General features: G+C 45.4%; 1 protein-coding gene and 1 long non-coding RNA gene across 4 annotated transcripts in view; one reads left to right on the plus strand and one right to left on the minus strand.

The window, feature by feature from the left end:
• Positions 1-19,629: 19,629 nt before the first annotated feature.
• Positions 19,630-34,157, minus strand: LOC143974696 (uncharacterized). 3 transcript variants are annotated; one of them, XR_013272266.1, is made up of 4 exons: positions 33,931-34,157; positions 31,697-32,036; positions 21,542-22,607; positions 19,630-19,921 (listed from the first exon to the last, which is right to left on the minus strand). It is a non-coding gene; the product is annotated as an uncharacterized LOC143974696 (long non-coding RNA). The 3 variants fall into 3 exon arrangements; XR_013272265.1 differs by having other exon boundaries at positions 19,630-21,627; positions 22,349-22,607; positions 33,931-34,153; XR_013272264.1 differs by having other exon boundaries at positions 19,630-22,607; positions 33,931-34,153.
• Positions 34,158-69,304: 35,147 nt separating this feature from the next.
• The window catches only part of JUND (JunD proto-oncogene, AP-1 transcription factor subunit), a 6,777-nt gene continuing 3,992 nt past the window's right edge, over positions 69,305-72,089 (plus strand). Inside the window, exon 1 of the mRNA XM_077476328.1 lies at positions 69,305-72,089. This exon is cut by the window's right edge and continues 3,992 nt beyond it. Coding sequence (XP_077332454.1) covers positions 69,788-70,681 — 894 coding nt within the window. The 5' untranslated portion in view covers positions 69,305-69,787 and the 3' untranslated portion in view covers positions 70,682-72,089.

Below are 72,089 nucleotides of genomic sequence, written 5' to 3' on the forward strand. Positions count from 1 at the left end.
CGCTGGATCCCATCTTTGAGTCCCAGAGCCCAGAAAACTATCCCCACTACCTAGAGGTGTATTCTAACACCCTCAATTACAGGTCCACATTAGTTTCCACCTCTACTTTCCTGATCACCAGGCCCCCCATTCTGAGCCACAACCTCCCGACCACCTGAGTGTTAGACAACTGTATGAAGTCGTAAAATATCTGACTTAACGTCCGAGATCAGCTCCCTGATCATTCGAACCCAAAAGCATTACCCCTTGCATGCATAACCCAAATGGCCGGCGGTTTATCCCGCCGCGCCTAACGTTCCACTTCCCATATCACCTTGCTGCACCTCAACCCCCATACACCTAGCCAGTGAACACATGCCTCCCTCCTCTAACTACCCAACTGTCTGCCAACCGATCTTGCATCTGCTCTCCTGGCCCCCCCAACAAACATACAGATAACAAAGAAAATCCAGACAAGGCGTATAAGTCCTCCATCTGGACAAAAACAAAACAACAACGGCAAAGGTAGCACCAACTTTAAAGTAAACCAATGTAACCCCATACCACAAACACAGCTCGTATGTACAGACTACTCCCCCACTCATGTGTTTTATTTTTTTTTTATTTTTTTTTTATTATTATTTATTCCACCACCACATGAAGGCATAGGTAAGTGCGTAATCGCTTTGCTTCCCACCTACCATTCCTCCTAACCGCCGCCTCATCCAACCCATATCTGGCAGCTTCTAAAGCTGCCCCGATGTGGAAGGAGTGTGAAGCGTATTCTGCACCATCCAACCTTGCATCCCAGTGGCATTTTCAGAACACCCACCCAAACTGGAACCTCGACCAATACTTCCCAGCCTTGTGCCACATGAACTGCCCCCCATGCCATCTGTTCCAAACCCTAGAAACCCTCTAAACGTTTTATCCCTTTTTTTTTTTTCTTTTTTTTATTATTTGATGATTTATTTATATTATTTTTATTTATTTTTTATTACTCCGAATCCTGGTAACACAAACAGCAGCACCTCCACCCCTCTAACCCTTTGATCATTTTTTTTTTTTTTTTTTGTCCAACCCAAACTCCTTTTTTCAATCCACCCTGCACAGCAGGTTAAACAAAAGCCAAAAACCCACCAGTTTCTGCTCGATGGCAGATACCAACCCCGTTTACCAAGTTCCTGGAACCACAGTACCACCAACAACTTTACCCCCCACACAGCCATGTTCGACCTCAGACTCCTGCACCGAACAACCCACCCTTCTTTTCATACCTTTACATAAGCTGCCCATGTGAACTCACTGGCTGACTGCCCTGTTACCTCCCGTGGTGACTCCAATGCCATCTCCCCTATCCAGCCCGAGTAGGGAACCCCTCCCCCTCTGTGTCCGGCTAACTCTCTGAACCTATCCCACCGAAAATAGATGCACGAGTAAGCCCCACGTGTTTCCGAAGCCTGCAAGATGAATAGCATATAGAAAATGTTCAACTGCACCTAACGCAACACAAAATGGCATAGCCACCGTATGACCAGTTGTGACAATGCGGACATGTGGTTGACCACGTAACCACACCCACCTAATCACAATTCAACTCTGTGTCAGGTTCCTGCATGACCTTTACCCCAGCTCCATAGCCGCAACCACTGGAAAAATTCCAATAGCACAAATTTACGAATGAACACCCCACTTCCACCCAACAAACTTGGGGCCAAATTCCTCACTCTATTGCCCCTGAAAGAGAAATTTCCCCCAAACCTGTTTACCCCGCCGTGTTCGTGACCTCTTTTCCCATCCACCCGGCATCCACCCATCATCCGTTATATGTGGCCAAAAACTCGTACCAAACCCTCGAACCCTCCCCGTGTTCCGCATTTAACTGTTTAAATTATCCAGGGCCTGAAACCCCCACTGTAGCAGACGGCAGCCGTCGGCCAAAACCCGCTCATTGGAATAAAACCGGCAGGTGAAATTGAACTTACCCAGCAATGAATGCAAAGTCCTCAACTGTACCTCACGCCGTCCCTGGGCCTCACACACCCCCTTCTATAGTACCTCTAACTTGGTCACTGACAGATGACCCTCCATAACCCCTGAAACAATCACAATGCCAGAACAAAATAGTACAATATCCCTCGTCGGCCCCCTGTGTTTTGCAGCCAATGGCACTAATGAACCTACCTGCAATGTGCTGCAATGTATAAAGTATAATCGCACACACATCGGAGGAAGCCGGCCCAACACACAAACGTCCAAGCCATGTATGATTGAATCAGGGACCGACACGTCTCTACCCCCCCACTCCCAGTAAAGAACTAAACATCTAATCATAGCCCACTAAATTGAGAAACCCATGGGCAGGCATCGTTCCAAGTAAAAAAACTCCTCTTGCCAGCATCTATCCAGCAGCCAAAGCTCTCCGAATAAACTGGAAGCAAGTGGAACACGGATTCCTAGTTTGCCATAGGCGCCCCTTTTCCGTCCCACCTAACCCACCTTATAGCTGTGTACGTGAAGTATCGGACACAGTGCACCGCATCGGATTATGACAGAACTCTATATTTTTTTTTTGACAGATAAGTGGGGAAACGAGGCAAAACATGTCTGGTTCCTTCTCAGGCACCACCCCCACTGTAGACCCCATTAAAAACCCCGGAGGCAAGCAGCCTCGCTATTTCCATATCTACTTACGAAAGGCTGCAACCTTTGAACCCCTTTCCAAAAGTCATCCCTTGTGTGACTAGGCTCGCCTGTACATTGTCCTCACATGAAGCCACAATACAATGGATGGGTCCCCCCACCCTTTTAACACTCGTGTTTAACTCAACTGACAGGAGCTCACATTGCACTGCCAACCCACCCCTTTCTTTTCAGCCGAGGGGGGTATAGTTGCCTCTACTACTACAGAAACCGCATCCAGAAGCTGCTATCCTTTGATCCCCATTAAGAAACGGCCATACCGACCTACGCGGTCTAAACCGCTCATCATCCCGTAGCCAATCAGATCCCCCTTTTTAACATGTGCACCTACCAATGGCCTACATATAACAGAACAACGCCGAACCATGTTCGGGTTCTTCCCCCCATGACAATCGCATAATGGCGACTGCCTTCGGCAAAAACGATCGGTACCTCCTCTTACCTTCATCCTTTTTCCCTTGATCTTCCTGCTTGACCCTATACACTTAAAATGTAAATTCCCCCCTTTTTTTTTTTAAAGGTGGCCATAACGAGAAGATCTCCACACACTTGCCTTTTCAAATCGTATCCCGGACCCCCTATTTAATTGTGTTCCCAGGGGACCCTCAAAGCACCCGTACATCTCACATTTTTATCTATTTATTTATTTTATATTTATTTATTTATTTTGCATCTGCAATCCTTACCATCTCCATCCTACCATTACCTGACAACCCCACCACTGCACCACTGTCCCCAAACTGGCAGGTGCACCGCCCGCCACTTGTGGGCCAGCATCCACCAACTCTGTTCAAGGAGGAGCAACTACTGCCGACATTGCACCCCCCTTTCCAACCCCCCAACAAATCCTGCAATGCAACTTAAACTAAAAACATTTAGACATTATTTGACTTACCAGGCTGACTGGAACCCCAACAGCCGCCTCGCTTGCCTCCATCGCTGGCTTGCATTCCTGCGGCTCCTCCTCCTCGCACACTGACAGCTCGCCTTCCGACCTGCGGTCCCAGACCAGGACCGGTGGTGTCATAAGCCCCCCAGGCAAAGAGGTCCTGGGGGCCGTGGAGTCCCTCCGTTGTACTGCCTGTCTCACCCCTGAAGCTCCGCCTCCTGCCACAGTTCCACACATGCCCTCACATACTATGACCTGGAAGGTCAACCTCGTCCTTCCACCGCCATCTTGTGCCATCTCGAGCTTCCGGTATAGGCCACGCCCCCGCGGAGCCCCGCCCCCTTTAAAAAAAAATACTAATAAGTCTCCCTCCTAAGCCTTCCTCCCCACGCAGCGATGTAGGCAGAGGAAGTAGTAGTCCTGCGATTCATAGGCGGGGAAGCGGCACCATAACGGCCCGTGGCCCCGCCCACCGAGCTGGGCTGGTGGCGTGGAGTCCACCCAGACCCTGTTCAGGCAGACGGCTGGCTATTCTTTGCTGGGGGACCGGATTGTTCCCCCCAGAGGGCTCCTTGCCTGGCGCATGGTCCCAGATGAGGGCCCTGGTGAAAACAGAACGCCAGAGGCTGCAAACTCTGCATGCACAGCAACCATCACCTCCCAGCCACGATCAGCTCACCTGGTCATCCATAAAGGCCCTCATCCGAGTGACATCTCAGCCATGTTGGAGGAGCAGAGCAAAAACTGCCTCCTCATTTCTTTCTCCACAACTTTCTGTTTCCCAGCCCAGCCCCGCCTCCTCCTTATATATTACCACTCCCCCTTGGACTTTTCTCACTGTCCCCTCCCCTCTAATCTCTTCATATTAACCCATGCATTGTCTCCCCTAAACACATGGTCATGCCCGGCCCTGCACTACTTTTTCTTTTCTGTCTTTTCCGTTCCGGGCCTCACTGGAGAGAGGAACGAGAAGCTACCTTCAGAACTGTGAGTACACATGGGAGGGGGAGGAGAGGCGGGACACTCTGATGTAAGGGGCTGCTGATGGGGACAGTCTGATGTAAGGGGCTGCTGATGGGGATAGTCTGATGTAAGGGGCTGCTGATGGGGACATTCTGATGTAAGGGGCTGCTGATGGGGACATTCTGATGTAAGGGGCTGCTGATGGGGACACTCTGATGTAAAAGGCTGCTAATGGGGACACTCTGATGTAAGGGGCTGCTGATGGGGACACTCTGATGTAAGCGGGTGCTGATGGGGACACTCTGATGGAAGGGGGTGCTGATGGGGACACACTGATATAAAGGGGTGCTGATGGGACTCTGATGGAAGGGGGTGCTGATGGGGACACTCTGATGTGAAGGGGGTGCTGATGGGGACACTCAAAATTGTAAAGTCTTACCTCCTCTGTGCAGTTGATTTTGCACACATCAGCCTGGATCCTCCTCTTCTTGGGTCCCTCTTTGCTGCTTCTGACCCCTCCCTCCTATCAAGTGCCCCCTCAGCCAGCAGCTTTCTATGGGGGCACCCATGCCGAGTCAGAGCTCCGTGTATCCATTCTGATTTCAGATATTCTATTTCTCCCCTGATTGGCTGACTGACTTTGATTGACAGCCGCGGGAGCCAACAGCCCTGCTGCTGTGTCTCAGCCAATTAGGAGGAGTGTCCAGGATGGTTTAGACATTCATAGACATTGCTGGAGAGAGAATGGGCTCAGGTAAGTAGTTAGGGGGGAGCTGGGGAGTCTGCTACACAGGATTTTTTTTATCTTAACCACTTCAGCCCCGGAAGAATTTACCCCCTTCCTGACCAGAGCACTTTTTGCAATGCGGCACTGCCTCACTTTAACTGACAATTGCGCAGTCGTGCAATGTGGCTCAAAAACAAGATTGACGTCCTTTTTTCCCACAAATAGAGATTTCTTTTGGTGGTATTTGATCATCCCTGCGGTTTTTATTTATTGAGCTATAAACAAAAAAATTGTGTCAATTTTGAAAAAAAACGCATTATGTTTTATTTTTTGCTATAATAAATATCCCCAAAAAATATTTTAAAAAAAAGTTTTTTTCCTCAGTTTAGGCCGATACGTATTCTTCTACATATTTTTGTTAAAAAAATTGCAAAAGGCGTTTATTGATTGGTTTGCACAAAAGTTGTAGCGTCTACAAATAGGGCATAGTTTTATGGCATTTCTATATAATTTTTTTTTTTACTAGTAGTGGCAGTGATCAGTGATTTTTAGCATGACTGCGACATTATGGCGGACACATCGGACAATTTTGACACATTTTTGGGACCACTGGCATTAATACAACGATCCATGCTAAAAAATTGCATTGATTACTGTAAAAATGTCACTGGCAGTGAAGGGGTTAACCACTAAGTGGCACTGTAGGGGTTAAGTGCGTCCTAGGAAGTGATTCTAACTGTGGGGGGGAGGAGCTGTGTGTGACACATCACTGATCACCGCTCCCGATTACAGGGAGAGCTGATCAGTGTCACTAGGCAGAACAGGGAGATACTTGTTTACATTAACATCTCCCCATTATTCCTCACCGTGAGGCGATCGCGGGTATCCCCATGGACATCAGTTCCATGATTGCAGTCACGGAGCCTCCGGCAGGTGGCGCACGCACGCTAGCCACCTCTTAGCCCTTGTACACACGGTCGGAGAATCCGTCGGAATGTGTCCTATCAGACCGTGTTGTCGGATAATCCGACTGTGTGTGGTATGCATCGGAATATCCGTCGGACCCAATTTTCCAACATGTTGGAAATATTTCCCGACCAACTGGTTCGATCGGACATACTCCAATCATGTGTAGAGAATTTTGATCGGACCAAGTGCCACACATGCTCAGATCAAATTCCTACATCAAAGCTATTGGCTACTAGCCTGAACATAGTCCCATCGTAACGAAATTACGTCATCACGTTCTGAAAGATCGGATTTTTCGACAACTTAGTCCGACCGTGTGTATGCAACAGTTTCGGACAAGATCCGACAGACAAAATCTGACAGGCAAAATCCGACGGATTTGGTTGTGGAAATCTCCGACAGGGGCTTAAATGGCAACGTACAGGTACATTAATCTGCCTGTACGTGCCCTTCTGCCGCAGTAGATCTGCGTGAAGCGGTCGGGAAGTGGTTAATGCATAAGGATAAAAAAAACTAAAAAAAACTAAAAAAACAACTCCTTTAAGTGACTTTAAATGCAGTGTGTTGTTGGTGCCAGATGGGCTAGTCTGAGCATTTCAAAAACTGCTGATCTACTGGGATTTTCACACACAACCATCTCTTGGGTTTACAAAAAATGGTCAGAAAAAGAGAAAATATCCAGTGAGCAGCAGTTGTGTGTGTGAAAATGCCTTGCTGATGTTAGAGGTCACAGGAGAAATGGCAGACTGGTTTGAGATGATAGAAAGACAATGGTAACTTAAATAACCACTTGTTACAACCAAGGTATGCAGACTACCATCTCTGAATACACAACACATTGAGCTTTGAAGGAGATGTGCTACAGCAGCAGAGGATCACACCAGATGCCACTCCTGTCAGCTAAGAACAGGAATGTGGCGGAACGGGATGTGGTGGAACGGGAGATTCACATCATGGATGTGCAAAGCTGACAAATCCGCAGCAACTGCGTGATGTGGTCATGTCAATATGGACCAAAATCTCTGAGGAAGGTTTCCAACACATTATTAAATCTATGCCACTAAGAATTAAGCCATTTCGGAATGCAAAAGGGGGTCCTAACAGGTATTATCAAGGTGTACCTAATAAAGTAGCCGGTGAGTGTATATATACTGTACATATATATATATATATATATATATATAGATAGATAGATAGATAGATAGATAGATATGTATATATATATATATATGTGTGTATATATATATATATATATATATATATATTGTAAGGGATCTTCCCGGGGTAGGGTGAGTTTGGACACAGTTCACAGCAGACTTGGAATTTATAAAGCAGACCTTGGCGTTTATTCGTGGTACAAACAGTCCAACAAACAAAAATATATGGCAACACCGTGCTTTTTAAGTACAACAGAAATAAATAAAAAAAAACAACCTAGCCCGGCTGGGCGCTTACTAACAGGTTCTTCTCACCTATCTGACACTTATAAACACAGCGTCTTTCGCCTGGATATCGCAGGGTGGATTTTAGCTCCAGCAGTGGCTGTGCTCGCAGCTTCCTCAAACACACAGACTGTTCATTCCCAGGCTGAGAGCGAACACCTGCAGGCCCCGCAGAGCCTTTACCTCCCCAGGCTAATTAGGATCAAAGCTCACCTGATCCAAAACCCAGAACTGGATCGAGGGATGGGGGGTGTGGAATGACAGGTCCCTCTACCAAACCTACCTGCCATTCCATATAAACCCAGGCCCGGCAAGATTAAATAACAACTCAGCAGCATATTGCTGCTGAGAAACTGATCCATCCTGGACTTACCATCTCACACTGTGTAGCAACCTAGGTGAGATGTACACCCCCTCGACCACTTCTCCAGTGACATGTCTACATATCCCCCCCCTCTTTTTCAGACCGGAGGGCTGAGCCTTTTGTCCCCACAGACAACTCACCCTCGACAATGCGTCAGCATTTGCCTGTAATTTCCCTGGCCTGTGTTCCACAGTGAAATTAAAGTTTTGTAAGGACAGAAACCATCTAGTCACTCTTGCATTTCTCTCCTTGTTTAACTTCATCCATGTTAGGGGGGCATGGTCTGTCACCAACTTGAATTTCCTGCCTAGCAAGTAATACTTTAAAGATTCTAGGGCCCACTTCACTGCCAAACATTCTCGCTCCACAATGGCATAATTTTTCTCGGCCGGGGTTAGTTTTCTACTCAAGTACGTCACCGGATGCTCCTCACCATTCACTACTTGTGAGAGTACTGCACCTAAGCCTGTGTTAGAGGCATCTGTCTGGACCAGAAATTCTCGCCTGAAATCGGGGGTAACTAACACAGGTGGTTGGCACAAGGCAGACTTAAGGCTTTGGAAAGCCTTCTCGGCCTCTGGGGTCCACGTGACCATTGCTGTCTTTCCGCCCTTTGTCAGGTCAGTTAGTGGAGCAGCAACTGAGGCAAAGTTCGGCACAAATCTACGGTAATAACCCGTAATACCCAGGAAAGCTCTAACCTGTTTCCTTGTCAGGGGTCTAGGCCAATTCTGTATTGCCTCAATTTTATTTAGCTGTGGCTTAATCAATCCTCTCCCAACAATGTAGCCCAGATATTTGGCCTCTTCTAGGGCTAGAGCACACTTCTCGGCATTTATGGTCAACCCTGCATCACTTATGGTATCCAACACGGCCTGTACCTTACAGAGGTGACTTTCCCAATCAGGGCTAAAAATGACCACATCATCGAGGTAGGCGGCTGAGTAATCCCGATGTGGTCGCAGAATCAAGTCCATCAACCTCTGGAAAGTTGCAGGCGCTCCATGTAACCCGAATGGCATCACTACATACTGGAATAGCCCATCAGGGGTGGAGAATGCAGTTTTCTCTTTAGCCTCGCCAGAAAGTGGAATCTGCCAGTAGCCCTTTGTGAGATCGAGGGTGGTTATGTACCTGGCGTTACCTAACTTCTCAATCAACTCATCTACCCTGGGCATAGGATAAGCATCGAACTTGGAGATCTCATTCAACTTTCTGAAATCGTTACAGAACCTCCAAGTTCCATTGGGCTTTGGGATTAGCACAATCGGGCTGGACCATTCACTCTGTGACACCTCAATTACCCCCAGATCAAGCATACGTTTTACCTCGGCAGATACGGCTTTTCTACGTGCCTCCGGTATCCTATAGGGCTTTAGGTTTACTCTGCTTCTAGGCTCAGTTTCAATGTGATGATGGATGAGGTGGGTACGCCCTGGGAGGTCAGAGAACTTGTTTTTGTTTTTCTGTAAAAATTCCAGAGCCTCCTGTTTCTGTGACACTGATAGAGCATCACCTACCTTGACTGGAGGGATTGGTGGTGACAAATTATTAACAGTATTTGTCGCCACCAAGGATTCCCTGTCTTTCCAGGGCTTGATCAAGTTTATGTGATAAACTTGGAAAGGCTTCCTTCTACCTGGTTGGTGCACCTTGTAGTTCACCTCACTGATCTTTTCAACAATTTCATAAGGACCTTGCCACTTCGCTAAGAATTTACTCTCAACAGTGGGGACTAGTATAAGGACCCTATCGCCTGGGTTGAATGTCCTGATTCTTGCGGACCGGTTGTAAATTCTACTTTGGGCCTCTTGAGCTCTCTGGAGGTGTTCCCTTACCAGGGGCATTACAGTGGCTATACGGTCCTGCATTTGTGCTACATGCTCAATAACACTCTTGTATGGGGTGGACTCACTCTCCCATGTCTCTTTTGCAATGTCCAGTAGACCCCTAGGGTGACGACCATAGACCAACTCGAATGGTGAGAACCCTGTGGACGCTTGGGGCACTTCCCTAATAGCAAACATGAGGTAGGGTAATAAATGATCCCAGTCACGACCATCTTTTCCCACCACTTTCTTCAACATATGTTTCAAAGTTTTATTAAATCTCTCCACCAATCCGTCCGTCTGGGGGTGGTATACAGAGGTACGGATGTGTGAGACTTTAAATAGTTTGCATAATTCCTTCATCAGTTTTGACATAAATGGCGTACCTTGGTCAGTTAGGATTTCTTTGGGGATCCCAGTCCTAGAGAACATATAAAACAACTCACGTGCAATTGTTTTAGATGCAGTGTTTCTTAAGGGTACAGCCTCAGGATAGCGGGTCGCATAATCTATGACTACCAAAATATACTGGTGTCCTCTAGCTGACTTTACAACGGGACCCACTAAATCCATGGCAATACGCTCAAAAGGCACCTCTATAATAGGGAGCGAAACCAAAGGACTGCGAAAATGTGACACTGGGGCACTAACCTGACATGTGGGGCACGACTCGCAGTATTTTTTAATGTCATCATATATCGCCGGCCAAAAAAACCTCTGGAGAACCCTCTCTCGCGTTTTGTCAGTCCCCAAGTGTCCCCCAAGAACATGGTTATGTGCCATGTCAAGCACCTGACGCCGGTACGGCTTAGGTACCAGAAGCTGTTCCACAATCTCATCCTTAATCTTATTGACTCTATAGAAAAGATCATTAGTCACCGAAAAATGTGGAAATCTTTTTTCAGCCTCTGGTTCCTGAGGTACCCCATTCATAACAGCAACCTGCTCTCTCGCATTTTTGAGAGTGGGGTCCTGTAATTGTGCAGCGCCAAAATTATCCCTAGACACCTCTAAGTCTAGTATATTTTGCTCAGTGGGAGGAGCCTCCTCCTCCCCAGCCAGGACCTGCAAAGGAGAACAATCATTTTCATCCTGCACACTTCTATCATTCACAGGGGACAAAGCAACCCCCTTAGAGGTATCCCCACTCCTTTTGGGGATTTTCCTTTTTTCCCAGAGAGCCCAGAATAATGGAAAATCGCGCCCCAATATTACATTATGCATGAGGTTTTTCACCACACCCACTTCATATTGTACGGTGCCTTGTTCAGTCCCGACTTTAGCCAGCACTATAGGGTACACTTTTGTATCACCATGTATGCACACAACACTCATATGCTTTTTAGACTCTAAGTCCCCAGCCACCAGGCTAGCATGCACCAAGGTTACGAGGCTTCCCGAGTCCATTAACGCCTCAACGGGAAGGTCATTGATGGTAATATTGCAGATTTGCGGTTCAGTCTCTAGTCCAGGAACTGCAGCACAAGATGGTTCCGCAAACAGCGACTGACGCCGACTAGCGTCACACTCCATGGGTTCAGTGGTAAGAGGGCAATGGGCAGACACGTGTCCCGCCTCATGGCATCTCCAACACTGGATAGGGCCTGGTCTCTTTGGCAAGGAGTCCTTTTCAGAGCCCCTTAGCCACCCGGGACCATCACCAGTCTTTTGTCCCTGAGACACCACTTGAGCCCTTTTCCCTCCATCAGCACCCCTCCACACTCCCCCAATAGATGGAAGTCTCTTACCAGCTGACGGCACAGATCTGGCGCTCCGGGGAGGTGAAGATGCTGCAGGAACATCACGGAGGTAGTCCTCAGTCGCCTGGAACCTCTCCACAAGGTTGACAAGTTCGTTTGCATTCTTAGGATCACCTTGTCCCACCCAGCGTTGCAGGTCAGTAGGAAGCGCTCGGAGGTAGCGATCCATCACGACCTTCTCTAGGATTTGTGCAGGAGTAGAAGTGTCTGGCTCCAACCACTTTCTTGCCAAATGGATTAGGTCATACATCTGGGACCTCGCTGATTTGTCCAGACTGTAGCTCCAGTTGCGTACCCTCCGGGCACGGACTGCAGTAGTAACTCCTAGTCGGGCAAGTATCTCCTCTTTTAGCCGAGTATAGTCCTTAACCTCTTGCTCACTGAGGTCATAGTAGGCCTTTTGAGGTTCACCTGTTAAATAGGGCGCAATTACCTCTGCCCACTCAGCGGCTGGTAACTTCTCTCGCTCAGCCACGCGCTCAAATACTGTTAGATAGGCCTCAACATCGTCCTCAGCAGTCATCTTTTGCAGCGCTTTCTGCACAGTCCTTCTCCCAAAAAAAATCTCTGGAGCGGCTCCCATCACTGTGGGTGGATTAGCAACCACAGGCGCCTCTCGATTTACTATCAGGTGCTCGATAAGTTGTTGTTAGCTTTGGCGCAAAGCTTGCAACTCTTTCTTATGCATCTGCTGTTGTGCCGCCATGGACTGTTCATGTCGTCTATTGGCCTCTGTCTGAGCCTGCTGTTGTTGCAAACTCACTTGCATAAACTGCTTCAGCATCTCCTCCATGTTGCTGGACTGTTCTTGGAGTGTAGTTGCAGCTTTCACCCAGGACATAAGCAGCTGTAGCCAAGTCTGTCCACACCGTTGCCCCTAGCAACCGTGTTGCCCGAATTCTCCACCAATTGTAAGGGATCTTCCCGGGGTAGGGTGAGTTTGGACACAGTTCACAGCAGACTTGGAATTTATAAAGCAGACCTTGGCGTTTATTCGTGGTACAAACAGTCCAACAAACAAAATATACAGCAACATCGTGCTTCTTGTGTATAACAGGAACAAAATAATAACAAAAAAAGAAAACAACCTAGCCCGGCTGGGCGCTTACTAACAGGTTCTTCTCACCTATCTGACACTTATAAACACAGCGTCTTTCGCCTGGATATCGCAGGGTGGGTTTTAGCTCCAGCAGTGGCTGTGCTTGCAGCTTCCTCCAACACACAGACTGTTCATTTCCCTGGCTGAGAGCGAACACCTGCAGGCCCGCAGAGCCTTTACCTTCCCAGGCTAATTAGGATCAAAGCTCACCTGATCCAAAACCCAGAACTGGATCGAGGGATGGGGGGTGTGGAATGACAGGTCCCTCTACCAAACCTACCTGCCATTCCATATAAACCCAGGCCCGGCAAGATTAAATAACAACTCAGCAGCATATTGCTGCTGAGAAACTGATCCATCCTGGACTTACCATCTCACACTGTGTAGCAACCTAGGTGAGATGTACACCCCCTCAACCACTTCTCCAGTGACATGTCTACAATATATATATATATATATATATATATATATATATTGTAGACATGTCACTGGAGAAGTGATCGAGGGGGTGTACATCTCACCTAGGTTGCGACATAGTGTGAGATGGTAAATCCAGGATGGATCAGTTTCTCAGCAGCGATATGCTGTTGAGTGGTTAAGTAATTTTGCCGGGCCTGGGTTTATATGGAATGGCAGGTAGGTTTGGTAGAGGGACCTGTCATTCCACATCCCCCGATCCAGTTCTGGGTTTGGGATCAGGTGAGCTTTGATCCTAATTAGCCTGGGAAGGTAAAGGCTCTGCAAGGCCTGCAGGTGATTGCTCCCAGCCAGGGAATGAACAGCCTGTATGTTGAAGGAAGCTGCAAGCACAGACACTGCTGGAGCTAAAACCCACCCTGCGATATCCAGACGAAAAGACGCTGTCTTTATAAATGTCAGATAGGTGAGAAGAACCTGTTAGTAAGCGCCCAGCCGGGCTAGGTCTTTTGTTTATTTTGTTGTACTTAGAAAGCACGGTGTTGCTGTATGTTTTGTTTGCTGGACTGTTTGTACCACGAATAAACGCCAAGATCTGCTTCATATATTCCAAGTCTGCTGTGAACTGTGTCCAAACACACCCTACCCCGGGAAGATCCCTTACAATTGGTGGAGAATGCGGGCAACAGACGGTTGCTAGGGGCAACGGTGTGGACAGACTTGGCTACAGCTGCTTATGTCCTGGGTGAAAGCTGCATCTAAACTCCAAGAACAGTCCAGCAACATGGAGGAGATGCTGAAGCAGTTTATGCAAGTGAGTTTGCAACAACAGCAGGCTCAGACAGAGGCCAATAAACGACATGAACAGTCCATGGCTGAACAACAGCAGATGATGGCTGCACAACAGCAGGCGCAGACAGAGGCCAATAGACGACATGAACAGTCCATGGCTGCACAACAGCAGATGATGGCTGCACAACAACAACTTCTCGAGCACCTGATAGCAAATCGAGAGGCGCCTGTGGTTGCTAATCCACCCACAGTGGAGGGAGCCGCTCCAGAAAATTTTTTTGGGAGAAGGACTGTGCAGAAAGCGCTGCAAAAGATGACTGCTGAGGACGATGTTGAGGCCTTTCTAACAATATTTGAGCGCGTGGCTGAGCGAGAGAAATTACCAGCCGCTGAATGGGCAGAGGTAATTGCGCCCTATTTAACAGGTGAACCTCAAAAGGCCTACTATGACCTCAGTGAGCAAGAGGTCAAGGACTATACTCGGCTAAAAGCAGAGATACTTGCCCGACTAGGAGTTACTACTGCGGTCCGTGCCCGGAGGGTACGCAACTGGAGCTACAGTCTGGACCAATCAGCGAGGTCCCAGATGTATGACCTAATCCATTTGGCAAGAAAGTGGTTGGAGCCAGATACTTCTACTCCTGCACAAATCCTAGAGAAGATCGTGATGGATCGCTACCTCCGAGCACTTCCTACTGACCTGCAACGCTGGGTGGGACAAGGTGATCCTAAGGATGCAAACGAACTTGTCAACCTTGTGGAGAGGTTCCAGGCGACTGAGGACTACCTCCGTGATGTTCCTGCAGCATCTTCACCTCCCCGGAGCGCCAGACCTGTGCCGTCAGCTGGTAAGAGACTTCCATCTATTGGGGGAGTGTGGAGGGCTGCTGATGGAGGGATAAGGGCTCAAGTGGTGTCTCAGGGACAAAAGACTGGTGATGGTCCCGGGTGGCTAAGGGGCTCTAAAAAGGACTCCTTGCCAAGGAGACCAGCCCCTATCCAGTGTTGGAGATGCCATGAGGCGGGACACGTGTCTGCCCATTGCCCTCTTACCTCTGAACCCATGGAATGTGACGCTAGCCGGCGCCAGTCGCTATTTGCGGAACCATCTTGTGCTGCAGTTCCTGGACTAGAGACTGAACCGCAAATCTGCAACATCACAATCAATGACTTTCCTGTTAAAGCGTTAATGGACTCAGGAAGCCTCGTAACCTTGGTGCATGCTAGCCTGGTGGCTGGGGACTTAGAGCCTAACAAGCATATGAGTGTTGTGTGCATACATGGTGATACAAAAGTGTACCCTATAGTGCGGGCTAAAGTCGGGACTAAACAAGGCACCGTACAATATGAAGTGGGTGTGGTTAAAAACCTCATGCATGATGTAATATTGGGCCGCGATTTTCCGTTATTCTGGGCTCTCTGGGAAAAAAGAGAAATCCCCAAAAGGAGTGAGGATACCTCTAAGGAGGTTGCCTTGTCCGCTGTGAATGATAAAAGTATGCAGGATGAAAATGATTGTTTTCCTTTGCAGGTCCTGGTTGGGGAGGAGGATCCTCCCACTGAGCAAAATATACTAGACTTAGAGGTGTCTAGGGATAATTTTGGGGCTGCACAATTACAGGACCCCACTCTCAAAAATGCGAGAGAGCAGGTTACTGTTATGAATGGGGTACCTCAGGAACCAGATGCTGAAAAAAGATTTCCACATTTTTCGGTGACTAATGATCTTTTCTATAGAGTCAATAAGATTAAGGATGAGATTGTGGAACAGCTTCTGGTACCTAAGCCGTACCGGCGTCAGGTGCTTGACATGGCTCATAACCATGTTCTTGGGGGACACTTGGGGACTGACAAAACGAGAGAGAGGGTTCTCCAGAGATTTTTTTGGCCGGCCATATATGATGACATTAAAAAATACTGTGAGTCGTGCCCCACATGTCAGGTTAATGCCCCAGTGTCTCATTTTCGCAGTCCTTTGGTTTCGCTCCCTATTATAGAGGTGCCTTTTGAGCGTATTGCCATGGATTTAGTGGGTCCCATTGTAAAGTCAGCTAGAGGACACCAGTATATTTTGGTAGTCCTGGATTATGCGACCCGCTATCCTGAGGCTGTACCCTTAAGAAACACTGCATCTAAAACAATTGCACGTGAGTTGTTTTATATGTTCTCTAGGACTGGGATCCCCAAAGAAATCCTAACTGACCAAGGTACGCCATTTATGTCGAAAGTAATGAAGGAGTTATGCAAACTATTTAAAATCTCACACATCCGTACCTCTGTATACCACCCCCAGACGGACGGATTGGTGGAGAGATTTAATAAAACTTTGAAACATATGTTGAAGAAAGTGGTGGAAAAAGATGGTCGTGACTGGGATCATTTATTACCCTACCTCATGTTTGCTATTAGGGAAGTGCCCCAAGCGTCCACCGGGTTCTCACCATTCGAGTTGGTCTATGGTCGTCACCCTAGGGGTCTACTGGACATCGCAAAAGAGACATGGGAGAATGAGTCCACCCCATACAAGAGTGTTATTGAACATGTAGCACAAATGCAGGACCGTATAGCCACTGTAATGCCCCTCGTAAGGGAACACCTCCAGAGGGCTCAAGAGGCCCAAAGTAGGATTTACAACCGGTCCGCAAGAATCAGGACATTCAACCCAGGCGATAGGGTCCTTATACTAGTCCCCACTGTTGAGAGTAAATTCTTGGCGAAGTGGCAAGGTCCCTATGAAATTGTTGAAAAGATCAGTGAGGTGAACTACAAGGTGCACCAACCAGGTAGAAGGAAGCCTTTCCAAGTTTATCACATAAACTTGATCAAGCCCTGGAAAGACAGGGAATCCTTGGTGGCGACAAATACTGTTAATAATTTGTCACAACCAATCCCTCCAGTCAAGGTAGGTGATACTCTATCAGTGTCACAGAAACAGGAGGCTCAGGAATTTCTACAGAAAAACAAAAACAAGTTCTCTGACCTCCCAGGGCGTACACACCTCATCCATCATCACATTGAAACTGAGCCTAGAAGCAGAGTAAACCTTAAGCCCTATAGGATACCGGAGGCACGTAGGGAAGCCGTATCTGCCGAGGTAAAACGTATGCTTGCTCTGGGGGTAATTGAGGTGTCCCAGAGTGAATGGTCCAGCCCAATTGTGCTAATCCCAAAGCCCAATGGAACTTGGAGGTTCTGTAACGATTTCAGAAAGTTGAATGAGATCTCCAAGTTCGATGCGTATCCTATGCCCAGGGTAGATGAGTTAATTGAGAAGTTGGGTAACGCCAGGTACATAACCACCCTCGATCTCACAAAGGGCTACTGGCAGATTCCACTGTCTGCTGAGGCTAAAGAGAAAACGGCATTCTCTACCCCTGATGGACTATTCCAGTATGTAGTGATGCCATTCGGGTTACATGGAGCGCCTGCAACCTTCCAGAGGTTGATGGACTTAATTCTGCGACCACATCGTGATTACTCAGCTGCCTACCTCGATGATGTGGTCATTTTTAGCCCTGATTGGGAAAGTCACCTCTGTAAGGTACAGGCCGTGTTGGATGCCATAAGTGATGCGGGGTTGACCATAAATGCCGAGAAGTGTGCTCTAGCCCTAGAAGAGGCCAAATATCTGGGCTACATTATTGGGAGAGGGTTGATTAAGCCACAGCTAAATAAGATTGAGGCAATACAGAATTGGCCTAGACCCCTGACAAGGAAACAGGTTAGAGCTTTCCTGGGTATTACGGGGTATTACCGTAGATTTGTGCCGAACTTTGCCTCAGTTGCTGCTCCACTAACTGACTTGACAAAGGGCGGAAAGACAGCAATGGTCACGTGGACCCCAGAGGCCGAGAAGGCTTTCCAAAGCCTTAAGTCTGCCTTGTGCCAACCACCTGTGTTAATCACCCCCGATTTCAGGCGAGAATTTCTGGTCCAGACAGATGCCTCTAACACAGGCTTAGGTGCAGTACTCTCACAAGTAGTGAATGGTGAGGAGCATCCAGTGACGTACTTGAGTAGGAAACTAACCCCGGCCGAGAAAAATTATGCCATTGTGGAGCGAGAATGTTTGGCAGTAAAGTGGGCTCTAGAAGCTTTAAAGTATTACTTGCTAGGCAGGAAATTCAAGTTGGTGACAGACCATGCCCCCCTAACATGGATGAAGTTAAACAAGGAGAGAAATGCAAGAGTGACTAGATGGTTTCTGTCCCTACAAAACTTTAATTTCACTGTGGAACACAGGCCAGGGAAATTACAGGCAAATGCTGATGCATTGTCGAGGGTAAGTTGTCTGTGGGGACAAAAGGCTCAGCCCTCCGGTCTGAAAAAGAGGGGGGGGATATGTAGACATGTCACTGGAGAAGTGATCGAGGGGGTGTACATCTCACCTAGGTTGCGACATAGTGTGAGATGGTAAATCCAGGATGGATCAGTTTCTCAGCAGCGATATGCTGTTGAGTGGTTAAGTAATTTTGCCGGGCCTGGGTTTATATGGAATGGCAGGTAGGTTTGGTAGAGGGACCTGTCATTCCACATCCCCCGATCCAGTTCTGGGTTTGGGATCAGGTGAGCTTTGATCCTAATTAGCCTGGGAAGGTAAAGGCTCTGCAAGGCCTGCAGGTGATTGCTCCCAGCCAGGGAATGAACAGCCTGTATGTTGAAGGAAGCTGCAAGCACAGACACTGCTGGAGCTAAAACCCACCCTGCGATATCCAGACGAAAAGACGCTGTCTTTATAAATGTCAGATAGGTGAGAAGAACCTGTTAGTAAGCGCCCAGCCGGGCTAGGTCTTTTGTTTATTTTGTTGTACTTAGAAAGCACGGTGTTGCTGTATGTTTTGTTTGCTGGACTGTTTGTACCACGAATAAACGCCAAGATCTGCTTCATATATTCCAAGTCTGCTGTGAACTGTGTCCAAACACACCCTACCCCGGGAAGATCCCTTACAATATATATATATATATATATATATATATATATATATATATATATATATATATATGTATATCTCTCTCTCTCTCTCTCTCTCTCTCTCTATATATATATATATATATATATATATATATATATATATATATATATATATATATATATTTATATTTATTTATTTATTCCTAATCAACAGAGATCAAGTACAGATTGATAAATTTGCACTGTTTTTCTATGAGAGAAAATATCTAGTAGCCTCGTCAGACTCATGGGTAAGGAAGGAGGAGGAGAATTCTGTTCTCCGTAAGCTGCACAGAACAACAAGTGTGACATTTCAGACTTCGTACTGCAGCTGTGTCGTGTGTAGACAGAATGAGTCACTTTTCAGCCTCACGCCTTCTCTATTTTTTGGGGGCTTAACTGGAAGTTCTGGCCTTGTGTTATTCACAGTAAATGAAACATTAAGTGTAGCATTTCAAGGAAATCAACTTCAGAAAATACAGAAAGCAGAACTTATCTTTTCCTGTATATAGAGTGGTAACTGTGTGTATACATCTACTAATTTGTGAGTGTGGTAAAGAACTTATGTAACAACATACTGTATATAGGAAACAGTCTACCTCTATTACACTCGTAAATAAGAATGGTTAATTTACAATAATAAAAGAATATAAATGTATATGGTTTTGTGCTTGTGCTAAGTATAAGTTTTGAGCATACCCAAGTCATAGTTATTGTCAGAAACCATGAAATCAGACCAAGACAGTACAGTTAAATCACACTTGTTTAATAATAAAAGTAAAAAGAACAAACGTAGTGAAAACATAGCCAAAGTTCAGTAACTGGAACAGATAGTCAGCCAAGCCAGAAGTCAGGGATCAATGTAATGGAACAGCAAGCAGGATCTGGAGCCTGAAAGGATGTCAGCAAAGTAAGTCTTGAACAGGATAGCAGGAGATAGTTTCTGTGATGTGACCAAGGCGAAGGCAGAGATCTTCTGGACTGGACGGCTTAAGTAGGCAGGACTGATGAGCAGGATATCATCAACAGCTCAGTAACTGTGGAGAGATAGGAGTTGGCAATTAGCCAACAGCTGAGCGGCCAGCTCAGAGAAGGTAGGGCTGAGCCCAGCCCTGACAGTAAGACTCGATTCACACAGGGGCAACACGACTTCCAGTGCGACTTTGGGAGGCAACTTGGACACGACTTGAGTATGAATCACAGCGCAACTTGAGGCAACTTACAAGGCACCTTGAAGTTGCCTCCAGTGGCCAACCACATAATAATCAGCTCTGTGGGAGGGAGGGGTTTGCCTAGAAAACTATTTTTACTTCCTGGAAAGTCGCTTCAGTTAAGATAGGGAATCCGACTTGGAGGCAACTTCCATTGAAATCAATGGGTACAAGTCACCTAGAAGTCGGATTGAAGTAGTACAGGAACCTTTTCTCAAGTCGGAGTGACTTCAGTAGTGTGCATTAAGATGGCTCTCATTCACTTACATTGATTTTATCATGTTGTGCGACTTGAGGCAACTTGGGACGACTTCAAGTCAGATCCAAAGTTGCCCCTGTGTGAATGGACTCTAAGGCTACTTTCACACTGGGGCGTTGCGAGCGCTGGTGGTAAAGCGGCGCTATATTTAGTGGCGCTTTACTGTCGTTTTAGCAGGTGGGTTTGCAGCGCTGCCCCATTGTTTTCTATGGGAAGGGGCTTTAGGAGCGGTAAATACACCACTCCTACAGAGCTTCAAAGATGCGGTTAGCAGGACTTTTTGGACCGTTCTGCAAGCGTACCACAGTGGCTGTTTCAGGGCGCTTTGCAGACTTATTTTTAGCGATGTAGCGCCTGCAAAGCACCCTAGTGTGAAAGGGGCCTTATACATGTTCTCTTTCATTTCTCGTCGTTATCAAATGAAGTTGACTTTCCAATAATTCTTAAAAAATTAGTTGTGCTATTGGTGGTCCATTAGCAAGCTGGCAGTTCTTTGTGAGGCAGAGGTACAGGTTGCCTCACATCAGTTCCTGCCCTCAAGGAGCTTAGAATCTAAGGCTATCACCTGTCCATGATTTAGAATCGAAGGGAAAAACCTGTCCATGATTCACCCGGACAGTTTGGGTTTTGAATCATGTGTCCGGGTTTCAGTCCATCTGAAACCCAGACACATTATTCAGATCGGGCTGTGGCTCCCCAAGTAACCAATATAGTCATACACAAATCTGTTGCCGTTCGGGAGCCGTTCGGGGCAGGTTTAACTGAAGGGTGGAGTGATAATGTCAGCAAGAGAAATGTGGCCACACCCACTTTGTGCCAAGGCGTGCTCTGTGCGCTACATTACTACTCTCCTTGGGGCACCCAAATGTATCCCAGGTCTTTTATAATCCTATAGTGTTTACAGCAAAAAATAAAATAATAATAATAATTTCCCGTGTGCTGCAAAAGTGTTCAGATTTGGCTTAAAGAAAGGGTGGCCACCCTATCTAAGGTCCCCAATCACATTCATACAAACACTTACAAGGGCCAATTTAGTCAGGAGCAAACTAACCTACTAGCACGTCTTTAGAGTGCAGGAAGAAACCAGAATACCCGGAGGAAACCCACGCAGGCACAGGGAGAACATGCAAACTCCATGCAGATAATGCCATGGTTGGAATTTGAACCTGCTAGACGAAAGTGCTTACCACTTAGCTACTGTGCTTGATTTTAATCTGAAGGCCCAATGCTTTGCTAGATGGTGCATTTGCAAGACATCATTCCTAAATTATATCTAGAGAAAAAAAAATGAATGTGGTCTTATTCTGTTCTTGTTAGAATGGCAATCCGAAGCGGTTACACACTATAGCACTGTGTTTACAAATGATAGTTTCAGAAATGATGCCTACGTTTTTAGAATGATTGCTCGCTGCCTAAGTAAAAGTACTCATCAGACAGGTCCCTCTGTCCTAAACACTGATGCCTTTGGTAGACATGAGCATTAAGCAAAACAGTTTACAGTATGTGTAATGATTAAAATCTCTCTTTCAAGCCTGACTCAATGGTTAAAAACAGTTATGCCTGGTACACACGAGCGGACTTTCCGTCAGAAAAAACTTGGATGGTTTTTCCGATGGAATTCCGCTCAAGCTTACCTTGCATACACACAAAAGCTCTCTGAACTTTCAACCGTCAAGAACGCGGTGACGTACAACACTACGACGAGCCAAGAAAATTAAGTTTAGTGCTTCAGAGCATGCGTCAAAATTGTTTCCAAGCATGCGTAGGAATTTTGCACGTCGGAATTTTTACAGATAATCGTAATTTCCGAACTTTTTCCGAAAAATTGAGAACCTGCTCTCATCTTTTGCTGGCCGAAGTTCTGCCAGCAAAAGTCCGGTGGAGCATACACACGGTCACATTTTCCGACCAAAAGCTTTCATCGGACTTTTGCTGGCGGAATTTCCGATCGTGTGTATGGGTCATAACACCCACATACTTCCACATTCTCCTACCTTTGATGGTTATCAAAGATTATCCAGAAATATTGGCAGAAATATTGTTTGTTCCACAAAAGAATATGAATTCAAAAGCCATCTTAAAATCCATCTCCAGGTTGTTCAGCACTTCAGCCATAGCAGTTCCACCAAGGTGCCGCTCTGGTTTGTTTACAACCACGTTACATATAGATTTTGAACAATCCTCATACTCCTGTATGGTAAAAATCTTCACTGTTAAGCAAAGCAGCATCCGCACTTAAAGAGAAGTTCCAGCCTATACAAAAAAAATAAAAAATTAATTCAGCAGCTACAAATACTGTACCTGCTGACTTTTAATACGAGGACACCTACCTGTCCAGGGATCCCGCGCCTATCTGTCCATCTGCTCCAAGTACAGTCGCCGGCATCTTCACTAAAGGAAACAGGAAGCGAAGCCTTGAGGCTTCAATGTCGTGCAGGAACCTTTTTCAAAGCTGGACCGACTTGTGACGGACCAGTTAAGACGACTCTCATAAGGAACCATTGATTTATACACGTCATGCGATGTGTGTTCCCAAAGTCAGAGTGTATATCGCACCAGCCTGTGAACCAGGGCTTAAAGAGGAAGTAAACCCTGATGAGTTTACTTCCTCTTTTTTTCCTTGCAAAGGTAAAGCATAATGGACTACTATGCATCGCATAGTAGCCCATTATGTGTCACTTACCTGACACAGGAGCCAGCGAAGTCGCCGCTGTCCCCTGTAGTCCGCCGCATCCATCTTGCTTGTGGCGTCTCGCAGCTCCGCCGAATGACAGCGGCGAAGCCGCGATGACATCACTCCCGCGCATGCGCACGGGAGTGGCGTCTCGCAGCTCCGCCGCTGTCATTCGGCAAAGCCGCGATGACGTCACTCCCGCGCATGCGCACGGGAGTTGACAAATGCGGCAGCTCCATTCTTGGAACTGCCGCGCTTAGTGCGCCTGCGCGCCGCTGTCTACGGCGCATGCGCCGTAGACAACGGTGCCCGTTTTCGGGCAAATATCTCCTAAACCATATAGGTTTAGGAGATATTTCTTGGACCTACAGGTAAGCCTTAATCTAGGCTTACCTGTAGGTCAAAGTGGTTTGTAAGGGTTTACATCCTCTTTAATCCTTTTTTTTTTTTTTCAACTGCGGCTAAATTTTCAGTTTTATAATGTTCTATTTTTTCTGTAAATATTTTCTTGTATCATTTTTTTTTATTATAACAACAAAATAATTAGGTTGACTCTCTAAATGCTATAATCAGCTATATTCAGGAAATTAAAGAGCTTTTTGCCTCTTTAACCACTTCAATACCAGGCACTTAGACACCTTCCTGCCCAAGCCAATTTTCAGCTCTGTAGCAATTTGAATGAGAATTGCGCGGTCATACAACACTGTACCCCAACACATTTTTTATCATTTTGTTCCCACAAATAGAGCTTTCTTTTGGTGGTATTTGGTCACCCCTGTGATTTTTATTTTTTGCGCAACTAATAAAAAACACAGAACATTTTGAAAAAAAAAACACTTTTTTCTTAGTTTCTGTTAAAATGTTTTGTAAATAGGTATGTTTTCTTCTTCAATTATGGGCACTGATATGGCTGCACTGACGGGCACTGATAAGGCAGCACTGATGGGCACCAATGAGGTGACACTAATGATGGGCACTGATAGGTGGCACTGATATGGGGCACTGATGGGCACTCGTAGGCGGCACTGATGGGTACTTATGGGTGGTACTGATGGGTACTTATGGGTAACATTGATGGGCACTGATAGGTGGCACTCATGGACACTGATGGGTGGCATTGCTGGGCATCACTGATGTAATTTGTTACATAATGGTGCTAGTCAGTGCCCATTTGTGGGCACAGATTTGGCATTCATTTGCACATGTGGATGGCCATGGGGTACATACCTGGCCATCCACATGTTGCCCCCTTCCCTAGTGGTCCAGTTTGGGTATCCAAGGGGGGGCTGCACTGATAAACAATCAGCACAGACCCCCCCGTCAGGAGAGCCGCCAATCGGCTCTCCTCTACTCGCATCTCTCAGACACGAGTGAGGAAAAGCCAATCAACGGCTTTTCCTGTTTACATCGTGATCAGCCGTGATTGAACACGGCTGATCACGTGGTAAAGAGCCTCCGTCGGATCGGTGTAGCGATGTGTCAGACTGACATACCGCACCACAGGAGCGCGGCGGCTGTTATTCTGAAGGATGTCATATGACGCCCAGTCAGGATAACTGAACCACCGCATGGCCGTCATTTTGCTATAGGCCAGGTGGGAAGTGGTTAAGAAAAGCTACCATATTGTAAACTCTGTTACTTTCCTGTCTAGGCATGGCAGGGAGTGATACAGGCCTTGTTTTTAAATGGTTGGAATAGCAACAGCAGATGTAGTCACACGTGTGTGTTTCCATTACAACAAATGGTGGTGGCTATTTAGTGTATATGTAAAAGGTTTCTGTTGGAGTTAACCTGCCCCCCGTGATTTTCACTCTATCTGGGAATAGATTGTTGTCTTGCGAGCTGGAAAATTTCTGTGCAGGGTGAGGCTCACAGTGTATCAGGTCACAATACCTGCTCTGGGATACCTGGTTTCTGGCAAGCGTTTGTCCGGGGGTGCATGTAGCAAAATATGTTTCAATATTAAATAATACGACTAGTTCACATTTTAGAAACTTGAAGCATGTGATAAGAGGTTTTTCTCAAGATTTAAGTCAATACTTCATCTGACAGACCCTCTTTAACATAAGAGCTTAAAGCAGCTAACCTCAACAAATACATGCTTTAACTTGCTATGTAGATTTCTTCTGGAAAGACCCATCCCTGCTTATTAAACAAATGGCTTAGCTTCAGGTTATTAAGTATGAACTGCCCAGCTTACTCATACTACTTGCAGATGTACAGTATATAACTGGAGTTTCACCAGCATAAGCAGCAGCCTCATATTTTAGTGAAACCTTATGGTCATTAATGGTTATTAAAGGATAAATGCACTTTTTTTAATCAAGTACAGTTACTCTAAAGCCCCATACACACTATCAGATTTTCTGCTGATTTTCTCCTTCAGATTTACCAAAACCATATAATATGAGGTCAAACCTTAAGCGTTTCAATGTGTATGCAATCAGGCAGGCCCTTGCATTACATGGTTTTGGTAAATCTGAAGACAAAAATCATCAGAAAATCTGATAGTGTGTATGGGGCTTTACTGCCTAAACTCCCCAACCCTTCAACGGAATGTATTTCAACTTCCCCCAACCCTGGTCTATAATTATTACCTGAATATCATGTCCATAGCCTGCAATCGTCTTTGTTGCTAGCACCCCTGCACAGTCAATCCCTATAAACATGTGCAAAGCTGTCTACTGACTAGACATGTGCATTCATTTTCATCCAAATTTCGGGTATTTTCGTTATCGTTTAAGGCCTCATGCACACGAGACGCAGTTAAACGCGCGTTCAGATGCAGTTGGACAGTTTTTTCAACTGCACCTGAACTCATTCAATGTTATCCTATGTGTCCATGCACACAGTCTCGTTTTTTTCCGTTTATATGCAGTTGCGTTTAATCTCGTTTTTCCAGAAGCAAAAAAATGCGTTCAGAAACAAAAATTTCTGCGTTTCAGACGCAAAACGCGGCTAAACGCGGCTAAACGCGACTAAACGCGGCACCCGCGTTTAGCCGCGTTTGCGTTTATATGCGTTTTTAAAGGTGACCTTTTTTTTTACATTAAAAATCTCAAAAATTATTGCAAATGATGAAAAACCATTAGAAAAATATTTTAAACAATTGCAATTGCAAGTGGACAATTCACAACTTGTGGCAAGTGACGTGGCAAGTGGACAATCCACAAATTGTGGCAAGTGACATGGCAGGTGGCAAGTGATGTGGCAAGTGGGCAATCCACAACTTGTGGCAAGTGACGTGGCAGGTGAAGTGGCAAGTGACGTGGAAAGTGGACAATCCACAACTTGTGGCAGGTGACGTGGCAAGTGACCTGGCAGGTGATGCGGCAAGTGACTTGGCAGGTGACGTGGCAAGTGGAAAATCAACAACTTGTGGCAGGTGACTGGCATGTGACGTGGCAAGTGGACAATCCATAACTTGTGGCAGGTGACGTGGCAAGTGACGTGGCAAGTGGACAATCCACTTGTGGCAGGTGATGTGGCAAGTGACGTGGCGAGTGGACAATCCACAACTTGTGGCAGGTGATGTGGCAAGTGATGTGGCAAGTGGACAATCCACTTGTGGCAGGTGATGTGGCAGGGGACGTGGCAAGAGACGTGGCAAGTGGACAATCCACAACTTGTGGCAGGTGATGTGGCTGGTGACGTGGCAAGTGGACAATCCACATCTTGTGGCAGGTGACGTGGCAGGTGACGTGGAAAGTGGTGTGGCAAGTGGACAATCCACAACTTGTGGCAGGTGATGTGGCTGGTGACGTGGTAAGTGGACAATCCCCAACTTGTGGCAGATGGCATGGCAGGTGACGTGGAAAGTGGACAATCCACATCTTGTGGCAAGTGACGTGGCAGGTGATGTGGCAAGTGACGTGGCAAGTGGACAATCCATAACTTGTGGCAGGTGACGTGGCAAGTGATGTGGCAAGTGGACAATCCACTTGTGGCAGGTGATGTGGCAAGTGACGTGGCGAGTGGACAATCCACAACTTGTGGCAGGTGATGTGGCAAGTGATGTGGCAAGTGGACAATCCACTTGTGGCAGGTGACGTGGCAGGGGACGTGGCAAGAGACGTGGCAAGTGGACAATCCACAACTTGTGGCAGGTGATGTGGCTGGTGACGTGGCAAGTGGACAATCCACAGCTTGTGGCAGGTGGCATGGCAGATGACGTGGAAAGTGGACAATCCACATCTCGTGGCAAGTGACGTGGCAGCTGATGTGGCAAGTGACGTGGCAAGTGGACAATCCAAAACTTGTGGCAGGTGACGTGGCAAGTGACGTGGCAGGTGACATGGCAAGTGATGTGGCAAGTGGAAAATCCACAGCTTGTGGCAAGTGACGTGGCAAGTGGACAATCCACAACTTGTGGCAGGTGACGTGGCAGGTGACGTGGCAAGTGAACAATCCACAACTTGTGGCAGGTGACGTGGCAAGTGACATGGCAGGTGATGTGGCAAGTGACGCGGCAAGTAGACAATCCACAACTTGTGGCAGGTGATGTGGCAAGTGACGTGGCAGGTGATGTGGCAAGTCACGTGGCAAGTGGACAATCCACAACTTGTGGCAGGTGATGTGGCTGGTGACGTGGCAAGTGGACAATCCACAGCTTGTGGCAGGTGGCATGGCAGATGACGTGGAAAGTGGACAATCCACATCTCGTGGCAAGTGACGTGGCAGGTGATGTGGCAAGTGACGTGGCAAGTGGACAATCCACAATTTGTGGCAGGTGACGTGGCAGGTGATGTGGCAAGTGGACAATCCCCAACTTGTGGCAAGTGACATGGCAAGTGGACAATCCACAACTTGTGGCAGGTGCCGTGGCAAGTGACACGGCAAATGCAAGTGTACAACTGCTCTCTATGCTGCTGCTGCTCACTCTGATCAAAATAGCAGAAATAGTTAAAAAAATGCTTTGAGAGCTTGGGGAGGGTCTACATGATGTTATCTTTATAAACGCGTTTAAACGCAAACGCGTCTAAACGCGTCTAAACGCGTCTAAACGCGCCATGCAAACGCGGCAAAACGCGCGTTTCTAAACGCGCGTTTCAGCTTTTTTTTAACAGAGGTTTCATCTGCGTCTCGTGTGCATGAGGCCTTAAACAAACTAAAACGAATGTACAGAATCCGAAAAACTGAAAGATCCGACATAAACAAATGCTTTATTTTTGTTTTCGTTGTGACAACAGTTCGATATAGATAGAAGATTCGACATGACGTTGACAATAGCGATCTGTGTCCATCGAACCTGTGGTCGAATGTGCCTAACCTCTATTAGTTCAAGATTATTCTACATAGAGAGAAAAGATTCGACATTATAGAGACAATAGCAAAAAAGGTTGAATGTGATTAACCTAACTATTAGTCCAAGATTATTCGACATAGAGAGAAAAGATTCGACATAGAGAGAAAAGATTCAACATAGAGAGAAAGGATTCGACATAGAGAGAAAAGATTCGACATAGAGAGAAAAGATTCGACATAGAGAGAAAAGATGCGACATAGAGAGAAAGGATTCAACATAGATAGAAAAGATTCGACATAGAGAGAAAGGATTCGACATAGAGAGAAAAGATTCGACATAGAGAGAAAAGATTCGACATAGAGAGAAAAGATGCGACATAGAGAGAAAGGATTCAACATAGATAGAAAAGATTCGACATAGAGAGAAAGGATTCGACATAGAGAGAAAAGATTCGACATAGAGAGAAAAAATGCGACATAGAGAGAAAAGATTCGACATAGAGAGAAAAGATGCGACATAGAGAGAAAGGATTCGACATAGAGAGAAAAGATTCGACATAGAGAGAAAGGATTCGACATAGAGAGAAAAGATTTGACATAGAGAGAAAAGATTCAACATAGAGAGAAAGGATTCGACATTGTAGAGACAATAGCAAAAAAGGTTGAATGTGATTAACCTAACTATTAGTCCAAGATTATTTAACATGGAGAGAAAAGATTTGACATGAAGATTCAACGAATCAGTCGCCGCGAGTAGACATTTATGGTCAAATGCTCTGCCCATAGGCTATAAAAGAATTCTAATGTTGGTTGACTAGTAATAATAATTAATAAATGTAATTATTACCAGTGTCATACAACATTAGAATTCTACTATAGCTTGTAGGCGGAACATTCGGCCGGAAATGTACGATTGCGGCGTCGTACAGTTTAGCTGCTCCGTCAAATCTTCTTAGAACATTCAACAGACACCATAAGCCTTTAATGACAGATTTAACCTTAATTATTTCGTATTTTCAGATGAATGCATTTTTTAACGAAACAAACAAATAAAAACAAATTTTGGGAGTAACTAAATTCCTTTTTCGGACGAAAATTAAATTCCGAAACAAAATATTTCAGTGTGCACATGTCTACTACTGACACCCAGGAAAGGACCCCATGGATGTATGAGGGTTTCCTTTGCAGGAACTTTCACCAAGTGATGTGAGGACCACAGGAGGCCACAGCTTTTGAGATTCTGGTAAGTATGCATCTAGGGTATGTAAAGGTGGGTTACATTTGATCAGGGAATCTAGGCAGCCCTAGATCAAAATAGGAAACAGGTGTTTAGAGATAGGGGTAAAGGAACAGGTAGTGGAAGTTTTTTTTACCATAAAGGAGAAGAATGGCCAAATCATTTTTGGCCACACTTCTCCTGTGGGTCACAAGAGTTCAGTTAGATCTGCACTCCTGTGAGCCGTTTTCAGCCGACAGCAGGCTAAAGCTGCTGTTGGCCAATTTCACAGAGCAGGTCCAGGCTCTGAAAAAATCCCTAAAAGCCTAGACTGACATTTGGCTCAGCCTCTCAGCGAGCCACTGAGAGCCTGAGCCAGCTGACCCCCCCCCCCAGCACTGGAGGGGCAAGAGCAGCAGTTGCCAGCTCTCTGCAGGCTGGGGACTAAGAATTGAGAGATCAGTGCTGTTTGATCGCTCAGTTGTAGGTGAGTATGATTGTTTTTCATATTCCGGAACTTCTCTTTTAATGCAGAGAATGCATTAAGGTAAAACACCTTTTGACTTTAGAACAACTTTTAACCACTTGACATCCGCGCTATGGCCGAATGACGGGCACAGCGCGGATGTGAATTCCCGGGAGGCCGTCATGTGATGGCCTCCCCTGTGCACGCTCCCTGCGTGTGCTGTGATCACGAGTCACTGAGATTCAGGTGATCACCGATCCGAGCAAGGGGCCGGTCCCGGCCCCTTACCATGTTATAATTTTTTCTCCTCCGCTGTCAGCCAATCATCGGCTCATCTTAAAGGGACATCGGTCCCAAAACAGAAGAGGCAATTATGCCTCATTCATGCCATCTGAAAGTGCCCACAAGTGTCACCTATCAATGCCCACATGTGCCACCTATCAATGCCCACAAGTGGTGCCAATCAGTCCCCCCTGGAAGTGCTGCCTATCACTGCCACCCATCAGTGCCCATAACTGCCACCTATCAGTGCCCATCAGCGTACATCAATGACTGACAAAAATTACCTGTTTTAAAATTTTATAACAAAATAAAAAAAAAATATATATATATATTTTTTTTTTTAATTCGATCTTTTTACCTTTTTTAACAAAAAATAAAAATCGCACAGGTGATCAAATACCACCAAAAGAAAGCTCTATTTGGGGAAAAAAATGATAAAAATTTCATTTGGGTACAGTGTTGTATGACCGCGCAATTGTCATTCAAAGTGCATCAGCGCTGAAAGCTGAACATTGGTTTGGATAGGAAGAGGGTTTAAGTGCCCAGTAAGCAATTGGTTAAACTCCTGCAGGCCTGCCAACTATCAGGGCTCCTTCACACCAAAAAAAACTTGCTTTGATTAGAGCATGGGCTTACCAATACCAAAAAATGGTGCTGGCATACATTTTATTCCAATGTAGCACATTAAAATGTGGGTCAATTCACCACTGAGAATAGAATTACACTCACTGGCTACTTAGGTACACCTTGCTAGCACTGAGTTGGATCCCCTTTTCCTTCAAAGCTGCCTTCATTCTTTAGGCATAGATTCAACAAGGTGATGGAAACATTCCTCAGAGATTTAGGTCCATAGTGACAAGATAGCATCACACAGTTGCTGCAGATTTTTTAGCTGCACATCCATGATGTGAATCTCCCGTTCCACCACCTCCCAAAGTTGCTCTATTTCATTGAGATCTGGTGACTGTGGAGGCCATCGGAGTACAGTGAAATCATAGGGGGTTATTTATGAAAGGCAAATCCACTTTGCTCTACAAGTACACTTGCAGGTGCATTTGCTTTAAATCTAAGGGGTAGATCTGAAATGAGGGGAAGCTCTGCTGATTTTATCATCCAATCATGTGCAAGCTAAAATGCTGTTTTTTATTTTAATTGCATGTTCCCCTCAGATCTACAGCGACATTACTTCCAAGTGCACTTGCAGTGCAAAGTGGATTTGCCTTTAGTATATAACCCCCATGGTGCATTATGCTGCTGGAAGTAGCCATCAGAAGATGGGTAGACTGTAGTCATAAAGGGATGGGCATGGTCAGCAACAATACTCAGGTAGGCCATGGCATTTAAATGATGCTCAATTGGTACTAAGGGGCCCAAAGTGTGCCAAGAAAATATCCTCCACACCTTTACACCACCAGCTTGAACCATTGATACAAGGTAGGATGGATCCATGCAATTCTTACCCTACCATCTGAATGTCACAGCTGAAATCGAGAATGATCAGACCAGGTAACGTTTTTCCAATTTTCTTTTGTCCAATTATGATTAACCTGTGCAAACTGTAGCCTCAGTTTCCTGTCAGGAGAGGCACCTTCTGTGGTCTTCTGCTGCTGTAGCCCATCTGCTTCAAGGTTCAATGTGTTGTGCATTCAGAGATGATGTTCTGCATACCTTGGTTGTAACAAGTAGTTATTTGAGTTACTGTTGCCTATCATCTCTGCCCATTCTCCTTTGGCATCAACAAGATATTTTCCTCCACACAACAACCGCTCACTGGATATTTTCTCTTTTTTGGACCATTCTCTGTAAACCCAAGAGATGCTTGTGAGTAAAAAAAAAACTAGCAGTTTTTGAAATACTCAGATCAGCCTGTCTGGCACCAACAACCATGCCACGTTTAAAGTCACTTAAATCCCTTTTCTTCCCCATTCTGATGATTGGTTTAAACTTCAGCAAATCGTCTTCACCATGTACAGATGCCCAAATAAATTGAGTTGCTGCCATATGATTGGCTGATTAGCAATTTGTGTTACCAAGCAATTGAACAAGTGTACCTAATAACGTGGCCGGTGAGTGTAAATTAACGTAATTTGATTGAAGTTAAAACAAAAAGCAAGCATTGCAATGCATTGTGATATTGCATCTCAGCGTTCTTCCCCAGAGAAGTAAAGTGAATGATTCTGCTAAATACTAATAAAAAAGGAAGCAGTTGCACTGACTGCTAATTTATAGGGGAATTATAAAACACTGGGGAAACACTGACTCCTAATGTATAGGGGAATTTAACTGAAAATCAATGTAAAAGATGGTGATTTCAGAATAAAGTGGGGTGCGGGTGACCCGAACGACTGGGGGGGTGGTTGTTTGCCGCACTCCCCCCCCCCCCCAAAAAAAACAAAAAAACACCAGCCGCCACTGTTCCAATAAAAGGTTATCTAGAGGGAAGATTGTATTTTGCATGCAGTATAGGTAGATGGACACCAAGCCGTTAAAGTGCTGAATGCCAACTTTAAAGAAGGGTGGGGGGGGGCATCAACATTTTGCTATGGGGCCTTGCGATTTGCAGTTATGCCCCTAGTTTCACCATTTCAGGTTGCCACAATACACAAAAGCTTAGTGCTTCATTGCACATTAAAGTGAACATGGCCTGGGGCACCGCACAGGCATTTCAATGGCTTCAAGAAAAAAGACAGTGTGTGTGGGATTTGAAAAAAAAATAAAAAATAAGATAAAGCATTTAATGCACTTTGCATTCAGTGCTTGTGTATATACGCCCAAATGCAAAATTGCTATATATTTTAAAAAGCATTTCAAATGTACGACTTTGAATGACATCAGGATTTAGAATGAATGCATGTGTAACCAGGACCTGATAATGTCGGCACATACAGAAATCACTTGAAATTTACAGAATGGGAGAGGCTTAAATCTTTCTTACAATTCCTGTGAATGTACTTTTTGTTTCTCCAAGTGACCTTTTTTTTTTTTTTGTAAGCACTTGTCAGAGTTAAGAATATAAACCTAAATCTGTTTTATGAGCAGAAGATGGGTGGGACTACTTCAAAGACACTAATAAAGCAGTAGTTACATTTGGTTCTCCACCCAATGCAGAACAGGAAGGAACATTGAGTATCATTAATGCAACATTGTCTAGAACTGGTTTCTGTGAACCCAACCAAGCTTTAAAAAAAAAAAAAATCACAGCTACGTTACTTTTTTTTTTTCGTTCTTTCTTTTTTTCTTTCTCTTGAATAATTTTTGGCCAGCTGGATATTTTTAAAATAAATAAACCTCTAAATTGTTCAATATGTTATCAAGGCTATGCCGTCATGCATAGATTTATAGCTGATTTACTCTGTTATCTTCCCTAAAGGTAAATTGCTTGAAATAATTTTAAATAGAAAATGGATAATCAAAAAGTGTACCTTCAGCCAACTTGGTTTCTTTCGTTTTGGATAATGTGGGAAATGGTTAGGACCCTGGAATGTTTTTTGTTTTTGACCCTTGTTCGGGAGGATAGGAAATATGGTTACCAACCATCTGTTTTTGAATCAATCTTGTTCTTATAAGCACGGTACAGTTCTGTATTTGCTAGGCAGATTAAAGCGGAGTTCCAGTCATAAAAAGAAAATTACAATATTCAGCAGCATTAAATACAAATAACAACCTTTGGAAAAAATTTTTTTTTTTTAATCACATTTTTAGGTCTGTTGTTAGGGGGTCCCTCGTAATCTGCCTCTTGCTCTCCAAGGCGCCTGACGTCATTTCCCTCGGCACCCGTGCTCGCTAGTGCTCCTGGGAGATGTCGGTCATCATTTCCTAGTAGTCACTGGGCAGCACCGAGGGCTTCGTTGGCATCACAACAGGGGCCGGCACTTCCAACGAAGCCGTCCGTTGTGATGGCAAAGTCTTAAGTGTTACGGCGCTACGCTGTACATACAGCGCATGAGCAAGAACAGGTGGTGCATGCTGGTCGCTCAGCTGCACCCGAGCACGGAGGATAGTGCTTGTGGACTTCACATGCCTATAAGCACTATGGAAACTGCTACTAAGAAGAAATATAAGATATATTCCAATATAAAATTGGCAATCGAGCATGGATTATTCAAAAAAATTTGAGTTATCTAAATAAACCTCAGAAAAAAAAAAGATATGCATCCTAAAAAAAAAAATGTTAACAGTGGGAACACCACTTTACTAAAGCATCCAGTGCTTCAAAATGTTTTCCATGCTATAATCCATTTAATCATTCAGCAATTGCTTCCTGAGGATGTCTTGTGATGAAATGCGCCAAAGCGGAGCTACAAATACTTACGTTATCCCGCACAGGGTCACGCTCACACTGAGAGAGTTGGTGGAGCTGGCAACCACACAGAAGTAAGCAATATTTATTCAAGTGCCGGGGCAAGCACAGCAATATGTGAGTGCATTGTATATATGCTTTTATGCATTTGCATGCAAGTGATACTAAATGCACACTGTGTAATTTACATTATCCCTTCTCTCTGTATGTGGACGGTGGTTGTAATTATTTTAGTAAAACAAAAAAAAAATCTAAGCGCCTTTTTGTTTCCTAATAAATACACAGCTGTCACATGACCCAACTGTTTCCCAGCCTGTCTGTAGAGAAATAGTGGCAAGAGGAGCTTCTATTCCACTGCTGCTGCTCACATTTGCATAATAATAATAATAATAAAACAGCCTTTGGAATACAGAGTAAAAATAATTAATATCAATAAATGGTACAAAAAATTGTCATGCAAATATAAATTTAAAATCAAATCTTTATTACCACCCCCATCAAATCATTCTCTGCAGCTATTACCTTTTTTACCACCACCCCCTCCCTTTAGAATGTAAGCTCTACGAGCAGGGCCCTCCTGTACCTTTTTCATTGTACTGTAATTGTGTTGTCCCCCCCTATACATTGTAAAGCGCTGCGTAAACTGTTGGCGCTATATAAATCGTGAATAATAATAATAATAATAATATTATTTTTTGGCAATAACATGGTGTGGGTGGATCTCTGCCCGTCATGTGTCACGCCCCTCCAGCCTGTGTCTTAGAATAACAGGGAGATGAAGCCTCCATCAATCTACATCTAATATTCCACCTTCATTGTGTTTAGCTGGTTAGTGGGCATGGAGGAGAAGGAACAGAGCGGGCTGTCATTTACCAGATTGTATATGCCCACATGTGTAACTCTATAGTCACATGATCTGCTGTTTAGTTGTGATAGGAAGGAAATGCTCAGCATTGAAACTCACTGAAAACTGAGCATGTGCACTAGCTGCCAACAATGCTCTGCAAAATCGGCAACTGCAGTGGGGACATGGGTGGGAGAGACAGATAGAAAACTGCATGATCAACCAGGTTTTTTACAGAATACAGAGAACAAATCACATAGTAACTGGGTGAGTGCATTATCAAAGTTTTAATGACACTTTTTTACACTATGGCAGCCTTTTTGTTTTTCCATATGACCTATATGTTATGAGGTACATCAAAAAAAATTGGTGAAAGCAGCATACGGATTAATACTTTTGGGGCACAATTTGTCCCACTTTCAATAAGAAGGGGTCGTAATATCTGGTGAGTTCTTGCAGATGTGGAGGTGTGTGAACGGTTATGGTGGTTATGGACATCAAGAGAAATAAAGAGAAGCACTAAGAGATGTGGAGCACAGTGTACAATATTGATATCGGCAGGAGAACTGTGTGAAGAGGATTGCTTTAATACTGATCATTGAATGATTGGATAGATTCTTGCACAAAACACTTTTTGAATCACTAGGCATTTTATTCATTTTATTACCATTTGTGAAACACTGGACACGTTAAATACGATTAAGTATAATGCCCTGTACACATGATCGGATTTTCCAACACGTGGATTTTTTTTTTCGAAGGATTTTGGCTCAAACTTGTCTTGCATACACACAGTTACACAAATATTGGCCAACAATAATGAACGAGAAAAAGGAAGTTCAATAGCCAGTGCGGCTTCTTCTGCTTGATTTCCAGCATGCGTGAACTTTAGTGCATCGGACTTGTGTACAGTTGTCGGAAAATTTGAGAACCTGCTCTCAAACAATTGTGTGCGGAAATTCTGACAGCAAATGTTCGACACACGGTTGGACTTTCAGCCAACAAGCTCACATCGAACATTTCCTGTTGGAAAATCCGACCGTGTGTATGCGGCTTTAGTGTAGCACTTGATAGGGATTATGTTATGTGAAAGGAAATATGGTATATGTATATGACACATTTATATCATAATAGTTTTTATTAGTACTGTATACATATTTATTATGTGATTTATTGACACCAGAGGGTGCCTGATACAGTAGCTCCTAGGTATTTTATTTGTATCAAGCGCAGGTATATAATTACTGTTAGCATAATTTTGTTAGTATTTATGCAAAAACTATAATCATTTGATTTGCACACAATGTCAATTACAGCAAACCTATTTAACCCCTAATAAACGCTCAGTTAACAAAAAAAATCTATGGTCACAGCATACACTTTTTTTTTTTTTTTTTTTAACATCAGCATTGTAATAGCAATAAAAACATTATTATTTTTGACAATCCAAAATGTTTACTTACATAGTTACCTAGTAGGTAATGTTGAATAAAGACAATAGTCCATCCAGTTACTTGATATACACTTGAAAAATTTCCTTTCATGTTGTGAGATTTGCCTCTCTGCTGGCTGTCTCTTTTCACAACATCCTGGATCCCTGAATGCGTTGAAGCTTCTCCCCTGCTGTCTACTTTCAATTTATAAGAACTACATATCCCATGGTACCTCGTTGGCCGCAAGCAGTGATTCCTGTGTCACGTCACATTCAGCTACCCATCACATTTTGCTACCCGCTGGAGTGCACATGCGCTACACCACCATATGTGTTCCAACACTGTTGTAAGACCACTTGGCCACAAGGCTTTGCTCGGCATAATTATAATCTATCTCTGTGTCCACTTGGATGGTGGGACTTGAACCTGGACTTCGGGGTGTAGCCACAAAATTCTTCGCAAGCGCAGATCACCACAATCTTGGAACGCATATGGTGGCGTCACGCATGCGCATATGCCATATGTGACAAAACACCTATAATATCTGCTCCTTTCAGCACCTCTGTAGTTCAGAAGGCAGGCTTTGTATATTCGGTGGCACAACAGTGCCAACCCACAGGGCACAATGAAAACTTGTCACAGAATTCAAGGAAGTAAATGTGTGGAGATCTTCACAAAACTTAAAAACTTCCAGGTCATTCAGATTAATAGAAGTAGGCTAGAAATAATTGAAATAAAATATGGAAATTAATATATGACTTAAAACCTAGTTACAAAAGGTATATGCAATTCAGAGTTGGCTCCACCTATTTCCATACAAACAGGTTCAAGCATTCCTAGACATAGTTTGGATGCTAACAACTGTCTCTACCAACAAAATGTTGCTATTGTACCTACCTTGGTTACCTGTTGTATTGTTCATAGGTCGGAAGTTAGTCATGGCGCAGGCAAAACTGATGTAAAAAAAAGCCTTTATTGAGTTTAAGTATGCGTTGTACCAGGACCCGGTCATGGTGTTGCATGCTTTTTCTAGTAAATGTGGAAGAGAGGGATGCTTCTGGAGTGAGTTTAGGTACATGCTATCCCAGAGTGCATAGCCTATTTGCCTTTGGTAAATCTACCCCACTGTGCAGTAAAGAAAATAAACAAAATTCTGCACCGCTAATAATACAAATCACATTAATAAACTGAAAAACATATGTGAAAAAAATAAATAAATAATAATTCCATTTAAAATGTGCATAAATTAAACCACAGTCCCAATGAACTGCTGTGTGATGAGTAGTGTCACAAAGCTTCTATATTCACTACGTGGACCATCACCAGTAATTAGAAGATACTCTTACCAAAATCTACGAATTCTATTACAGAGTCAGGTAGGCTTGCAAACAATATCCTAATGCCACGTACACACGATCGGACATTGATCGGACATTCCGACAACAAAATCCATGGATTTTTTCAGATGGATGTTGGCTCAAACTTGTCTTGCATACACACAGTCACACAAAATTGGTCGGAAATTGCGAACGTCGGGAACGCGGTGACGTACAACGTAAGACGAGCTGAGAAAAATTAAGTTTAATAGCCAGTGCTGCTCTTCTCCTTGATTTCGAGCATGTGTGGAACTTTGTGTGTCGGAATTGTGTACACACGATCGGAATTTCCGACAATGGATTTTGTTGTCGGAAAATTTGAGAACCAGATCTCAAATTTTGTGCGACAGAAATTCTGTAGGAAAATGTCCAATGGAGCCTGCACACAGTTGGAATTTCTGACAAAAAGCTCCCATCGAACATTTTCCGTCGGAAAATCCGACCATGTCTACGGGGCATAATACTTGGTGCTGAGACCCAGATGGTTACATCTATTCCACGATACCTCCGGATCTTCAGGGTGACACTTTTCATATGACAACACTGAAGAAATTACACTTTGCTACAATGTAAAGTAGTGAGTGTACAGCTTGTATAACAGTGTAAATTTGCTGTCCCCTCAAAATAACTCAACACACAGCCATTATTGTGTAAACCGCTGGCAACAAAAGTGAGAACACCCCTAAGTGAAAATGTCCAAATTGGGCCCAAAGTGTCAATATTTTGTGTGGCCACCATTATTTTCCAGCATTGCCTTAAACCTCTTGGGCATGGAGTTTACCAGAGATTCACAGATTGCTACTGGAGACCACTTCCACTCCTCCATGACGACATCACAGAGCTGGTGGATGTTAGAGACCTTGCTCTCCTCCACCTTCCATTTGAGGATGCCCCACAGATGCTCAATAGGGTTTAGGTCTGGATACATGCTTGGCCAATCCATCACCTTTACCCTCGGCTTCTTTAGCAAGGCAGTGGTCATCTTGGAGGTGTGTTTGGGGTCATTATTATGTTGGAATACTACACTGCGGCTCAGTCTCCAAAGGGAAAGGATCATGCTCCGCTTCAGTATGTCACAGTACATGTTGCCATTCATCGTTCCCTCAGTGAACTGTAGCTCCCCAGTGCCGGCAGAAGTCATGCAGCCCCAGACTATGACACTCCAACCACCATGCTTGACTGTAGGCAAGACATACTTGTCTTTGTACTCCTCACCTGGTTGTCGCCACACACGCTTGATACCATCTGAACCAAATAAGTTTATCTTGGTCTCATCAGACCACAGGACATGGTTCCAGTAATCCATGTCCTTAGTCTGCTTGTCTTCAGCAAACTGCGGACATTCTTGTGAATCATCTTTAGAAGAGGCTTCCTTCCCGGGATGACAGCTATGCAAACCAATTTCATGCAGTGTGCGGCGTATGGTCTGAGCACTGACAGCCTGACCTCCCTCACCCCTTCAACCTCTGCAGCAATGCTGGCAGCACTCATACGTCTATTTCCCAAAGACAACCTCTGGATATGACACTGAGCACTTGCACTCAACTTCTTTGGTTAGCCATGGTGGAACCTGCTCTTATAGCCTAGGCCATCTTTATGTAGAGCAAAAATTCTTTTTTTTAGATCCTCAGAGAATTCTTTGCCATGAGGTGCCATGTTGAACTTCCAGTGGCCAGTACGAGAGAGTGAGAGTGGTACTCACTTTTGTGAGATACTGTATGGCCACGATGATGGTACAAGATTCCTCATAGAATTAAAACAGATATGCCCACATAGTGTGAATCCATAAAACACATTTATTAAGAGTAAAGTGCAAGGCTACTCACATGAAGACTATAAAAACAGTGCAGTTGTGTATACATAACATAGTAATAAACAATTCCAGATATGCCAGAGATTGCATGTAAGTGTGGCAACATCACATGCGTTAGCTCGGCCCAGCACATTTCCTCTTAATTTACATAATCGGAGCATTACCGCGCTGCAAGTCACCATGCCAAAAAAATTATTTCAGTAGGGGAAGCGACACCCTAATTGCCAATCAAAAAAATCTCGATGTGTCCCCAAAGATGGCCGACATTGTGTGCAAAGCCTCTTTTTGGATCTAAAATGGCCAAAAGATGGCCAAGCCTCTTTCTGGAAAGGCCAAAAGATAACCTAGTCTCTTTTTCAATTTAAGATGGCCAAACAGCCCAAGTCCAAACCTTGTTGTGGTTAGCAAGATTGTTTATTTTGGGCAGTAATATGTGCAGAAGGGGATCAAGTGCATTTTTTGTGTGTTAAAATGCACTGCCAACACAGCACACCTTAATGCAGTGCATAATGAGTCCTAAGGGAAGATTTATAATTATCTAAAGTCAGCCATACATGGATTACAACTTGGCTAGTTCAGTGTGTATGGGCAGGGAGGTTGTACAGAAGTCGATCTACCGATCAACTTCTGTACAACTGCCCTGTCAGATTTTTACTGCTTGATCAGTACTGCATGCTATAGCCTGCAATGTTGATCAGTAAGCGAGAAGGTCTCCCTGCTGTCAGAATACAATAGCTCAGCGGGGAGCATTCCCCCATCCACACACTCAATGGCTGAATGAAAACAACTTGCCCATCTATGACCAGCTTAAGAAATTGGTTTTCTTTGTCTCCTAACAATCCATCAGCTTCTCCCCTTCCTGTTCTAACTTGCCCTATCAACAGGGGAATGAGAAGATGGATGGTTGGGTGGGGCATTACATATGGAGTAGAATATGCTGTAAGAGAAGGGCCTGGAATAGAACAAGAAAAGGTCAAAGAGTGCTGCTGACAGATTTTTCAACTTTTATTCCTGATTATCACTATTCTGCAGGGTAAAACACAGCATTTTATTGTGCAGATAGCTATTGGTGTGAGTTCTGGCAGGGAGCAGTGTGGTTTCATTTCAGCTTGTCGCACTGCTTACTTTTTCCTATTTTTTAACCTTTTCCAGGCCTTCACACAACAGGGCAGCTTGTTGTGCTGAAATGCAGTGATATATGCTGCCATCCACTGCACTGCACATTATACCAGCATTGTGATGTAAATGGGGCACATAGAAAACAATTGCTTTCTATGTGCCCCAGCAGTGACCTGCATTTATCAATTGTAGAAAAACACAGGTCACCGCAGATCATGTCAACAAGCCCTCACTAAATATAGCATAAATAAGCATGACTCTTGAAGCTAATGCTGAGTACACACAGGCCGAAAATCGGCCAAAAATGGTCGGTTAGGCAGGAGCCTGACAGCTTTCAGCCCATGTGTACAGCTCCTAGTCCAAAAGAAACCAGTCACACAACCGGCTTTTGTCGAGCGAGCATGCTGGAAAACCATCATCCAGTCAGCACTCGCAGCCAATGGCTGCGAGTGCTGATCAGTGTGTTCTAGCGGTGGGGTCTATCCCGCTGCCAGAACACAATAGCTCAGAGGGAGAGATCACCACACTAACATTGGGTGTGTTAGTATGGCGATCTTTACGTTTTTTTTTTCGTTCAATCCCCTGGGTTGAATGAAAAAAACTAAAAATGTAATAGCGTGTGCCCAGCTTAAGAGTCTGAAATGAGGGGCCCTGTAAGTTCTGAAAGATGCTGACTTAATCTACTATGTTAACAGATGGTAATAACATAAAAGGGTAAGGTGTGTGTCTTGTGATGGACCTCCTCCATGTGTTCTCCATTAACTCGTTGGGCGCCAAGTGTTGGTCACACAGGAGGCCAACCCTGGCATGGGCCCTTCTGGGCTGCGCCAGGCGACCAAAAGGATCATATGTTGTAACAGTGGGTTTATACCTTGCCCGAGGGTCCACTCATCATTGCCAGGACCCGGCAAGGGCTGGGGTCATTGGAAGCATCAACCATCAAAAGACAAACCACATATGCGCAGTGTTATGTGGAATGCCTTCTGAGAACGTGGTCCTGTAGACTACACACTTGTACAGGTGTACAGGTGTACAGGTGTAGGTGTTGCATTAGGAGGGTCAAGCAGAGCATATGCCCACTCCCCCAGTGATCGCACTCTGCCACCTCACTCCCAGTAGTAGAATAGGTTCCCGCCAAGCACATAGCACAGACCTCATGCATGCTCACTTAACCCTTCACGTTACTTACCAAGTGACTAGGTTGTGAATTACTAATGCTAATCTGCTCCTGGAGACTGACAGAGACAGACAGCTAAGGACGGAGCCATAACAATGGACTCCCTCGCTACCAGAGAACCCGTCACCCTACCAGGTACCATGCCAACGACTGGTTGCAATTAACCTTTTGTTGCTGAAATGTGACTGGAACCTTTTGAGTGTTGTTACAGGCTGTTGCTGACTCAGACCCTTGTGTGTGTGCGCCAGGACCCCATGTGCATCCCTTGAAAAACTTCAGACCAGGCTTGTTGTGGTTAACAACTTGCTAAAAGTGTAGCATGATAAGCACAATATGGCAGAACATATTTTCTCTCTAACTCTGGTGGTGACTGCCCCAGAGTATCTGTACAGGTAAAGTCCTTGGGTTCTCAGTCATTTTCTAGCAAAAAAAACTGTTTTTAACTTGTCAATAACAAATATCAGAAAAAGGCTCTGTCCTTAAGTGGTTACTATCAGCTGGTTCAGTCTCAACTGATGGTCTATAAAAAGGTGTCATACAAGAAACATCTCATGATGGCTAAAAGCAAAGAGCTCTATTTTTACCAGCTGGGTTTATAGTAAAACCTTGGTTTGAGAGTCATTTGGTTTGAGAGCGTTTTACAAGACAACCAACATTTTTTAATAAATTTTGACTTGATATACAAGCGATGTCTTGATATACAAGTAGTGTCATGTCATAACTGAGTATAAAAGAGAAGAGAGGCACCTCTAAGTGTAGCAATATGGTTACACTTAATGAAGCTATAACATTTAGAAACTCACATGGTTGATGATTAAAACAGGCACATCTAAGTATGCAGGTATCCAGGGTAAAGCTGTCCACATAGACCACCCTCCTCACCGCCATTGGCGTCGTCCCTTCCACGCTGCGCTCCACCAGCAGTCCAAGCCTTCCCAGTCAGGATTGCAGACTGACAGCGGTGAGGGATGGTCTATGTGGACAGCCTGCATACTTACCGTATTTTTCGGACTATAAGGCGCACCGGATTATAAGGCGCACTAGCAACGACCGGCTGATAAAATGGATATTTCCATATATAAGGCGCATCGGACTATAAGGCGCACCGGATTATAAGGCGCACTAGCAACGACCGGCTGATAAAATGGATATTTCCATATATATAAAGCGCATCGGACTATAAGGCGCACGGTCGATTTTGTGAGAAAATTTAGGCTTTTACGTGCGCCTTATAGTCCGAAGGTTTACGTCAAGATGACAGATACTGTTAACAAAGAACTCCAGCGATGTCAACAGGTCATATATAAGGCGCACCGGACTATAAGGCGCACGGTCGTTTTTGGGAGAAAATTTAGGCTTTTACGTGCGCCTTATAGTCCGAAAAATACGGTAGATGTGCCTCTTTTATTCATCAACCATGTGAGTTGCTAAATGTTGTACTTTCATTAATTGTAACCATATTGCTACACTTGGAGGCGCCTCTCTTCTCTTTTATACTCTGTAGCTCCTGCTGGATTTTGCGTCTAATCCCCTTGTGGAAGCTGCCATTCGTGGATGGACATTTTATGGCTACACAACCTCATTGCTATTATCTTTTTATATGGGCTATAAACGGAAGGATGTGTGAATAAATGGTTGTGGAATTGTGGAATGAATCATTTGAATTTCCATTATTTCTTAAGGGGAAATTTGCTTTGATATACAAGTGCTTTGGACCACAAGCATGCTTGCGGAACAAATTATGCTCGCAATCCAAGGTTTTACTATATATATATATATATATATATATATATATATAGACACACTTTAAACTCAATCAAAATTCGTTCAATTTAACAACACATTCTGTTTATTTAAGAAAAGGGAAGGCAAAAGCTGTTAGCCTCAGAACTGTAATAAAACAGCTAACGCTGCAGGAGGTCCAAGGGGTGGGTGTGCTGGGTGCTACAGCAATTTTTATAGGCTTTTATTCCTGCAACTAATAACTGCATAATAGCTATCTGTAATACAATGTAACCACAATGCTTCTCCATTTGTGGTTAAAATGGAAATCCATGTGACGTCAACCTCTAACATTGCTGGGGTTTCTTGTTAACTCTGGGAAATCAACCCTGCTTTTATGAGCAGAAACAGATCACTGCAATGGTAACAGATAAGTCACATGATCTACTGCTCAGAAGTACACGGGGAGCTGGCTTAGGTTTCTTTTGACCTAATATTGCCCCCCCAAAAAATACAAACTTTTTTTTAAATACAATAAATAATAAAGAATGAAACATAATCTCTGCCCTTTAACCCTGAGCTTGAATCATCAAAGGAACAAGGCATTCTGGATGTCATCTGCAATTTATGCTTGAGCATTAAATACTTACATGCGCATGATTTTACCTGTGTGCAAAACAGTATAATCCTGAAAAGAAATAAATGCCTCCTAATTTAAAAGCACATTTTCAACTAACTACTAGGAGGAGTTTCAAAGGAGGAGTATGGCCAAAGCTTTTTGGCCATTTTTCTCCTATTGATCACAGAAGTACAGTTGGACCTGCTGTCAGCTGACGTCACAGAGCTGGTCCAGGCTCCTGAAAGATCCTGACCTTATGGATCGGCTCCTGGCTCAACCGCTCAGATTCGCTGAGAGCCTGAGCCCACCCCTCCCGCACTTTCCACAGCTCAGTGCTCCAGTGGGCTCTGGAGGGCAGAGCAGAGAGCCCGTGTGACAGTTACTGTCTTAGCTCAGAGCGGAGGGGAAGAACAGAGTGATCAGCTGTGTTTAATCGCTCAGTTCTTACTGCAGAGCTGGCGTGGAACAGATGCAGCATTGGATCGATGCTGCATCCACACAGGTGAGTATAATTGTTTGTTTTTTAAATCCCGAACTTCTCTTTTAATAAACATTACCTGAAAATATAGCATTTTCTATTTTTCGCTCTTTCTTCCTAAGAAAAACCTATAGTATGAAAATATATGCATTCAAATTTGCTTCCAAATTAAATTCTTAGCTGCTCCCAGCAAGAATACTTAATATGTTAGGTGAGAGAAAAGAGACTTTCATTATGGTGCTTTCACATCTGCACGTTATGCAATGCAAATAACACATGAATAACTGTGATGTCTGTTAAAGCGGAGCTCCATGCAAAAGGGGAAGTTCAGTTTCACGGACTCGTCCCCCTCTCCACTTGCACAATTGGCACTATTGAGGGATGGGGGGGCATGTACGCGATTTTGACAGGTACCTGCTTCCCACTTCCGCGGTGCTCGGAAACAGAAGTTCTTCTCCCCTCCCTCCCCTCGGCAGTCTTCTGGGACACTGACAGGTCCCTGCATCCACCATTCACAATGCGCAGCACTACTCGCTCATGCGCAGTGGGCACCCGGCTGTGAAGCCGCAAACTGTCACAGCTGGGTGCCCATAGTGAAGATGCTAGTACCAGGCACTGAACACAGCCAGTAAGACTGGCTGGGGTGAGCACACCACTGGATCGAGAGACAGGTGAGTGGCTATTTTTTACAGTTTTTGTAGCTGCTGACTTATGCCGTGTACACATGACCGGACTTTCCGGCAGACTAGGTCTAGGTCTTCCCGACAGACTTTCATTGGACTTCCAACAGACTTTCCAAACAAACGGACTTGGCCACACACAATCACACCAAAGTCTGACGAATTTGACCGTGATGACGTACGACCGGACTAGAATAAGGAAGTTCATAGCCAGTAGCCAATAGCTGCCCTAGCGTCGGTTTTCGTCCATCAGACTAGCATACAGACGAACTGATTTTTCGACCGGACTCAAGTCCATTGGAAAGATTTGAAACATTTTCTAAATCTAAAGTCCGTCTGATTTTTTAACAGCAAAGGTCCGATGAAGCCCACACACAGTCAAATTGTCCAATGGATTCGTTCCGCTGGACATTTGCTGTCAAAAAGTCCGGCCGTGTGTACACGGCATTATTTTTTTCACAGGTGGCCGGAACTCTTCTTTAAGGTGTTATTAATTTTGTATGCCATCCAAATTTACTAACAGGACACCCAAACTTTACTGACAGCACCAATTTTTTTAATGACACATTACATGAGATTCACTGACACAGCCAACTTTGTTTTTATGGAAACTTTAAAAAAAAAGTACGTAAATGGCTGTTTTCAGTGCAAATGTCGATAAATTAAGCTACAAACATGTAGCTAGTGCTATTAGCAATGTGTTTAAGGTATAACAAAAGTCAAAAACCATATTTCTCCATTTACATGAAGGTCAGGTTAATATAACCCAACACAGAAATCCCCTTGATGTAAAAGGAGAAATCTGTTGAGAACAGCTGCATAGAGGGGCATATAAATGTCTACCACAGGTTGGAGCATAGCCTACATGGAAGTTCCTGGCTTCTTGCCATAGAAGCTGGGCACTTCCAGGTTTAAAGATGGCCGCCGAGCAGGAGCCATCTTTATGACACAACCAGGGATGTTTCGTGAAAGCAGTGGCCCTGTGTGCAAGATCATAATTTGGGCCAGAATACCAGACACAAGTTCGGCAAACATTGGGTTTGGTTTTCGGTGGCTGTAGCTAGCATCTTTTGGTTACATAGTACAGTAAAGATGCCCAGTAATTGAAGGGTAATTGCCTTTTGCAGCCATTTGGCTTCCACTCAGCTCCTTCCTGACAGGGTTGCCAGCCCCCCCACACTTTTTTTTTTCTTCTGAGAAGACATGGAAAATCTACTGGAAGAACACATTTTTTACTGAGAACCTGAAATATACCAGAAACTCTTATTAGAAACTAAGAGAGGATGGGAGGATAGAGACAGATGAGTAAAAGAGAGAGTTGGGGGAAGAGAGAGAGAGAGAGAGAGAGGGAAAGAGAGAGGGAGGTGAGAGATGGGGAAAGAGAAAGAGGGAGGTGAGAGAGAGATGGGGTGAGAGAGATATGGGGTGAGAGGGAGTGAGAGAGAGGTGGTGAGAAAGGGGTGGGAGAGAGAGATTGGGGAAAGAGAGAGATGGGGACAGAGAGAGAGATGGGTGAGAGAGAGAGATGGGGAAAGAGAGGGGGTGAGAGAGAGACAGAGTGAGAGAGGGGGAGAGAAAGGTGATAATAGAGGGGGTGAGAGAGAGGGGGGTGGGAGAACAAGGAGGGGTCATCAGTATGTCTGCTACTCACAATTATAGCCCCCCCCCCCAATTATAATGAGATCAGTATGTCTGCTACTCAGAATTATAGCCCCCCCCCCATTATAATGAGTACACACACCCCCTTAGGACAATGGAAGAAGGGTCCTCCATTATAGTATAATGCCCCCCACCCCCCAAAACACACACAGGGCCTCCCTACTACAAGTAAATACCAAGCCTCCCTACCCTTGCCCGAGCTCATGGTTTATTTAAAAGGACATTTGCAGACAGTTTGTAAATCGGCTGATATATACAAACTGTCCGTAACGGATGGTTGGCAACCCGGCAACACACTATTAAAGTGGTTGTAAACCCTTACAAACCACTTTGACCTACAGGTAAGCCTAGATTAAGGCTTACCTGTAGGTCCAAGAAATATCTCCTAAACCTATATGGTTTAGGAGATATTTGCCCGAAAACAGGCACCGCTGTCTACGGCGCATGCGCCGTAGACAGCGGCGCGCAGGCGCACTGAGCGCGGCATTCTCAGCGACGGAGCTGCAGCGCGTGTCGGCTCCCGTGCGCATGCGCGGGAGTGACGTCATCGCGGCTTCGCCGAATGACAGTGGCGGAGCTGCGAGACCCCACCAAGAAGATGGATGTGGCGGACTACTGGGGACAGTAGCGACTTCACTGGCTCCTGTGTCAGGTAAGTGACACATAATGGGCTACTATGCGATGCATAGTAGTCCATTATGCTTTGCAGGGAATGAAAGAGGAAGTAAACTCATCAGGGTTTACTTCCTCTTTAAAGTAGCAGGCAATGCACCCACAACCACAACATCCACGCCATGCACTCTATGGTGTGAGCAGTGGAGTACAAAAAAGCATTCAGGTTATTTATTTTTTACTGTTTTAAAGTGTGCTGCTTTAATGCACAATAATGCAATGCAGAGTGTAAAGGGACCCTAAGGAAAAATGGCAGCTGCATTTTAGGTAAGATGTCTCAATGGCAGAATTGTCAGTTTAACACTGCATTTAGTTCTAACAATAAAGAGTTTTTATTTCTGTAGCATCCTGAAGTTTAGGCAGGGTTGCTATAAAAATGTAGTTGTCAAGCGATAGTTGCCTTGGCCAATTGTTAGGAGATCAATTGATTTCCCCCTAATTCTGGAATTGCTGCACTTCTCTCCTCTGTCACTAGGAGGCATGGTAGCTGGTGACATTGGGTAAGACAAAGGCATAGCAAGGACAGATTATGAATGAATGGGGTGTCTCAGCCAATTGGCGGGGGTTTCTTTAAGTCCCTTGGCTTGCTGGAAGAGCCTATTTATTTGAGTGGAGTCAGGTGATCGGGGTTCTGTGCCACCTGGACGGCTGTCTGGGTGGACGTGTGTTGTACTGCCAGAAGCCTGAGGCCTATCTCGGAGGCATCTGGCTGCTTGGCTGTCTGAGGCCTATCCGGAAGCAGGAGAGCAGCAGAGGGTTGGGACTGCTGGCCTGCAGTCCAACCAAAAGAAGCGGTTCTGCTGGACGAGGAACCAGCTGTGGTTGGAGGTGGAAGGGGAAGCTGTCACCACTAAGGGACCATCCACCTTGTTACCGGAGACCACTGTGAATAATCTGAAGTCAGTAACTGAGCAGTCTTCTCATCAGCCGGGGACGATGAAGAAGTGGGAAAGTTTCAGTGAGTGCCAAGCCAGGGACTCAGCGAGACAGCAGAGGTGATGTTTGGGTGCCAAGCCAGGGACCTAGCGGGTCATCAGGGGTGATGCTTGAAGAGTATCTGTGAGTGCCAAGCCAGGGACCCAACAGGGAAGTGGGGGTGATACTTGAGGAAGATACTGAATGCTAACAGTGAAAGAGTTCAGGGCATCCAGTGGCTATTGGATCTCAAGTTTTGTGAAAGACTGGGAGTTCATTGAGCGAAGATCCACAGTGAGTGATTGTGGAATAAACAGAGAACTGTCTGTGTTGTCAATAGTTGAATATACTACTGTAACTACTACAAGACTGTTTCCATAGGAGACAGCGGTCCTACCTATACAGAAGTGGTGTCAGGCTGGAGGCCTTCACCTGTATAGCTGTCTTTCTATACAAATCTCAGAGTCTGCTAATTATCATTGCATCTGCTTAAGGGTGTCCTGGCCCTAACGCTCTCTCCAGTTATGTTCAAGAGACAATAGATCTTTTTTTGCATTCTAAAAGTCTCTGGCGCCTACCATTTCATCTTGCATTGTACCCACCATGATTTGCTACAATTTGCTAAAGTGGAGGTCCGTCCACCTCAAAAAAAATTAAACGTCAGCAGCTACACATGCTCCAGCTGCTGACTTTTAAAAATAGGACACTTACCTGTCCTAGAGTCCAGCCCTGTCGTCACCGCAGCTGATGTTTCCATCAGCTGTCAGGTGCTGCCGCCACCATTGTGGATAAGGGAAACCAGCGGTGTAGCATTGTGGCTTCACGCCGGGTCCCTACTGTGCACGTGCGAGGCATTAAATATGGGCGCCATCAAAATATGTGTTTCGTTTCATTCTGTACGAAAAAAAAATAGTATTTCGTAATTCGTGTATGAAATTCAATTCAGATTCAGACAAAATACGAATTTTCGTTGGATTCGTAAACTTTTCGTTAAAATAACGAACGTTCGTTATGAAGAATTTATCATTATGAGGGGCTCCCACCATCCCTGTGCTGTGCTGACTTCCTGGGTTTTTAACCTTTAGTTTAGTTAACTTTTCGTAAAAATAACGAAAGTTCGTATGATGAATTTATCATTATGAGGGGTTCCCACAATTCCCGTGCTGTGCTGACTTCCTCTGATTGGTGAACAAAACACCAGTCATGTTTCTGTTAATTTGGATCCGAAATTCCGAAATTCGTTAATGGAATTTTGCATTTTGTATGGAATTTGTAAGCATAGAAATTCCCGTAGGGTTCCCACCATCCCTGTGCTGAGTTCACAGGTCTGTACACCTGCTGTGTGTCCATTATGAGGGGTTTGCACCATCCCTGTGCTGAGTTCTCGGGTCTGAGTGTACACCCGCTGTGCCCATTATGAGGGGTTCCCACCATCCCTGTGCTGTGCTGACTTCCTCTGATTGGTGAACAAAACACCAGTCATGTTTCTGTTAATTTGGATCCGAAATTCCGAAATTCGTTAACGAAATTTCGTATTTCGTATGAAATTTGTAAGCATAGAAATTCCCATAGGGTTCCCACCATCCCTGTGCTGACTTTCTGGGGTTTTAACTTTTAGATTCATTAACCTTTTGTAACAATTACGAATTTTCGTTATGATGAATTTATCATTATGAGGGGTTCCCACCATCCCTGTGCTGTGCTGACTTCCTGGGTTTTTAACTTTTAGGTTCATTAACTTTTCGTTAATTACAAATTTTCGTTATGAATTTGGATCCGAAATTCGTAAACGAAATTTCGTACAGAATTGGTATGCATAAAAATTCATATTTCGGTTTCGTACGAATGTACGAATTTCCAGAAATTTGTACGAATTTTCGTTTCTTACTAAACTAACCGCACTTGTCTACGAGGCACTGATGTGCTCTCCTACTGGACCGGCAGTGGGGGGAGGAGGAGGGAGCCAAGCTGCTGACGTAATTCGCCGTGGCCCGGTCTCCCAGAAGTGGGGACAGGGCACCTGTCAAAGACATGTATCTGCTCCCCCCTCTCCCTAAAAAGGTGCCAAATGTGGTACCGGAGGGGAAGGAGACAAAAGAGCAGAAGTTCCACTTTTGGGGGAAACTCCGATTTAAGTGTGAGTACATTTTACACCACATTAACAATTCATTAAATGGTGGGAGCAATAGGGCAGCCTTTACAAGTTTTTGAATTAGCACCTATGAAATATACAGTTTGGAGTTTAAAGCTGACTACACAGTATACAATATAATTGTACAATTTTCTTTTGACTCTACCACCAACTATGTAGTGCAAAGGGTCTGCCTAACTGGATTCAATTTAAATGTATTGTTTAAAGCAGCGTTCCACCCAAAAGTGGAAGTTCCGCTTTAAGGACTCCTCACCCCCTTACCTGCCACATTTGGCATGTTATTTTTTTGGGGGTACCCAGTTTTAACGGGTACCCAGCTCCCACTTCCACTAGGGCTGCCTAGGTGACTTGAGTGGAAGTTCTCCTCTTCACCTCCCTCCCTGCAAGGTCCCAGAAGAATGCCCGGCCCCCCCCCCCCCCCTTCCCCCTTCTAGGACCAGAAAACACAGACACAGTTTTGAATAGGCTTTATTTTTAGGGAAAGGCCTGTAGGGAAAGAATGGTTAGTTAAAGTGGTTGTAAACCCTTACAAACCACTTTGACCTACAGGTAAGCCTAGATTAAGGCTTACCTGTAGGTCCAAGCAATATCTCCTAAACCTATATGGTTTAGGAGATATTTGCCCGAAAACGGGCACCGCTGTCTACGGCGCATGCGCCGTAGACAGCGGCGCGCAGGCGCACTGAACGTGGCAGTTCCAAAAATGGAGCTGCCGCATTTGTCGACTCCCGTGCGCATGCGCGGGAGTGACGTCATCGCGGCTTCGCCGAATGACAGCGGCGGAGCTGCGAGACGCCACCAGCAAGATGGATGCGGCGGACTACAGGGGACTGCGCGACTTCGCTGGCTCCTGTGTCAGGTAAGTGACACATAATGGGCTACTATGTGATGCATAGTAGTCCATTATGCTTTACCTTTGCAGGGAAAAAAAGAGGAAGTAAACTCATCAGGGTTTACTTCCTCTTTAACCACTTGCCGACTGCCGCACGCCGATGTACGTCGGCAGAATGGCACGGGCAGGCATAAGGGCTTACATGTACGTCCTTGCCTGCCCGCCGGTCGGGGGCCCGATCGGGCCCCCGCCCGGTGCCTGCGGCGGTCGGTATTCGTTCGGGAGCGATCCCGGACGAGGGGACGGCCATTCATTCATGGCCACCCCCTCTCGATCGCTCCCGGCGAATGAAAATGTCCGGTGACATCACTTCCTCTCCTGTAATGTAAACACAGGAGAGGAAGTGATGTATTCTCTCCTCCGTGTCGGTAGTTTTCGTTCCGGCACCGAGGAGAGAGGTTCGGTGAGTTGCACCAACACACCCCACATACAGTAGAACATGCCAGGCACACTCACACCCCCCCTTTACCCCGATCACCCCCCAATTACCCCTGCCCCCCCAGTCACAGTGACACCAATTGCTTTTTTTTTTTTTTTTTTTTTTGCATTGGTGTCATTTGTGACTGTAGTAACTGTTAGGGCAGTTAGGGTTAGCCCCCTTTAGTTCTAATGTGCCCCCCTAACCCCCCCAATAAAGGTTTAACCCCGTGATCACCCCCCGTCGCCAGTGTCACTAAGGCTGGGTTCACATTGCAGCGGTTTATGAGAACGAATGTGATTCGCACCGCACTGCAGTGCAAATCACATCCGATCTCTGTGCGATTCGAGTTCAGCCATACAGATAGTATGGCTGAATTCGTGTCGCACCCGCTGCACCCGCCGCAAATTCGCACGGGACCCTTTTTTTGGCCCGCAGCAGAATCGGATCGCATGGGTGTTCACACCATGCGATCCGAGTTTGCAGATCGCACTGCGATATGCGAACTGATCTGGGGGTGTCATTAACATTTCACTGACACTCCCAGCAGTTCGCATAGGGCAGTGTGAACTGCCGCCGGGAGGCATGTGATGCGGGAACCCGCCGCGGATTCATGGCGTTCCCGCATCGCTCCAGTGTGAACCCAGCCTAATAAGCGATAGTTTTTCTGATCGCTGTATTAGTGTCACAGGTGACGCTTGTTAGGCAGGTAGGTATTTAGGTTCGCCGCAGCTTTTTATAGCGCCAGGGACCCCCATATACTACCGCATAAAGCCCCCTGATTGCCCCCTAGTTAACCCTTTCACCAGTGATCACCATATAACTGTTACAGGTGACGCTGGTTGGTTAGTTATTTTTTTATAGTTTCAGGGCACCCGCCATTTATTACCTAATAAAGGTTTAACCCCCTGATCACCCGGCGGGTGTCATTTGTGACTGTAATAACTGTTAGGGCAGTTAGGGTTAGCCCCCTTTAGTTCTAAGGTACCCCCCTAACCCCCCCATAAAGGTTTAACCCCGTGATCACCCCCCCGTCGCCAGTGTCACTAAGGCTGGGTTCACCATATAACTGTTACAGGTGACGCTGGTTGGTTAGTTATTTTTTTTATAGTTTCAGGGCACCCGCCATTTATTACCTAGTCTCACTAGTGTACCCCTAAATTTAGGGGTGTCTACTTTCCAAAATGGGGTCATTTGGGGGGGGGTTTGTGCCATCTTGGCATTTTATGGCCTTCAAAACTGTAACGCCCTTAGAAAGCCTGAAGGCGGTGCTTGGTTTTCGGGGCCCCGTACGCGGCTAGGCTCCCAAAAAGTCCCACATATGTGGTATCCCCGTACTCAGGAGAAGCAGCAGAATTTATTTTGGGGTGTCATTTCACATATGCCCATGGCATGCGTGAGCAATATATCATTTAGTGACAACTTTGTGAAAAGAAAAAAAAAAAAAAAGTTTGTAATTTTCCCGCAACTTGTGGCAAAATATAAAATATTCCATGGACTCAACATGCCTCTCAGCAAATAGCTTGGGGTGTCTACTTTCTAAAATGGGGTCATTTGTGGGGGTTTTGTGCCATGTTGGCATTTTATGGCCTTCAAAACTGTAATAGGTAGTGAGGAGTGAAGTCAAATATTTACGCCCTTAGAAAACCTGAAGGCGGTTCTTGGCTTTCGGGGCCCCGTACGCGGCTAGGCTCCCAAAAAGTCCCACATATGTGGTATCCCCGTACTCAGGAGAAGCAGCAGAATTTATTTTGGGGTGTCATTTCACATATGCCCATGGCATGTGTGAGCAATATATCATTTAGTGACAACTTTGTGAAAAAAAAATAAAAAAAAATTAAAGTTTGTAATTTTCCCGCAACTTGTGGCAAAATATAAAATATTCCATGGACTCAAAATGCCTCTCAGCAAATAGCTTGGGGTGTCTACTTTCTAAAATGGGGTCATTTGTGGAGGTTTTGTGCCATCTTGGCATTTTATGGCCTTCAAAACTGTAATAGGTAGTGAGAAGTGAAATCAAAAAATTACGCCCTTAGAAAGCCTGAAGGCGGTGCTTGGTTTTCGGGGCCCCGTACGCGGCTAGGCTCCCAAAAAGTCCCACATATGTGGTATCCCCGTACTCAGGAGAAGCAGCAGAATTTATTTTGGGGTGTCATTTCACATATGCCCATAGCATGTGTGAGCAATATATCATTTAGTGACAACTTTGTGTAAAAAAATAAAAATAATTTTTTTTTTGTCATTATTCAATCGCTTGAGGCAAAAAAATAAAATATTCAATGGGCTCAACATGCCACTTATCAATTTCCTTAGGGTGTCTACTTTCCAAAATGGGGTCATTTGGGGGGGTTTTGTACTGCCCTGCCATTTTAGCACCTCAAGAAATGAGATAGGCAGTCGTAAACTAAAAGCTGCGTAAATTCCAGAAAACGTACCTTAGTTTGTAGATGTGACAACTTTTGCGCAAACCAATAAATATACAATTATTGACTTTTTTTTTACCACAGACATGTGGCTGAATACATTTTGGCCTAAATGTATGACTAAAATTGAGTTTATTGGATTTTTCTAATAACAAAAAGTAGAAAATATCATTTTTTTTCAAAATTTGCGGTCTTTTTACGTTTATATCGCAAAAAATAAAAATCGCAGAGGCAATCAAATACCATCAAAAGAAAGCTCTATTTGTGGGAAGAAAAGGACGCAAATTTTGTTTGGGTACAACATTGCATGACCGCGCAATTACCAGTTAAAGCAGCGCAGTGCCAAATTGTAAAAAGACCTCTGGTCATTTACCAGCAAAATGGTCCGGTCTGAAAGTGGTTAAACAGTTTCCAATATCAGAGCATTGCACATACCTTGTTAAACAATACAGGGTGTCGTCAATCATTCCCCACAACCACCCATGATAAAACCAGTACAAAGCACACACAACGCTGGTGTGAGTGGAAAGGCTCTGGCACAAGAAGCAGTAAAGACAGTTGCCAATACAATATAGCCGTGTGAAAGTGAGGGTACTAATGATCGTACAAATAACTTAGCTTTAATGGCACAACCTACTTTATGCAAAGGTTGCCTTATCTGACCACTGAGCCAGTGGGACAAAGTACAGAGTCTGCAAACATTGAGGCCAGTGGACTATTTAAACTAGCACACACTCTGCAGACAGAAGAGTATTTGTAATTCTAAAGCAATGAACAGTGGTAGCAATGGCAAAACAAGGTGCTCTCCCCACCCATGAAAAAATTTGGAATATCCATTTGAAGGTACTATTCACCATCACAAAATTTATGACACATCCACTTGCACAGAAGGTTGGGAACCAGGGGCGTAACTATAGGGGGTGCAGCAGTCGCGACCGCAACCGGGCCCTGTGATGCAGGGGGCACATGCAGTCCCCTCTACATATGGCCGGCAGCAGCATAGGCAGCTAGGGGTACCAGTGCACCATGCACACGGGTGGCTGGAGGTGAAGGGTGACTAGCAGAGCTCCATGCTCGACTATCGCACTGGCTGCTCTTTAGTTGTGCATTCCGCGCATGACCTGTGTCCTCTGCTGGCTCCTCAGAGTACCCCTCTCCTGCTCCATGCATTGCCGCTCAGTCCAATGTCTGTTCTCCCCAGCCAGAGTCCCGCCCCCCCCCCCCCCCCGAGTCTGGCCCACACTGCACTGCATACTTCTCCTGGGTAAACAAACTTTAAGCACACAGATGCAGTGCAGTCCTATAAGAGACGGCACCCCAGAGGACACTTCAGGCTTGTCTGCCAGCCCCCCTCCTCCCCTGTCATACACAGATGATAAAATGTCTTTCTGGGAGATATGCTGATCACCTGTCCAGCACACTGGATGGAGCCCAGGCCAACATGGATGAGTGTGCGGCCTACAGCTTGGTCATGGTGAGTGAGAGGACCCCATCCCCCACCTCCCCTGGGGACAGGGACCCCTTCTCACCTGGGGGCAGTAACTTCATCTGCCCTGGAGAAAAGGACCTCATCTCTTCTGGGGACGGGGACCCCATCCTGCCTAGGGACAGTCCCCCAATGGGGCACCTAAAAAATTTAAAAAAATTATTTAAAAAAAACTGATACCAGTGGTGGAACTACAGGGCTCACAAAGGTCATACCTGTGACCACACCCTGGAGTTCCACCACCAGACTCGGAGGGAAGGGCCCTGGCTGGGGTTCAGGGGGGCCCTTCATGGTTTCTTGCATCGGGGCCCTGAAGGTTCTAGTTACGCCACTGTTGGGAACAGAAAGTCTCAAGGATAACAGGATACTGGAACACATTCTACAGAAACTACACAATTCAGAGACACGTAGCCTTGAGGCTCTTTAGGAACTCTCCCCTCCAGCTAGGGTTGCCACCTCATCCCTTTAAACCCAAACACATATTAATTACACAGGTTCTGTAGCTGATTAAGGTGGTAATTAAGCTCACCTAGTGCCTTATCTGCATTAAATTAGCCTCAGAACCTGTGTAATTCATGTGTTCGGGTTTAAAGGGATGAGGTGGCAGCCCTACCCCCAGCATAGAAACATGCTCTTAGCAGAAATGTCCCTAGGTCCTCTGGCAACAGAACATGGTAGCAACAGCTCCTTATCTCTATGCTAGAGCTGCTTCTTCAGCTCTACTGGGCAGCATTTTAAGGCTTCATTCCCACGAGGCGTATCCGCTGCCATGGAGTCCGCCTCTGTCCGCCAGCTCAGCGGGAGATCTCTCTGTTGATCTCCACTGAGTCGGCGGATGACAGGTCCCTCTCTGCTCACTGACCGTGGAGGAGCTTGTCGAGCGCAGCTGGTTGCTATGAAGAGATCGAACAAAAACAGACAGCATGTCTGTTTTCATCAGATCTCACCCGATCCGATCCGCCAGAGACGGATGCAAACGTTGGGCCATCTGTCTGATTTTAGCGGATCGGACCAGGTCGGATGTAGGCAGACATGTCACTGCTGACATCCGTCGTTCCACAGACTAACATGGAGAGCCCGTTCAGGCTTACACCTAACTCCACCCAAGAAATATTTGGCCCTCTGAAGATGAAACTTGTGTACACAATCTTTTACTGAACATTATTAGGCATGGAGTACAATAGCAATTTCACAAGGGTTAAAACCGCACTTTCACAAATGTAACCATTTCTTTTTGGTGAGGCCAGATCTTTTTTTTTTAACCTTCTAACACAACATTTTTGGTAGGTCCTCCATGTTATGGTATGTCAGTTGGAGGGCAGGGGCTATCACTTTCTGGTACAAAGGGTTTGGGTACTTCAATTATGACTTTGTTAGAACAGTTCCCTCTTGTATCACCTGTGAATTGCACAATAGTCCAGATCTGTCATCTTAGTTAGGGATGGGCCGACCACCCCCAGGTTTGGTTTACACCAGAACATACAGAGCAGACAAAAAATACAGCAGAACACATGAACACCGTTAAAGTCTATGGGACATGAACATGAATAATCAAAAGTGCTAATTTGAAAGGCTTATATGCAAGTTATTGTCATAAAAAGTGTTTGGGGACCCGAGTCCTGCCCCAGGGGACATGTATCAATGCAAGAAAAAGTTTTAAAAATGGCTGTTTTTTCGGGAGCAGTGATTTTAACAATTTGTAAAGTGAAAGAATAAAAGTGAAATATTCCTTTCAATTTCGTACCTGGGTGGTGTCTATAGTATGCCTGTAAAGTGACACATTTTTCCCGTGTTTAGAACAGTCCCTGCACAAAATGACATTTCTAAAGGAAAAAAAGTAATTTAAAAGTACTCGTGGCTATAATGAATTGTCAGTACAGGGAATACAGATAAAAGAAGTCATTGAAAAAAATGGCATGGGATCCCCCCAGTCCATTACCATGCCCTTTGGGTCTGGTATGAATATTCCATTCCATACCAAATTCCATACCAGGCTCTTCACGTATGGATATTAAGGGGTACCCCACGCCAAAATGAAAAAAAATGGCGTGGGGGTCCCCTAAAAATCCTGGTATGATTTTAAGGGGAACCCGCACCAAAAAAAAAATGGCATGGGGTCCCCCCAAAAATACATACCAGTCTTTTATCCGAACATGCAACCTGGCAAGCCGCAGGAATAAAGGGGGAATGGGAGAGCGTCCCCTCTCCTGAACCGTACTAGGCCACGTGCCCTCAACATGGGAAGGGTGCTTTAGGGTAGCCCCCCAAACACCTTGCCTCATCCCCATAACCCTTGCCCAGTGGTTGTGGGGGTCTGCGGGCGGGGGGCTTATCAGAATCTGGAAGCCACTTTTAACAAGGGGACCTACAGATCCCAGCCCCCCCCCCCTGTGTGAAATGGTAACGGGGTACAAATGTACCCCTACCATTTCACAAAAAAAGTGTCAAAATGGTACAAAAGACAAGACACAACTTGGTACAAGTCCTTTCTAAAAAGAAAAAAAAAATGTCCCACGAAGACCATTAATCTTCTCTCACTCTGCCGACAGACCGAAAAAGGAAAAAAACAAAAAGAAAGCTGCAACCGACCCGTCTCCATGAGAGGCACATGCCATATGATGCGTCCTTGGAGGTGACGGTTCTTTTATAACTGAGGACGGGGCGACGCACGGGGACTTCCCCATGGCTTTCCCAGTGCGTCAGAGGGGGTGGGGCATCTGTGCTCAGATAAGGGCCTGGTATGGATTTTTGGGGGGCCCCCACACCATTTTTTGTTAATTTTGGCGCAGCGTTCCCCTTAATATCCATACCAGACCTGAAGGGTCTGGTATGGAATTTGGGGGGACTCCCACGCAATTGTTTTTTTTTTATTTTGGTTCAGGGTTCCCCTTAATATTCATAACAGACCCAAAGGGTGTAGTAATGGACTGGGGAAATTTAATGCCTTTTTTTCAATGACTTCTTTTATCTGTATTGCCAGAAGTTTTTGGAAATTGTGGGAAAAAAATGAAAATGCATTTTTTTTATACAAAGTTGTCCACATAAATCTCATTTCCCAACCACCTTTTACAGTTTTGAAGACCCTGGAGCACCAGGACAATGGAAACGCCCACAAAATTACCCTATTTTGGAAAGCTAACACCCCAACGTATAATCTATGAGGCATTATGAGTCTTTTGAACTGTTCATTTTTTTCCAGAAGTTTTTAGAAAATGTGGGAAAAAAATTAAAAAGCATTTTTTTTTTTTGAACAAAGTTGTCCATTTATGAGATGTTTCCAACACACAGGAATTTGTGTACATGCTACATAGCAAAAATTACACCCCAAAATACATTCTGCTACTCCTGAGAATGGTGATACCACATGTGTGAGACTTTTACATAGCCCACCACATACAGAGGCCCAACATTGAAGTAGCACCGTCAGGTGTTCTAGAAGCAGAAATTACACACATAAATTCCTGCCAACCTATCACATTGTTGAATGCCCTTCATATTTCTAACACATAGCATGCACTGTACATACCAATTACAAACCAAAATACATTATGCTGAGCAAAGGGTAAAGAAAAGATTAGCTGTGGTTTTAGTAGTGCAGTGCTCCACAGAGGAGAACATCAGTCCAGGCAGCAGGCAGGAACGTGGACAGCGACAGCAAATCAGGCAGCAGGCAGGAATAGTTAGTACAGGTAGAGATGTCAGCACAACCAAAGCATTGGTCCAGATAGCAGGCAGGGATGTGGTCAGCAGCAGCAAAAGAATCATCCATGCAGCAGGCAGGAATACTGTCCATAGTTAGTACATGCAGCAGGCAGAGATATGGTCAGTACAGCCAAAGTATTTGTCCAGGGAGCATGCAGGATCATCAAGCTTAGGGCATTGGTCAGGAAAGAATGGGGACAGGCGAAGAGGCTTCTCCCACCCAAATCGCTTTGAAGCCTCCGGACAACCATACCCTATTCTGGGAACACAGAAAACCAAAAACTGGTTTTCTCAACTCAGAACACTATTTTGAAGCCCCTCACATATGAGACCCCTGTGTAGCAGGGTGAAAGATCAGTCCAAGGGGCAGGCAAAAACTTGGTCAACAGGCCAAGGTCAGTGCACGTAAAAGGCAGAAATATACGGTAGGCAGAAACATGGCGGATAAACAATGCAGACGACAGGCATAGGCATAGTTGAGAAACAGGCCAAGGTCAGGTCACATGGAAGACAATGATATGGTTGGTTGAGGCACCAGGGAAATATTCAGGACATAAATCGAAAACAACTCAACTTTGGTTTCATCTGTTCACAGAATATTGGGGAAATTGCAGTCTGTTATAAATATGGGCAAATAGTTTACAACAGTGTTTGAGCATTCTCCGATGCAAAGGCCAGGTTGGGAGGGACAATGCCAACTCCCAGACAATTTTTTCGCTTATTCCCATGTACGATGGACACTCAGGGGGCTGGAGCTGGGAGTCTTTGCCTTCGTACACACGTAATGAGTGCACATATCCAGTGTAGCTTTCACAGAGCTTGTTGAGCTTCAATCCGTACCTTGTCCTTCTACTGGAGATATATTGCTTGATTCCCAGCCAGCCTGTGAAATGGACCAGGGATTCGTCCACAGAAATGTTCTTGTCAGGGATATAAAGTTCAGCAAACCTTTTGGAGAAAAAAATCTATTGGGGGCGAATTTTAGATAATTTATCAAAGTTTGGGTGATTTCGGGGGGGGGACATTGTGAGTTATCACTGAAATGCAGGAAGGGCATTATAATTTCATATTGGGGCCTGGGCATGAAAGAGGAAAAAAATTGTCATGTGGTGGATAGGGTTGATAGACCAATATGCATGCCCCTCATTTTTCTTTGTAAGCCCCAAAGAAAATGCCCCAACAATTTAAGCTCCACCACTGTTAGGGGTCTCCATTCAAAAGGCCGGGCATAGCTTGAGCTGGGGTTGTTTTCAATAAATTGTTGGGCAAAAAGGTTGGTTTGGTCCATGATGCCTTGAATTAATTTGTCAGGGAAAAATACATTTTTTCAATTAAAAATCTATTTTGAAAAAACCTTCAGTGTGGACCTGAACACCTGGCTGTGCTGCGAAAGGGGGGATCGTGGCTGACCCTTTGCTAGAAGGCAGCCACAATGGGTTTGCCAAGGCATCTGGTAGCTGGTTTGGGCCCTAATTCTTTAGGGCAATTCCCGCACTTGTACTGGGCCTTTCCTCCTGGGGTCTAGCAGCGCTTGTACTGGGCCTCTCCTCCTGGGGTCTAGCACCATTGGCACTGCTAGTAGCTGCCTGGTGTTCTGAACCAGAATCTGAATCAGAACTGTAACTGGGCGATGAGAGCTCCCCGGTGCTCTCATCGGTCAGACTCAGTATTTGGTATGCCTCTTCTGGCATATATACCTTTCTGGACATAGTGGCTGTATGACGGGTGACACTGATGGGCTGCACATCAGGGACTAATGGGCTGAACATCAGGGACTAATGGGCTGCACCTTGGTAGTAATTGGCTGCAGACAAGTACTCTGAAGGGCTCACGGGACAAGTACTCTGATAGGCTCACGGGACAGGTACTCTGATGGGCTCAAGGGACAGGTACTCTGACGGGTACTGATGGCAGGTACTCTGATGGGTACTGATGGCAGGTACTGACAGGTACTCTGAGGGGCACGGATTATAGGTACTCTGACGGCTACTGATGACAGGTATTCTGATGGGTACTGATGACAGGTACTCTGATGGCTACTGATGACAGGTACTGACTGCAGGTACTCTCACGGGTACTGATGACAGGTACTGATGACAGGTACTCTGATGGGTACTGATGGCAGGTACTCTTTATTCAGGGGGGGCAATCTGGACACAGTAAAATCACAGTATATGTCTAGCTCACTGTTAGCTCGCTCTCCTCCTCACACTGGATCAGTGTGTGAGGAGGAGAGCCCAGCAACAGCCGTTACACTACGGTTAGTTTACATTTATGACCGGCTGTGATTGGACACAGCCGGTCAAGTGGTAAAGAGACATTTCATTGGCTCCTTACCCTGTTTGAGGCTAGGCTTTGTCCGAGGGAAAAGCCTCCACCGCGATCGCCTAGCTACGCGCCCCCCAGGGGCGCACATGAGCGGTGTGCATGCTGCTCTGCATAGTGACCAGCTGTATCCACTTCAAGCTGCTTTCTAGGCTCCGCCACCCGCTCATTACCCTCATCAGGGAACGGCTGTGTCCCGAGGGATAGACCGGATCCCCGACCGCCATGCTGCGAATCCCTGGGGGGCCCGCAGTAGCGGTGGGAAGCCGAGGACATCATATGACGGCCGTCCAGGATGGGAGATCCTATCGGCAGATATCATATGACAATGGCTGGATAATGATGTGGTTAAAATCACTGCTCCGGAAAAAAGGCCACTTTTAAAACTTTTTTTTGCATTGATACATGTCTCCTAGGGCAGAACCCGGGTCCCTAAAAACTTTTTATGACAATAAATCGCATATAAGCCTTTAAAATGAACACTTGTGATTTTTCATGTTAATGTCCCATAGACTTTAACAATGTTCCGGCGGCTTTCGAATTTTGTCCGAACACCGCATATTGTTCGGTGTTCTGCAGAACACCTAAACAACCAAAGTTCGGCTCAAACTTATGCTCGGGGCGAACCTTTCGCCCATCCCTAATCTTAGGCCCCTTTCACACTTGTGTGACTACGGACTGCAAAATCGCATGACAAGTTGTACCCTATGATTTCCAATTAGTACCATTCATATATGTGCGACTTCAAGTCGCACCAACTTCAAAGTAGTCCCTGTACTACTTTGGTCCAACTTTGATGCGAGCTGAGCTCCATAGACCTCAAGTTTACACCGGCATTCTCTGAAATTGTGGCAAAATCACGCTACTTTGAAGTCACTGTAATGTGAAAGAGGCCTAACTCTTTGTTCTCCAACTTCATGTGTTTCTCTGAGAGATGGTTGCACTGCAGCTTCAGAAGGCTATGAAGAGAATGTGTTTTCTAGACTCTGAATCTCCATCTTTCCCTTAGGTTCACTGGGAATCTCTTCTGGCTGATATACAGTGCTTTGAAAAAGTAGTCCTACCCCTTGAAATTTTCCACATTTTGTCATGTTACAACCAAAAACAAAAATGTACTTTATTGGGATTTTATGTGATAGACCAACACAAAGTGGCACATAAATATAAAGTGAAAGGAAAATTAAAAAAAGGTTTAATTTTTTACAAATAAATATCTGAAAAGTGCGGCATGCATTTGTATTCAGCCCCCTTTACTCTGATACCCCTAACCAAAATCTAGTGGTACCAATTTCTTTAAATAGTCACCTAATTAGTAAATAGAGTCCACCTGTGTGTAATTTAATCCCAGTATAAATACAGCTGTGCTTTGAAGCCCCCAGAGGTTTGTTAGAGAACCTTAGTGAACAAACAGCATCATGAAGCCAAGGAACACACCAGACAGAGATCAGGGATAAAGCTGTGGAGAAGTTTAAGGCAGGGATAGGTTATAAAAAATATCCCAAGCTTTGAACATCTCACGAAACACTGTTCAATCAATCAACAATGGAAAGAGTATGGCACAACTGCAAACCTACCAAGACATGGCCGTCCACCTAAACTGATAACTCGGGCAAGGAGAGCATTAATAAGAGAAGCAGCTAATAGGTTGTATTAAAGTGGTTGTAAATCCACATTTGTACGTTTTTTCCGATAAGTTACCTATGACTATGCACCATATCTGGATAGGTTACCTATGAATAAGCACCATATCTGGTGTGAAACGTGTCAGAAGCTGTGCAGTTAGTCTGTATTTACCTGTGATGCCTAGATGTCTATTTTTACAATAAAGGTGAATTTTTGGAGTGCGGCTATCCAGCGTTCTATTTTTCCATTATCTCTGTTGCAAACAGAGCCAGCACCCTGTTTGATTGTGGACACAGCTGTCCTTAGGAGAAGTGATTACCCTGGAGCGCTGAACACCTACATTTCATAAGGCTTGCCTATAGGTAGTGGAAATATCTCCTAAACGCACGCCGTTTAGGAAATATTTCCTCTACACTGCACCGATGATGTAATCAGCACATGCGTTGTGAAGAAACGGACCTATGTACCGTTTCTTCACTTGTATGTGCCGTGACTGACGGCTTCCACGTGCTTGCGCTGGCCAGTCACAGAGCCAGAGTCCGCAGCCCCAGAAAGAAGAGGGCAGAAGATAGATGCTGCCACCAGCGGGGACACCGCTGACTTAGCTTGCAGGTAAGTGGCACATAATGGGCTAGTATGTGATGCATACTAGCCCCTTATGCTTTAACTTTGCAGGGTTACAAAGAGGAAGTAAAACCCATCAGGGTTTACTTCCTCTAACTCTGGAGGGACTGCAGAGATCCACAGCTCTGGTGACAACGGGACAACAATTAGTTGTGCACTTCACAAATTTGGCCTTTATGGAAGAGTGGCAAGAAGAAAGACATTGTTGAAAGAAAGCCATAAGTCCTATTTGCAGTTTGCAAGAAGCCATGTGGGGGACACAGCAATCTGGAAGAAGGTGCTCTAGTCAGATGACTTTAACTTTTTGGGCTAAAAGCATGTCATGTGTAGCTGAAAACTAAAGCCCCATACACACTATCAGATTGTCTGCAGACTTTTGTCTTCAGATTTACCAAAACCATATAATATGAGGTCAAACCTCAAGAGTTTCAATGTGTATGCAATCAGGCAGGCCCTTCCACTACATGGTTTTGGTAAATCTGAAGACAAAAGTCTGCAGACAATCTGATAGTGTGTATGGGGCTTAACACTGCACATCACCCTGAACACACCATCCCCACCATGAAACATTAAACAACAAAAAAAATTGAAAACTATTGATCAATTTTCCTTCCACTTCACAATTTTGTGATGTGACAGACTCACCCAGGACAGAGGCTTTTAGAGGGGACTGAATGCTAGCCTCTTGCTTATCGACTATGGGCCCTGCCATTTGATGGAGCTACAAGCATTTAGGAAGCTACTCTGTTATGTAATGCAAAAGGACATTATTAAGGAGGTCATGATGGTCTCGGCCAGCTTGGGACTCAGTGGACAGATGTATGTGAAAGAAATGCTGATTAATGAAATCTGGAAACCTGGGTACTTCACTCAATAGTTTATTATGCTCATTAACAAACCTTTGTCTCCTAGCAAACTATTAGGGGATGTGTTTCTACTTATGTGTATTGTAAGTTGTGAGTTAGGAGATGGGAAAGCTGTCCTGAAAGGTCTTATCTCTGAGTCACCTAGGCTGGGTAAATGATTAGTAAACTAGCTCATGTTAATTAGGTTTCTGCTTACAGTTTGTATTGTCATCCTGCTGTATATATTTGTGTGTCCTCTCAAATAATTCAGTTTTTGTTGAGCAACCAAATGAGTATTGTCTTGTTTATGGTTGTCAGCGGTTGGAATATCTGATATCTATATTCAGACTGGGAGGAAGCGGTATATGACAAAAGCACTCAAGCGGAGAGTGTGGGACATTTTGTTACATTGGTGGTAAGCAGTGGGAGCTTCCTGCAGTCTGGGACATCCAAACCTCCACCTGGATCCAAGGTCCGGATAGCAGGAGAGGTGCAGATACCAGCCACCATGGAAGAGGATTTCGGAAGGAGGTTTGCGAGAGATGCAGATACAGCACAGAGGACCAGTATCCCAGCAGGTCATGCTGAGATGGTATGATTCTATCCAACTATGGAAGGAAACGCTAGCCTGTGAAAAGCGACACCAGGGAAAAGTTCTCCCCTCCATCCAGGAAAGGTACTGGTCGCAGTATGGATTGCGGGTACAGTTTTTGGAAGAAAAACCGCACAAGGAGCAAACAGCTGAATTAAAGCGGGAGTCCACCGGGACTCCACGTTTTTTTTTTTTTTTTTTAAAAGCCAGCAGCTACAAATACTGCAGCTGCTGACTTTTAAAATAGTGACACTTACCTGTCCAGCGTGCCCGCGATGTCGGCCCCCGAAGCCGATCTCTAGATCGTCTGTAAGGTGCTGCCGCCGCCATCTTGGGTATGGGAATCAGGAAATGGAGCCTTTCGGCTTAATTTCCCGGTTCCCTACTGCGCATGCGCGAATCGCGCTGCGCAATAAGGACGGTCCCCGCTGCCTCTGGGATCTGTGTGTTTCCCAGCAGGCAGCGGGGCACTTGCGGAAAGGGGCGGGCACTTGTGGAAAGGGGCGTAATCTACGCCCCTTTCCGCAGAGAGCTATCCCGGAAGTGGGTGCAGAATACCTGTACTGTACAGGTATCTGCACCCCCCTCCCCCCTGAAAGGTGCCAATTGTGGCGCCGGAGGGGGGGAGGGTTCCGATGAGCGGAGGTCCACTTTAGGGTGGACCTCCGCTTTAAGCAGGCTGGTCTGGGCAGAGATGCGGCTGGATGAGAGCTACAGGGCCCTCCGGTGGTATGTATCCCAAGCATGCCCTTGGATAGCGGATGACAGCCCAACAGAAGGCTTTGGCTACGGCAGCCTGGGACTGTTGTATGTAAAGCTGACCCTAACTTTGGGAGTGATTTGGAGTGGCGGTTGGACAAAATCATGGATTTCAGAGAAGGGCTACTGAGCGTCTCGGAAGTGCACTGGAAGGTATAGAGTTTCTGGCCTTTCAGGAATGGGAGCTGGAGATTGCCTACAGACAGCTGCTAGACTCTGCTCAGTGCCAGGGCTGGGCTCCCTTTGCCTGGGACTATCAGGAAATACCAGCAGACAGCTCTGAAATACTGGCTAAAGAGTCGGCAAGGTGGCATAGTAACAGTGTGCTCTGCCAACCTGCCCCCTCAGCTATAGCTGCGGAGGTCTTATGGTGGATGCAGCAAGTGCTGACTGACCTTGACTAACCCGTTTCTGCACAAGACAAGGTTGGATGGAGGAATGTACATGTCCAGCAGCATGCCAGAGAATCAGCAGTGGAAAATCTGGAGATTGCCATCCCCAAAGCTGAAGTGCTGAGAACAGGGCATCCTGTTGTATGTATTTGTGTGTCCTCTCAAATAAATCAGTACTTGTTGAGCAACCAAATGAGTATGGTCTTGTTTATGGTTGGCGATGCATACTATCCCAGGGCTCAAAATTTCAAGTACTGAGATACTAGCCAGGCCTCAAGGGTTACTTGCCACCAGTTGCCCCACCCAACCCAACCCAACCCTTGCCCCGCCCCTAATGACCCCGTCATAAATTATCTCATGAAATGACACTTAAATGTTTTATGCACAATTAAGTTACAAAAATAAATATTAACTACAACATTGACCCGTGCCCATCATTGCAGCCTCACTTTGCCCAACATTGCAGCCGCACCGTGCCCTTTGCAGCCTCATTGTGCCCAACATTGCAGCCGCACTGTGCCCAACATTGCAACCTCACTGTGCCAACATTGCAGTCTCACCGTGCCAACATTGCAGCCTCACTGTGCCAACATTAGTCTCACCATGCCCAAAATTGCAGCCTCACTGTGCCAACATTGCAGTCTCACCGTGCCCAACATTGCAGCCTCACTGTGCCCCCATTGCAGCTCTCTTCCACCAGGGCGATCACTGGGAGAATGACTTCCGATCAACCCCATCCACCAACGGTCCCCCCCCCCACTCTCTGGCAGCCCAGCTCGCAAGCCCTCATTTTCCACTCGCAAAATTTGAGGGCTGTACTAGCCCATTATGCTTTTATTTTCCCGGAAACAAAAGAGGAAGTAAAAACCATCAGGGGTTTACTTCCTCTTTAAGTACAATGGAACCGCTCTAATCAGAGCGACTCAAGTCGCTCCGACTAAGGCCCCTTTCACACTGACGATCCGTTCAGGCCCGCCTGTCAGTTTTTCAGGCGGACCTGAACGGGTGCTCCATAGAGCTCTATGGAGCGTCGGATGTCAGCGGTGACATGTCCGCTGACATCCGACCCGCTCCGATCCGAAAAAGTGTGACGGAGGAAAAAGCTATTTTTCCATCCGTCTGCGGATCGGATCGGGTGACGACGGGCACTGCGGTCCGTCATCATCCGATCTCCCATAGGGGAGAGCGGCGCTGTGACAGGTCCGTCCCTGCGCAGTGTGCAGAGACGGATCTGTCATCTCCCTGCTCAGCGGGGATCGGCGGAGTGATCCCCGCTGAGCAAACGGACATCCACGGGGCGGATCAGAACTGATCCGCCCCGTGTGAAAGGACCCTTAGAATAAGGTCCCTGTACCATTTGGGGGGTGACTTCAGAGCAACTTGCATTGATTTCTATTACAGAAGTCATTTGCGAGGCGCACTGAAGTCGCGATGTACGGGGCAGCGTCAGGATCGACTGCGACTTTGAAGCGGCTCCAGTGCGACAGAGCTGAAAGCTGACCTGGGCAGGAAGGGGGTGAAAGTGTCCAGTATTTAAGCGGTTAATACACGCGACATCCTAATAAATATTAGTGTATGACTGCAGCATAATGTTTAGTATTCCTTATCCATAAAGTAGTGAAAGTGCACATCTTTCCTGCGCAGTGAGTTGCCTTTCATGGGGCTGCCTCATTACCTCTCTATATATGTCTCTAAACAAGAGTTTACCCTAGCACAGTTGTTTCAGCTCTCTGACAACCGCGCCACTCCCCATCCACGTGTCTAAAAATAACCTCTGACGTCCGTCGGCGCAGGCCAACTCATTTACAAAGAAAAAGCGGGTCATGTGACTGCAGGCAGCTCGCCATTGGGCGAACCCCTCCGCTCGGCGTTGAGGCGGTTAACGTATGACATCAGCCCAGCCTGCCTCGCAGGGCGCTCGTCCCGCCCGATATGCAAACCAGGGAACGCTCGCACGTCATTTCTGACCAATGACAGGACGGCTAAGTGACATCATGTCGCAGGAAACCTTATATAAGTAAGTAGGGTGTCGGGCAGAGTTAGTGGCGCTTGAGAAGTCGGGTGCGGGCCGGTGCTGTGTGGGGAGGGTGCGTCTTTCGGCGGAATAAGGAAGTGGCCGCCTCGTTGTTCGGCTCAGCAAGGAAACAAAGACGTGGTCCCACACCCTGTGAACTTTGCCTTGTGAACTTCTCCTCGTAGTACACGAAGAAGAAGCAGCAGCCATTGGTTGACTGGACGGTAAAAGTTGTTGCTGTGCTCCCAGGAAGGGCTGTGTGAGGAAGAGGGGAGGGAGGGGGGCACCACCTGCCAGGAAAGTGTGACCAGCACACTGCTAACAAAGGCTGCCTGCCCCTTAAAGGGATATCCACCCCTCCAAGAACAAAGAAGCATCTTCCGGAGTGGGGACTGATACGTCAACAGACGACCAAGTTCGTTTCCTACCTCAGCGTACAGATGGGGCTTCTTCGACTCTGCTCCATCAGGCTTGTATCTAAACTGTCTTAAGGTATAATGGAAACGCCTTTCTACCATGATGATGTGTTAAATGTGCGCCCGGCTTACAACTTCTATACTCTTGGCACCATGATGAAGAAAGACCTCAACCTGAACTTAAACGACCAGGTAGTGGCCAACCTGAAACCTCTACGGGACAACGACGGCCTTTTGACTTCTCCCGACCTTGGCCTGCTAAAGCTAGCTTCTCCAGAACTAGAGAGACTGATCATTCAATCCAATGGCCTGGTTACCACTACGCCTACGACCAGCCAGTTCCTGTACCCAAAGGTAGCCAGCGACGAGCAGGAGTTTGCCGAAGGATTTGTAAAAGCACTAGAGGACCTTCACAAGCAGAATCAACTCGGTGTCCCGACCACAGGAGTGGATTTAAGTTCGCTGCCTTCTGGTGCGAGTCTTCAGCCTCCCTTGCCGTCTGATGCGCCCGTCTATGCCAACCTCAGCAGCTATTCTACTGGGACAATAGGCACCACTGTTAACTACAGCACTGACACGGTACCGTATCCTCCTCCTCCATCTGGGTTGGCACAACAGCCTGCCCCACCTCCACCTCGAATGCAGAGCCTCAAGGATGAGCCTCAGATTGTGCCCGAAATTGCAAATTTTGGGGATAGTCCTCCAATGTCCCCAATAAATATGGACACACAAGAGAGAATAAAGGCGGAAAGAAAAAGATTAAGAAACAGAATCGCAGCTTCCAAATGCAGGAAAAGGAAACTAGAGCGAATCTCCAGGCTGGAAGAAAAGGTGAAAAGCCTTAAAAATCAAAACACGGAGTTGGCATCTACTGCCAACCTGTTGAGAGAACAGGTGGCCCAGCTTAAGCAAAAGGTCATGAGTCATGTCAATAGTGGCTGCCAACTCCTTCCTCAACAAGTTCAAGCTTACTAAACTTTGGTTTCTATATCTGCATCAGTTGAGCAACTTCATTCCAAAAGAAAGGCTCTCTTGCCAAATAGTGGGTTGTCCTGGCACCGTACCATTGTATACCTGTCAGGATCAAAAAGACCCAGCCAAAGACTATGCCGGACTGGACCTTTTAACTACCAATTTGCTTCCGTCACTACTGCGTCTTCTTCAGGCCCTACAGTTGCAGTTTTATAGGTGAAGATTATTGGGGCCTTAACGTTTTGAAGCAGATTCTTACTATACAGACTGTAGCTTTGTGTTTCGGTTAACCCTTTACTAGCGTTAAGGGCCACATTATGCAGCAAGTACTTTTTGCTTTCTGACATCACTAGGGGTAGAAGGAATTGGGACTTAAAAGGTCATTCCACTCAAAAGTGATACTTTAGATCTAGGTGGAGTCTGGTGGGGAGAGTCATTTGCTGCTTCCTTATCTCTGGGGACTCTGACGTTCTCCGTTCCCACTCCTTAGTTTGCATTCTCGGTTATTTAAAGTTAAATGTATGACAAGGAGAGACTGCAGCAGTTCTGCAGATGTGGGAACCCGCATAGTCCTTTAGAACCCCTGGTTTAGAACACTCCAGCTTCTACAAAAACCTGCAAATGTCTCTTGGAAAGACTGACTTTTTTTTGGTGTAAAGCATCTCCAAGGAACACAGAATATTTTTTGACAACCTAATGTTTACAGTACCTCACTGTTAATGTGCAGTGTTTTGTATTTAAAGTGTAAAACCTGTTAGAAGACAAACTTGGTCAGTTAATAACGCCAAGTGCAATTACTGCTGATTTACTTGTATACTGCCTTAATTGTTTACAAGGTTTTTAGAGCAGTGAGAAGCTAAGGGGAGGGGGGGGGGAGCGGTTGTAATCCCTTTATCACTGAAGGCTTTGTAACATTGCTGATCACTCCTGTATTGGAGTAGTAAGTAGGACTGTGTTATAATTGCACACGTTAGATGTCATTTGTAAAATAATGTAAATGTTATATTTTACAGATCGTTTTGTTTGAAGTGGTCAGTTTGCTATATTTATGTTATACTGGGAACAATATTTTTAATTTTTTTTTTTTTTTTTTTTACAATACATTCCAGTATATCCAGTATTTTAGTGCCCTTATGCACAATAAAATATTGTCAGAATGATAAAATTTGCCAGTGTGCCTGATGATGTAGACTTGTTGTGTGTATGTGTAGTAAAAGCTATATTATGAAAATTATTTTATAAGTAGCCACAAGGTATTCGATGCATGCCTGACGTGCTTATGTGCAAAGATTTAATTTAAGGGTAAAATATTTTGTAGTTTATATCAAATATAATTTATAGGAACGTTTTGGCAAAATGTTTTAGCTACATGATGCACTATGGATGAGTTTTGATCACGCTTAACCTGTTC

This window comes from Lithobates pipiens, unplaced genomic scaffold (assembly GCF_037356315.1).
Source record: "Lithobates pipiens isolate NorthernLeopardFrog02 unplaced genomic scaffold, aLitPip1_a1.2 Scaffold_13, whole genome shotgun sequence".
NCBI classification, from domain to species: domain Eukaryota; kingdom Metazoa; phylum Chordata; class Amphibia; order Anura; family Ranidae; genus Lithobates; species Lithobates pipiens.